This window comes from Pituophis catenifer, unplaced genomic scaffold (genome assembly GCF_029215685.1).
Source record: "Pituophis catenifer annectens isolate HBS135680 unplaced genomic scaffold, rPitCat1.0.hap2 SCAF_17, whole genome shotgun sequence".
Classification (NCBI taxonomy): Eukaryota; Metazoa; Chordata; class Lepidosauria; order Squamata; family Colubridae; genus Pituophis; species Pituophis catenifer.
Genome location: NW_027256897.1, coordinates 10,663,832 through 10,734,613, shown reverse-complemented (window position 1 = coordinate 10,734,613; position 70,782 = coordinate 10,663,832). Strand labels below are relative to the sequence as shown.

At 47.5% G+C, this 70,782-nt stretch overlaps 1 protein-coding gene across 1 annotated transcript; it reads left to right on the top strand.

Moving 5' to 3' along the window:
- Positions 1–35,765: 35,765 nt before the first annotated feature.
- Positions 35,766–58,175, top strand: NR6A1 (nuclear receptor subfamily 6 group A member 1). The gene is made up of 9 exons (XM_070955910.1): positions 35,766–35,919; positions 39,074–39,304; positions 42,768–42,823; positions 43,030–43,187; positions 43,318–43,545; positions 45,216–45,470; positions 53,414–53,535; positions 56,246–56,398; positions 58,087–58,175. The coding sequence occupies exons 1-9, from the start codon at positions 35,766–35,768 to the stop codon at positions 58,173–58,175; spliced, it is 1,446 nt and encodes a 481-aa protein (XP_070812011.1).
- Positions 58,176–70,782: the final 12,607 nt, after the last annotated feature.

Genomic DNA, 70,782 nt, shown 5'->3' with positions numbered 1-70,782 from the left:
AAGAAAGAAAGAAAGAAAGAAAAGCTGACTTTGTATAAAATATACAAAAGTATGAAGGCTATTGCTTAACGCATTGTAAGCCGCCCTGAGTCTCCAGAGAAGGGCAGCATATAAATCTAATTTTTTTTAAAAAAAATCTTTGTCAGTGCTAGATCATTGCTTCCTCCTCCTCCTCATCCCAATCTCACTCCCTCTAACACCGATGACATTACTTAGCTGGGTCATAAAACGTCTGCAAGAAAACCCCGCCACCATCCCAAGTCAGAGCCGAAGAAGCTTCTCGGAGGAGAAGCGAAACCTCTTCAAAGAAAAAAACCAGAAAGCCCAGTTGCCTCCTGAAAAAAATCACCTTTGGGACAACCGCGACCTGGAGGGACTGAGAATCTCCATGGGCCTTTCAGCCTTTTTTTTTTGGTGAGTTTTCCTTCTTCACGCATCACAACCCGTCCGGTGGATTGTCTGCCCGGAGGCGTTTTTCCGAGGATTGTGATAAACCTCAAGGTACAGTCAACGATCGGTGGTTTCTCCTGAAGGACCAAACTCACCGACAGCGTTGAATGTTCGCTGAAGCTATCGTAAGCCGCACGAACTTTTCTTCGCGTGGCCTGGGCGTCCTCCGCCCCCCCGCGTCGCTCCGGGCTTGCGGTAAGCTGGGCGCGGCCATCTTCGTTGGTCATCCCGGGCAGTTGTAGCGTGAGCTTTGCAACCTTCCTTGGTTTGAAACCGTGCCGTGTCCTAACCAGGCCAGCTTTGGAGATCGTACGCTTGTCCTTCCATCTCTCCGGAAAGCCAATCACTACCGTAGCTTTCGTTTTGACTTGTCGGCTTATCTTCAACCCTTGATGATGGGAATGATTCAGTGGTGGGTTCCTCCGAGTTCGGCCCGGTTCGGCCGAGCCGGTAGCTGTGACGATATGACGTCACTGAACTGGTTCTGTGCATCCCTACCCACCCCCCGCGTTATTCTTACCTTTTATTTGGCCCCACCCCCAATCTTTTGTTGCCTCCTGAGTCCCAGCTGATGGCTAGAGGGAAAAAAACTGTTTAAACTCTTGCCAGGCTTCAAAGGGCCGCTCTACAGCTGATCAGTGTTAAAAGAAAACAAATGAGTAGATCGGTGCCTGCAAAAATAAATGGGTAGACCATTGCCTGCAAAAATACATGAGTAGATCAGTGCCTGCAAAAATAAATGGGTAGACCAGTGCCTGCAAAAGTACATGAGTAGATCAGTGCCTGCAGAAATACATGAGTAGATCAGTGCCTGCAAAAATAAATGGGTAGATCAGTGCCTGCAAAAGTACATGTGTAGATCAGTGCCTGCAGAAATACATGAGTAGATCAGTGCCTGCAAAAATAAATGGGTAGACCAGTGCCTGCAAAAATACATGAGTAGATCAGTGCCTGCAAATATACATGAGTAGATCAGTGCCTGCAGAAATACATGAGTAGATCAATGCCTGCAAAAATAAATGGGTAGACCAGTGCCTGCAAAAGTACATGAGTAGATCAGTGCCTGCAAAAATAAATGGGTAGACCAGTGCCTGCAAAAGTACATGAGTAGATCAGTGCCTGCAAAAATAAATGGGTAGACCAGTGCCTGCAAAAGTACATGAGTAGATCAGTGCCTGCAAAAATACATGAGTAGATCAGTGCCTACAAAAATAAATGGGTAGATCAGTGCCTGCAGAAATACATGAGTAGATCAGTGCCTGCAAAAATAAATAGGTAGACCATTGCCTGCAAAAATACATGAGTAGATCAGTGCCTGCAAAAATAAATAGGTAGACCAGTGCCTGCAAAAGTACATGAGTAGATCAGTGCCTGCAGAAATACATGAGTAGATCAGTGCCTGCAAAAATACATGAGTAGATCAGTGCCTGCAAAAATACATGAGTAGATCAGTGCCTGCAAAAATAAATGGGTAGGCCACATGTACAGAGAGCAATGATGCGCCAACAGCCGTAAAAAAATGTTTACTCAGCGCATACGGTAGTCCAGAGACGTCCAAGAAGGGGAAGGAAGTTTTCATGGAGGGGAGCGTGTCTTTTTGGGGGGGGGGGTTTCCTTCTTTGAAAGCCCCTTCAGAACATGTTTTTTTTCCTCCTCCTCCTCCACTTGTTGGGGAGAAACTCCGATGAGATTTTGCTAGGAGCAGGCTGATGGCGCACGAATGCATATTTATTATTATTATTCTGACGCCCTTTTCTCCGAAACGGTCCCAAGACAGAACCCATAAAACATCCGCCGCTGAAAATACCTTCTTCCTTCCGTTTAAACGTCTTTCCTTACAAGGGGAGATCCTCCTCCCTCCCCCATCTTACTAGTGACTTCTCAGTTTTCAGTTTTCCTTTCAAAGGGCGGCATTTGAAAGAGGACACAGAAGAGTTTTCGGGGCCTGCTGTAAATGCTCCCCCTGGGCATCCGTTTATTGGATGTCTTGGCATGCATTTGTTCTAAAAAACCCTGAGCGCAGTGATTTTTATCCTAGCTGTGCTATGTGCGGTTGGCCAATTATAACTTGTGTGGTTATCGCTCTACAAAAATGTTCAGGGAGGCGCGTAAGCCAGAGGCTACCTGTTTAAATCAGAAACAGGGAAGGGAAGGGAAGATGAGGAAGGGAAGGGAAGGAAAGGGAAGGGAAGGGAAGGGAAGGGAAGGGAAGGGAAGGGAAGGAAAGGAAAGGAAAGGAAAGGAAAGGAAAGGAAAGGAAAGGAAAGGAAAGGAATATAGAATGGATGAAGGGAAGGGAAGGGAAGAGAATAAGAGAAGAGAGGAGAGAATAATAGAGGAAGGGAAGGAAAGGAAAGGAAAGGAATATAGAATGGATGAAGGGAAGAGAAGGGAAGGAATATAGAATGGATGAAGGGAAGGGAAGGAAAGGAAAGGAAAGGAATAGAGAACACAGAACAGGTTACAGAATAAAATAGATTACAGGAATAGAAGAGAGGAGAGGAGAGGAGAAAAGAGAACACAACACAACACAACACAGGTTATAGAATAGAGTATAATTCTAGACTGGACTAGAATAAAATAGAATAGAGAAGAGAAGAGAAGAGAAAGAAGAGAAAAAAACAGAAGAGAATAAAGTAGACTAGACATAGAAATGAAGGGAAGGGAAGGGAAGGGAAGAGAATAAAATAGACTAGACTAGAAATAGAAATGAAGGGAAGAGAAGAGAAGAGAAAAAAACAGAAGAGAATAAAATAGACTAGACTAGAAATAGAAAGGAAGGGAAGGGAAGGGAAGAGAAAGAAGAGAGGAGAAGAGAAGAGAAAACAGAAGAGAATAAAATAGACTAGACTAGAAATAGAAATAGAATAGAGATAGAAGGGACCTTGGAGGTCTCCTAGTCCAGCCCCTGCTCAAGCAGGAGAATCTATTGAAGCATAAGGATAGGGTAGGATGGAATGGAATGGAATGGAATAGAATAGAATAGAAGGGACCTTGGAGATCATCTAGTCCAACCCCCTGCTTAAACAGGAAACCCTACCTACACCATTTCTGACAGATGGCTATCCAGTCTCTTCTTGAAAGCTTCCAGGGATGAAGCTCCCACAACTACAGTGGTAATTGTTCTTTAAAAAAAAAAGAAGAAGAAAGACCCTGCCCTATTATTTTCCTGCCTACCCTAGCAACTCGTCCTCTAATCAATGGGATGGTGCTTTGTTTGGAGTCAGGAAGAGCCTCAATCAAATGCATTCAATTAATGGCAGCTGTGCTAAAAAGTAAGGGAGTTTGCACCTGCCTGTGTGACTCTCTTCGCTCTCTTTGCAGTCTTGACATAATTAGGTTGTCGAGTTTCTGCGTGGCCCTAAAGTACAGATAGTCCTCGGCTTATGACCACAATTGAGCCCAGAATTTACGTTGCTAATTTGTTAAGTGAGTTTTGCCCCATTTTACTTTATTTTTTAACGACTTGCGATAGTTGTTAAGTGAATCACGGCAGATGTTAAGTTAGTAACATGGTTGTTAAGTGAATCAGGCTCCCCCCCCCCCCATTGCTTGTCAGAAGGTCACCAGAGGAGATCCCGTGACCTTGGGACACTGCCACCGTCATAAATATGAATGCAGTTCAGGGGTGAAATGCTACCGGTTCGGGAGAACCGGTAGTAATAAGAACTACCAGTTCGGGTGAATCGGTAGTTAAAAAAAACCCCCTACCGGTTCCTTCGAACCGTATTTCTGACGATCAGCTGTGCAGCGGGGTTTAGCGCACCACAGCTGATCCCTCCCCTTCGCTTCTACTTACCTTCCCAAGCCTCCTTTTGGCGCGTACTGCGCATGCGTATTTGGTGCGCGCTGCACATGCGCACGCAGCACACGTTTGACATTCATTGCACGTGTGCGGACAGCGAAACGGTAGCAAACCGGTTTGGATTTCACCACTGGTTCAGTTGTCAAGCATCCATCACGTGACTTTGCAGGGGGGGGGGGAATGCTGCATCGGTCGTAAGTGTGAAAAACTGTTTCTAAGTCCCTTTTTTTCCCGGTGCCTTTGTAACTTTGAACTGTCACTAACCAAAGTGCCGTAAGTCGATGACTGCCTGTACTTCTCTGTTCCGAGAATACGCGTATCTTTAAAATCTGGAAATTTCAAGGAGATGGCTCCCCAAAGGAGATTTGTCTATCATGGGCTGTGAAGGGCTTGCCTCCCACCTGATCTCCACCAGTAGCGAAGAAGAAGGGAGATTGCTGTCCTAGTTGAACCTACCAGAAAAGTCTCCCACTTTACGTGGTATTCAGCCGGTTCAAACAGGTTTGGGAGAACCGGTAGCAGAAATCCCGCCTGCAATTTCCACTACCGATTCGCCCGATCCGGCCGAATGCCACCTCTGTTCTAAGGTGAGAGACCTTTAGGCACGTTTTTGAGGCCGGGAGCATGCGCGGAAGGCAGGTGGGCACGCGGCTAACCGGTAGTAACAAACTGTGAAACCCACCGCTGCCTTAGAGCCTGAATAAGTGGTCTCCTACTCCAGGGAAGCGTGCCTCCAAATCCGAATGGGAAGCGAAAGCGGAGAATATTCCAAAAAAGACTTGTGACCTGTGGCCCGGCTAAGCTTCTCAGGTGGCTTCCCGTTGTGTTGTAGGCTTGTTGGCGCGTTTGACGGTTTGGTTGCTCGTTCAAAGGCCGCGAAGGGCATCCTGCCCCACAAAGCCAGACTTCCATCTTCCCCCACCTACCTTTCCACGCCCATTCACCTTCACCTTCCTTAACCAAGAGGACTAACCTCTTGGGGTAGCTTTGGTATATGGTCACCATAGCACTGTATCCTCCTTGGGGGGGGAAAGTTCTCCTCATGAGGGAAGGTGGGACTTCTCCTTCAGGCCCAAAACAGAAGGAAAAGGTGTTGGGAAGCCAACTTGACGTTCAGAATATCAAAGGAAGGGTAGCAGTCCCTTGCAATCAATCTCCTTAGAATTCTTGGTTTTATTTAGCTCAGCGTGGTGGGAAGAAACCAGTTTCCCTTGGTTTGCAAATATTCCAACATGTCCCGTGTTTTTTTTTGTAGCGGAGCCTTTTTTGGGATCTGTCCTCCCCTAGACAGTGCCGCCAAAGTGCAGGTCCATCCCCAAGTCTTGAGGCTTCCTTCCGAGATATCTTGTGAGCAGCCACTATCCAACTGAACGTCTTTAGGAGTCTCCGGAACATCTCGGGGGGGTCTTTTCTGCAAAAAAAGCACAGCTGTTAGTAAATCTGAAATTGTGAACATAACAAAAGTTGTGCAGCCATGAGCAGTCCCTAGCTAGGCCTAGAAGGAAGAAGAGGTTGGTTGCAAGAGTGTGGCAGCTTGGCCTTCAAGGAAGTCTTGCGTTGGGCACCTAGGTAGGGATTGTGGTCATTCAGTTTTGGTCGCCACGATGTAAAAAAGATGTGGAGACTCTAGAAAGAGTGCAGAGAAGAGCCACAAAGAGGATTAGGGGACTGGAGGAGGCTAAAACATATGAAGAATGGTTGCAGGAACTGGGTATGTCTAGTCTAATGAAAAGAAGGACCAGGGGAGACATGGTAGCAGTCTTCCAATATCTCTGGGGCTGCCCCAAAGAAGAGGGAGTCAAGCTATTCTCCAAAGCCCCTGAAGGCGGGACAAGAAGCAATGGGTGGAAACTAATCAAGGAAAGAAGCAACTTAGAACTGAGGGGAAATTTCCTGACAGTTGGAACAATTGACCAGTGGAACAGCTTGCCTCCAGAAGTCATGAATGCTCCAACACTGGAAGTTTTTAAGAAGATGTTGGATAACCCTTTGTCTGAAGTGGTGTAGGATTTCCTGCCTAAGAAGGGGGCTGGACTAGAAGACCTCCAAGGTCCCTTCCATACTCTGTTATTCTATTCTATTTACAAAGACTAGAAGTAGCCAGATCTGACTATCTGCATCTCCATAACGTAGCTTAAGATTCCTTTCAATGGTAGTTTGTTAGCCCTGCTTTTAAAAAAAATGCCAAGATATTGTCCAGAACCTGGGATTTGAAATTTGGGGGTTGTATTGTGGCCTACCAGACTCGGGACAATGAGGAGGTTGGGGAAGAACTTGGGCCAGTTCTGGAGCTCTGATGGATGCTCAGCGTCGGACGCAGAGATAGAGCCAGGGCCATCCAGCATTTCCCAGCCAGAGAGGCAGCTGCCTTTGGAGTCAGAGATGAGTGAGGAGGAGGAGGAACAGCTGGGGCCTGTTCCAGATGCACATATGCGCAGAGCAGATAGGAGAGGTGAACAACGGAGGACAAGGAGCCGCCTTGGGAGGCAAAACAAATGTGGACGCTGACTGGCCCCTCCCTGGCTGGGGAATAATTAGGAGGAAAAGGGAGTGGTTGTCGTAGGAGACAACCGTTCGCATTTCTGGAAAGTTTGCTCCTTGTGTGTTTCGTGCGACAAAGGCTGCCTTGCCAGAACTGAGGTTTGTCTAATTCTCTGTTTGAACTGACTTAATTTGCAGCCTTACAACATAGCATTTATCCTAACGAGCTGATAAGGACTATTGTTTCAGTTAAGCTCCTTGCAGGGCTCTTGCCTGGACTTTCTGTTGGGGAAGGCAGTGAATAAAGAGGGGGTTTTCTTTGCGGTCAGAACAGTTTGGATGCTCTTGCTTTGCCAATTTTCTGGCAAGGGCAGGGGTGGGCTGCTGGGGGTTCGTAGGGGTTCGGGAGAACCTCTAGCTAAGATTCTGTGCAGTTCGGAGAACCCCCAAATCCCACTCCTGCTGGCCCCTCCCGCCCCACCCCTCCCAGGAGTCCCCATGTGGCCCGTTTTGGTTGCATGTAAGTGCAGGGCATGCACAAAAGCTCGGGGAGGGCGAAAAATGGGCCTACCGGAAGTTTCCAGCCTCTGGAGCCTGGGGAGGCCGTTTTTGCCCTCCCGGAGGCTCAAAAAAAGCCTCCGGAGCCACGGAGCCTCCGCTGGGATGCAGGAGGCTGACTAGGCCACGCCCACCCAGCAACTGGGCAGAGAACCCCTTGCTAAAATATTAGAAGCCCACCCCCTGGGCAAGGGCGAGCATCCACAACCAAGGAAGAGATCTCTGCCTCACTCTCCCTCCCCTTGTCCCACAGCAAGAATTCGCTCGATTCTGCAGCTTGGTTGGGGACGCCTGCCTTTCCCTTCCTGATGCACCTCGCTACCCCAGAATGTCCAGCTAGCTTGGCCAAATTGACCGAGTTGACCGGGAATCCTAGGAACCCGAAAACGTTCTCGTTTTGAAGATGGCGGATCTGGATTCTCTGCGGGGATAACCTAGAACCACGATGGCGAACCTATGGCACGCATGCCACAGGTGGCACATGGAGCCATATCGGTGGGCACACGAGCTCAGCTCAGCCAGCTGATTTTCGGGCCTTCTGGGCCCACCGGAAGTAGGGAAACAGGCTGTTTCCTACCTCCGGAGAGCCTGGGGGTGTGGGGAAGGCCCATTTTTGGCTCTCCCCAGGCTCCAGAGTCTCTCTAGGAGCCTGGGTAGGGCAAAAACAGCCTCCCCCCCCCCAGGCCGGAACCGGCCCGTTTGCCAACTTCCGGTGGAACTGGAAGGCCCGTTTTTTGCTCTCCCCAGGCTCCTAGAGAGGCTCTGGAGCCTGGGGAGAGCAAAAAACGGGCCTACCGGGCCCCCGTGCCATCACATGCCAAAAGTGGGGGGAGCGCGGGAGGGATCACACGCACATCCATAGGGGGCAGGACGCATAGAATTATGGGTGTGGGCACACACGCATGCGAACCCCCCGCCCTCCCGCTTTTGGCACGCGATGGCAAAAAGGTTAGCCATCACCGACGTAGAATGTTCCGTACGGGCCTCCAGAGCTCCCTTGTGGACGAGACGTCCTTTCGCCGCCGGGAAATGTCAGTTATGTTTGCCCGAGAGAGCCGGCGGTGAGGAGCAAGATGGCGCCGTTGCCGCGTTTGAATGTTCAGCAAAGCAAATAAAATCGGGTTCTGCCGAAATCTAGGTCACGGTGACGGACAAGGCTTGGCCCGGTCCTGAGCATCGGGGATGCCTAATCTGCTTGGTGAGCTCTCGCCTTACATTATGCCTAATTGACCTTAATATTCACTGAACGGAAAAGGGGAAGCCGAAGGCTGCGCAAGTGGAAATCGTTTGCAGAAGCTCTGGTCATGGTGGCAGTGACATAATGATTCTAATGATGAAAGCCCCAAATCTCCGGTAGGTCTCTTGGCATCATGTTGGGCTTGTCACCTCGGCGCTGGGATCCGGTTTGTCATCTCAAGTTAAGGAGATGATGCACAAAAGCCCAGTGGAAAAGGAGGCCTCCTGGTTGAAGGAGAAGGTGAAGGAGACCACTGGTTCTGGTTAGAAATGACGGAAACTGGGCGCGTGAGAGCAATGGCATGGAAGGGCGGTTTGGGCTTAGGAAGTCCTCAGTTGGTGAGAAGTTTCCTTCAAGTTTCGTCTTCCCTGTTGCTTTTCATTTAGAGAGCGTGGGAACCAGAAAGGGTTTTATGAAGGTGTCCAGCTACAAGCTTGTTTGGTTGGATCGGGTCATGGAGATGATGATCCACAGCTGGTGGTGACGTAGAATGGATCCTTCTGAAGGCCACTTCCATGCCTGACCCCCCCCCCCCCAAGTCAGGTCTTTGCCTCAAGTAGGGTGCAGGCTGTGGTTTATGGGGTTTGCCAAGCAGCTCTTTTATAATAATAACAACAACAACAGAATAACAGGGTTGGAAGGGACTTTGTAGGTCATCTAGTCCAACCCCCTGCCCAAGCAGGAGACCCTAGACCCGTGATGGCGAACCTATGGCACGCGTGCCACAGGTGGCAAGCGGAGCCATGTTTCCTGGCACTCCAGCTCAGCTCCGGCACTAGGAATCTCTGGAGGCTGGGGACAGCAAAAAAGTCACCTCCTGTCCAACCGGAAGTTGGGAAATGGGCCGTTTCGGGCCTCCGGAGGGCCTCCGAGAGGGTGGGGAAGGCTGTTTTCGCCCTCCCCAGATGCATAGAGAGGATCTGGAGCCAGGTGAGAAAGAAAAACGGGCCTACTGGGCCATCGCGTGCCAGGAGCGGGGGGGAGGGGGGGTCATGTTCACATCCGCGGAGCGGGATACATAGAATTATGGGCATGCGCGAACCTCCCCCGCCCCCCCTTCCTGGCATGCGATGGCAAAAAGGCTAGCCATCACTGCTGTAGACCATTTTCTGACAGAGGGCTGTCCAGTCTCTTCTTGAAAGCCTCCAGTGATGGAGCTCCCACAACTTCCTAAGGCAACTTCTATTCCATGGGTTGCCTGTTCTCACTGTCAGAAAAATTCTCCTTATTTCCAGTTGAATCTCTCCTTGATCAGTCTCCATTCATTATTCCTTTGTCTGGCCTTTTAGTTTAATTTAATCACTTTATTGGCATTGTACGTGTATACACAGTATACCCATACAATGAAATTCACTTAACACCCAAAGACCAGGTCCAACACACATATAACAATCCCCAAACACACCCCCACCCACCACAAATAATCCCCCACCCCTAAACCACCCAAACGTCCACACAACAGACCAAGTAATGCTGTCCAACAGCTCACGGACGGTGGCCCTTTAGTTCATTGTTGAGTACAATTATAGTTCTGGGATAAAAACTATTCAGAAAACGTGTGGTCCGAGTTTTGGGGTCTTTGGAGAATAGCTTGAGCCCCCTCCTCTCTGTGACAGCCCCTCCAGTATTGGAACATTGTGATGTGTCTTTAAGATGGAGGAATCTCTCCAGGACTTCTGTCTTTAAGACAGAGGAGCTTCTCCAGGACTTCTGTCTTTAAGACAGAGGAACTTCTCCAAACTCTTCCATCTCTCATCTAAGCATCCCCGATGCAAGAACTGAAAGTCAGCCTTAGAAACTAGCTTCCTTTACCCCTGAATGAGAGTTTGCTGTGCTGTCCTTAAAGCCAAATGATGTCTCTGGCAGTCCTGATGGTCGAAGGCGATCCCTGGAAGCCGCTCTCATCAAAGAGGCGAGAACTGCCTCGAAATTCAAGAGATGGCTGATGTCCAGAGGTGCTCTTCTTTGGAGAATAAGAATCCAAGCCAAGTCAACATTTTAAGGAATATTCCTTAAAATTGACTTGATTTGAGGGGCGGGGGGAAGTTGCCTGAAGTCTGGGGTGCAGAGTTTCCATGGTGGGAACTGCTGGTTGGACAGATGAAAATGATGACGGTGATGATAAGAAGAATTTGTCCCATTGGCTTAGCTCAGGAAGCCCTTCATGTCCTGTATAGAGGCCCTTAGGCCAGAGGTCTTCAAACTTGGCAGCTTTAAGACTTGTGGACTTCAACTCCCAGAATTCTCCAGCCAGCATGGCTGGAGAATTCTGGGAGTTGAAGTCCACAAGTCTTAAAGTTGCCAAGTTTGAAGACCTCTGCCTTAGGCCATCCTCAGGGCCCTACAGACAAAAGTTCTGCTTGCCCTCTTAGTTAAACTGGGTTTCTTAGGGGGGGAGCAAATGAAAAAGCACAATTTGGGGATTTTCTCGCATGCAACGGGAAGCCCAGATATCCCGAAAATTGTCCTCCAGATTTGGCTTCGCTGCACGGCTTGGAGATTTCTCTTCCCTCCCGCTCGCCTGTCATAGCAACCGTGACCAATGTTGGGAGCAGAGAACGGGCAGCTGGGACAGGTCCCTAGCTTGGACGTTGGGTTCCTTTGACCCTTTCTAAGCTGTGGTCCACTCAGAAGGACGTTGGACGCGGACGATGGTCGACCTCCTGATGGTGGGGTAGCCGTAAAGCCCTCGATCCCCTTGGCATTGGGTGAGCGCCCTGTCTTTGAGGCCATGTATGTGTGTGTGTGTGTCATCCATGCAGGAACGAACAGTTTGCCCCCCCCAAACCGCAATTTCCTGTCTGCCGAGTCCCGTTCCTGCCTCCCCCTGCCCCCTTTTGTGTGTCACGCCGCGGGCCTGAGAACTAACAAATCTCCATTGTCCGGTGGGCCGAACAGCGATCCAGCCGAAATGATTGCTGTCTGGAAACTATTCAAATTTCAGGTAGTTGGCGATATGAATGGGCTCGCTCCGGCGGCCGGCTGCCTTCTCACCTCCCGTCCGGCCCCACAAGCCAGAGCCAGCTTTCTTTCCTCGGGGACCAAGACTTTGGTCTCCGTCACAGGCTTCTCCCCAGCGTCATTGTTCCCCCCCCCCTCAAATTTAGCTTCTGGCACGGTTGTCCTGAATTTGCACCCGAGCCCTGTCTTAACAGGGACGATGGATTGTGTGGGGGTGTTTTTTTCCGAACCGAAATCGCAAGGAAGGCCGGCACCCAGGCGGGTTGGGTCGCTGCAAATTTCGGCATCCAACGAAGCGCGAAGATTTGGGTTAAGTAAAAAAAAAAACACAGTGGAGGGGAGAAGATTCCTGACTTAATATTAAATGTGGGGGTGGGGATGGGGCAATGACAGTCCAGCATGAGGACATTGCTCTTTGCCCACTCCTCTAATTGTGCCCAGCTGCCCCACCGAGCCTGCCGTTGTCCACGCGGAAAGTCCTCCACTTCCCCCCGTCGCTCGAGTTTTGCACCTGGTGCCACCTGTGAAGAAGCCTTGTGATCTTTTGGGGGTCCCGTTCGGAGGGCCCACAATGGAACGCAGCCAGGCAGCATTGGCAGAGGGAAAAGCGGGTCAGCGGGTGGCCCAACAGAGAGAGAGGGGGGGCGGGCATCAAGACGGGCCCGCACGGTGAGCCAAGTCTCAAATTGGGTCAGCTATGACGGTCTCCGCTCTGGCCCAGACTTGCTCATCGAAAGAGTGCGCCACGCCAGAACTGAGCTCCTTCGGTCCATTGGGGGCCACTTCTGCAATGAAACTCCCTCCTCCATCCCTCCCTCCCTCTCTCTTCTTCCTCCCTCCCTCCCTTTTGGGGGCTGATGAATTTGGCTTTTAGGAAGTCGGGCACCTCACCTTTTATTATTTTTATTATTATTGCTCTTAGGCGGCCCCCTTTTTCTCCATCTGTAAAAAACTAAGGTGCCATGCACGCACGGATTATGGGGAGCTAGACAAAAGCAGACGCGACTGGCGGGGAGAACGGGGAGAGGGAGGGAGGGAGCTCTCTTGGGGAGGGGGCGCTTCCTGTCCCCCGACCCCTGAATCTTCTCCCTCCTCCTCCTCCTCCTCCCTCCTCCTCCCCACACTCCCAGCTTCCAAAATTACCTTCCAGGCAGGGGTAGCACATTCCTTTAGACAGCACAAAAGCGGCCCCCCCACCCTCGCACTGCTTGGGGGGAAATGTCTGGCAGGTCCCAAGCCTCCTCTCCCGCCCCCCCCCCCCTTGCTGCTGCCACGGCTGGGAGCACCAGTGCCTCACCCTCCCAACAATCCCCCCCCCCCCCCGGCAGCAGCTGGCTGACCTGTCTGGTCCAGGCCAGGCGGACAAGTTGAGTTGTCTGGTTTCAGCTCCTGCCTTTGTCCACCTTCGCGACGCTGTTCGTCGTCCGTCCGTCTCGATGTGCCTTTCAGGAAAGTGTTCAGTTACATCCAGCTGGAGCCTTTTATACAGTCTGTTTCTTTCTTTCTTTCTTTCTTTCTTTCTTTCTTTCTTTCTTTCTTTCTTTCTTTCTTTCTTTCTTTCTTTCTTTCTTTCTTTCTTCTTCCTTTCCGTCTCCGCCGCGCTAAAGTTTTGTCAGCAGCCCCAGCCTTGGATGTCTCTTCCTCTTCCTCTCCTCCTCTTCCTCCTCCTCCTCCTCCTCCCGAGCTGCCCGTCTCCTTCGCCCGTCTGCCAGCTCTTAAGAAAGACGAGCTCTGGGGCGGCGCGTTTGCGGGGCTTCCCTCCGATCCTTCCCTCCGTTTGTGCCTCCCTCCAGCTGGCTCATATTATGAGAAGTATATAAAAAGCTTCTGTTGTGGAGAACAAAGGAGCACGTGCAGAAGTGGGAGCCCAGAAGGAGAAAAACGGTCTGACAGGGCCGGTTAAAACCCGGAGCCACGCAGCGCGCTCCGTTCCTTTCCCCCTGGCTCCGTTTCGGCTCAAAGGCAAGGACCGAAGAAAGGGTGGTTAAAAACGGCTTACCTGGCCTTTTGGGTGGATGGGTGGGGAAACGGGAGGTGGCTTGGGCGCTGCTCGCAGAGCCCGCCATTCCCTTTCGGGCAGCTTTGTCGTGCGTTTTTCCAAAGTTGCAGGTGGTGCCGGACACGACGGAAGGGTTCAAGGGCGCGCGAGAGAAATCCGTGCTGGCCACTTCTGCCCCAGGGAAAAGGTGGAGAGATGATAATGATCCCGGGCTGGAATCGGCTTGAGACCTCCGCCCCGCCCCCCCCCGCCCCCCCACCGTCCGCGGGGGTTTGTCCCTCTCCGGAGGCAAGCCAGACAGCGGAGAGTTGCGCGCCACAGCCTCCTTCCCAGTCCTGTCTGCTCCACTCGGAATTGAACTATATATGACCCAGATGATGGACAGGAGGAAAGCCCGTCATGCGCGGGCCAGGCGAGGCGCCGATTTGCTGAGCCACGGACCGTGCCGGAGTTCGCCTCCTGATTGGGCCAGAGGCCAGAGTGCTGAAATGTGGCTGTTCAGAGGCTGTAATTCGGCTGGCTGCTGGGGTGTCTCATTGTCTTTGCCGGATAAGTGGGGGTGGCTGGGTGGGGTGGGAGGAGAAGAGCCCGCGTCTGTTTTGTTAGCTGGGCCTGGTCGGTCTGAGCCGTGACACCTGTCTGCTCCCCCTCTCCTTCCACAAGGACCTCCGAGGACCTTCCCTCCCTCTCATTTCTCACCAAGGGCTGGAAGATCGCATATGCAGCCCGTCCTGAAACCCAATAGGTGTTCCTGGACAGATCTTCTGTTTGAAGAGCCACTCTTCTTCTCCACCGCTGAGGGAAGCTCCTGGTCCGTTCTGGTGGACCTCATTCGTCCCTTCTAACTCCAGAGCTGGGTTGTTTCTCTTCTCCCCCCTCTCCTCCTGACTCTTAACGCATTGAAGTGTGAAGAATGGATTTGAAGAGGGAGGGTCTTCCATTTGGGGGTCACCGTGCAAAATCCGGCCCCTGTCAGCCAGCGGACGGCATTATGGTGCAAATCCAACTTCTCCGTTGAGCACAGGAACGTGGATTTTTAATTTGAGTCCGTTCGGAAACGCGGAGTAAGGGCGTGAGGTGTTCTTCAATGGTTTTAACAGATTAATAAGAGTTGGAAGGGACCTTGGAGGTCATCTAGTCCAACCCGCCTCCCAAGCAGACCCTACACCATTTCTGACAGATGGCAATCCAATCTCTTCTTGAAAGCCTCCAGCATTGAAGCTTCCACAACTTCTGAAGGCAACTTCTGTTCCATGGGTTGATTGCTCTCACTGTCAGAAAATTTCTCCTTATTTCCAGGTTGAATTTCTCCTTGATTAGTTTCCATCCGTTGCTTCTTCTCCTACCCTCAGGTGCTTTGGAGAATAGCTTGACTCCCTCTTCTTTGGGGCAGCCCCTGAGATATTGGAAGACTGCTATCATGTCTCCCCTAGTCCTTCTTTTCATTAAACTAGCCAGGCCCAGTTCCTGCAACCGTTCTTCAGATGTTTTAGCCTCCAGTCCCGTAATCATCTATGCTCTTCTCTGCACTCTTTCTAGTGTCTCCACATCGTTTTTATAGTATGGTGACCAAAACTGGATGCAGTACTCTAGGTGTAGTCTTACTAAGGCTTTATAGAGTGGTATTAGTACCTCCCTTGATCTTGATTGTGTCCCTCTGTTCATGCAATTTAGGATTGCATTGGCTTTTTTGGCTGCTGCCGCACACTCATAGCTCATATTTAGAATCGACTAGAATAACCGAGTTGGAAAGGACCTTGGAGGTCTTCTAGTCCAACCCCCTGCCTAGGCAGGAAACCCTACACCACTTCAGACAAAGGGTTATCCAACCTCTTCTTAAAACCTTCCAGTGTTGGAGCATTCACAACCTCTGGAGGCAAGTTCTTCCACCAACAAATAAAGTCTTAGTGGACATCCAATTTAATCGGTTGTCCACTAAGACTCCGAGATCCCTCTCACAGTTACTGCTATTAACCCTGGTTTCATCCAGTGTATATGCGTACTTTTGGTTTTTCTTGCCTAAGTATAATACTTTTTTACTTTTAAAAAGAAAACTTTACTCTTCTCTACATTGGTCTTCTATTTGAAGAGCAACTCTTGTTCTCCACCACTGATAAGACAGTCCTGGTCCATTCTGGTGGACCTCATCATGCCTTGTAATTTCAGGAAAAGGTGTGATGGCTACACAACAATTGTCTTGCTTACTCGAGTCCCCCAAGAAACCTTCCAAATCTCGTCTTCAAACTCTCCACCAGTAGACCAGTTAATACCACTTTATAAGGCCTTGGTAAGGCCACACTTGGAATCCTGCATTCAATTTTGGTTGCCATGATGTAAAAAAGATGTGGACACTCTAGAAAGAGTGCAGAGAAGAGCAACCAAGAGGATTAAGGGACTGGAGGATAAAACATATGAAGAACGGTTGCTAGAATTGGGTATGTCTTGTTTAATGAAAAGAAGGACTAGGGGATGAGATGATAGCAGTGTTCAAATATCTCAGAGGCTGCCCCAAAGAAGATGGAGTCAAGCTATTCTCCAAAGCACCTGAGGGCAGGACAAGAAGCAACGGGTGGAAACTCATCAAGGAGAGAAGCAACTTAGAACTGAGGAGGAATTTCCTGACATTTAGAACAATTAACCAGTGGAAGAACTTGCCTCCAGAAGTTGTGAATGTTCCTACACTGGAAGTTTTTAAGAAGAGATTGGATAGCCATTTGTCTGAAGTGGTGTAGGGTTTCCTGCCTAGGCAGGGGGTTGGACTAGAAGACCTCCAAGGTCCCTTCCAACTCTGTTATTCTATTCTAGACACAGTGGAGTTCCTTTCCAGTCCCTTCTAGGAACGTGAGCGAAGAACGTGAGGGCAAGCTTTGAGATATCTCCTTCCTCTCTTCAGCTGAAGAGGATTTAGAAGATGCTTCCCGATACATTTTCTCGTCTTTTTTTTTCCCCAAGGGAGGGTTTTTCCTCAAGCTAATGAAGGAGCCGGTTTCCTTAAAAGCCACATTCTGGTTCTTTGGGAAACGGGAGGTGAGTTTTTCCTCCTATTAATTTCATTCCATTTTCTACTGTCTCTTCCCTGCAGAGTCTACTAACTCTTCATTACTTTGGAGAAATAGATTTTTGGCTTTTTTTAGGATTATTCTTCTTTCCTGTGCTTGGCTTTCTTGCTGTAAGGCGAGGGTGTCCCTGTTGTTGAGTTGTGGAAGGTGGGGGGTGAAGAGTAGGAGCCAGTCTTCTCCAAGGGGAGGTGTGACTCTCTAGGTCAGACTCGGGTGGACTGCTGGAGGTTCGTAGGGGTTCGGGAGAACCTCTAGCTAAGATTCTGTGCAGGTCAGAGAACCTGCATAGCCACCCTGAGTCTCCGGAGAAAGGCGGCATATAAATCGAACTAATAAATTGAACTAATAAATAAATAAAAACCCCAAATACCAGTCCTGGCTGACCCCGCCCACCCCGCGTTTTCGCCCTTCTGGATGCTCAAGGAAAGCCTCCGGAGCCTGGGGAGGGCAAAAACCCCCACCCCCACCATGGAGCAGGAGGCTGACTAGGTCACGCCCACCATGGCCACACCCACCAGCAACCGGGCAGAGAACCCCTTGCTGAAATTTTTGAAGCCCACCCCTGGTCGGACCTGAACTGTGAAGTCCACGGTTTTGGCTTTGGTAAGATGTTCTTCATAGAGCATCTCCATCTCCTGGACAGGACAAGGCAGCGCATGGACAACCAAGTCCTCCCTTCCTGCCAATCGATCTTCATTAGGGATGTTGCTGAAAAGTTCCTTCTCTGAGGGATCTGGTCGACCGTCAGAATTCTGATGAGCCGTTCATTTTTTTTTTTTGATGAACGTCGGTATATTGGTGGCTGCTCTTTTAGGAAGCCAATGCAAGGGTGTCACCAGATGGCAAATGTCGGCTGCCGGCCGTTTTCCTGGCTTAGACTTTTGAGGTTCAACCAGGCCCGTTGGCTAGCTGCCGTCCCTCCCACTGTGAAGTCAGCCTTTCCCAAGAATAACAGACCTTGGAGGTCTTCTGGTCCAGCCCCTCTGCTCAAACAGGAGACCTGATACCATTCCAGAGAAATGGCTGTCCCACCAGTCAATTAGAATAGAATAGAATTAGAATTAATAGAATAGAATAGAATAGAATAGAATAGAATAGAATAGAATAGAATAGAATAGAATAGAATAGAATAGAATAAGGGATAGAATAGAATAGAATTAGAATTAATAGAATAGAATAGAATAGAATAGAATAGAATAGAATAGAATAGAATAGAATAGAATAGAATAGAATAAGGGATAGAATAGAATAGAATAGAATAGAATAGAATAGAATAGAATAGAATAGAATAGAATAGAATAGAATAGAATAGGGGAGGGGGAGGGGAGGGGGAGAGGGGAGGAGAAGAGAAGAGAAGAGAAGAGAAGAGAAGAGAAGAGAGAAAAAGAAGAGAAGAGAAGAGAAGAGAAGAGAAGAGAAGAGAAGAGAAGAGAAGGAGTAAAGTAGAGTAAAGTAGAATGGAATGGAATATGGAATGGAATAAAGAATAGAATAGAATAGAATAGAATAGGGGAGGGGAGGGGAGAGGGGAGGAGAAGAGAAGAGAAGAGAAGAGAAGAGAAGAGAAGAGAAGAGAAGAGAAGGAGTAAAGTAGAGTAAAGTAGAATGGAATGGAATATGGAATGGAATAAAAGAATAGAATAGAATAGAATGGAATGGAATGGAATGGAATGGAACGGAACGGAACGGAACGGAACGGAACAGAACGGAACGGAACGGAATGGAATTATAGAGTAATAATAATAATAATATATAATAGTAATAGTAATAATAGAGTGGGACCAAGGATGAGAATAGAATAGAATAGAATAGAATAGAATAGAATAGAATAGAATAGAATAGAATAGAATAGAATAGAATGGAATTATAGAGTAATAATAATAATAATATATAATAGTAATAGTAATAATAGAGTGGGACCAAGGATGAGAATAGAATAGAATAGAATAGAATAGAATAGAATAGAATAGAATAGAATAGAATAGAATAGAATAGAATAGAATAAGGACTGGACTAGAATAGAATAGAATAGAATGGAATGGAATAAGAATAGAGTAGAATAGAATAGGGGAGGGGAGGAGAGGAGAAGAGAAAGAGAAGAGAGAAGGAGTAAAGTAGAGTAGAATAGAATGGAATGGAATGGAATAAGGAATAGAGTAGAATAGAGTAGAACAGGATAGGATAGGATAGAATAGAATAGAATAGAATAGAATAGAATAGAATAGAATAGAGGAGAGGAGAGGAGAGGAGAGGAGAGAAGGGAGAGGAGAGGAGAGGAGAGAGGAGGAGTAAAGTAGAGTAGAATACAATAGAATAAGGAATTGAATAGAATGGAATGAAATAAGGAATGGAATGGAATGGAATAGAATAGAATAAGGAGTAGAATAGAATAGAATAGAATAGAGGAGGAGAGGAGAGGAGAGGAGAGAAGGGAGAGGAGAGGAGGAGAGGAGGAGTAAAGTAGAGTAGAATACAATAGAATAAGGAATTGAATAGAATGGAATGAAATAAGGAATGGAATGGAATGGAATAGAATAGAATAAGGAGTAGAATAGAATAGAATAGAATAGAATAGAATAGAATAGAATAGAGGAGGAGAGGAGAGAAGGGAGAGGAGAGGAGAGGAGAGGAGAGGAGAGGAGAGGAGAGGAGGAGTAAAGTAGAGTAGAATACAATAGAATAAGGAATTGAATAGAATGGAATGAAATAAGGAATGGAATGGAATAGAATAGAATAAGGAGTAGAGTAGAATAGAATAGAATAGAATAGAATAGAATAGAATAGAATAGAGGAGGAGAGGAGAGGAGAGGGGAGAGGAGGGGAGGGGAGGGGAGGAGAGGAGAGAAGGGAGAGGAGAGGAGAGGAGAGGAGAGAAGGGAGAGGGGAGAGGAGAGAAGGGAGAGGAGAGGAGAGGAGAGGAGAGTAGAATACAATAGAATAAGGAATTGAATAGAATAGAATAGAATAGGGAGTAGAATGGAATGGAAATAGAAATAGAATAGAATAGAATTAGAATAGAATAGAAATAGAACAGAAATAAAAAAGAAATGGAATAGAAATAGAATTAATAGAAATAGGAATAGGAATAGGATAGGATAGAATAGAATAGAATAGAATAGAATAGAATAGAATAGAATAGAATAGAATAGAATAGAATAGAATAGAATAGAGGAGGAGAGGGGAGGGGAGGGGAGAGGAGGGGAGGGGAGGAGGAGAGGAGAGAAGGGAGAGGAGAGGAGAGGAGAGGAGAGAAGGGAGAGGAGAGAAGGGAGAGGAGAGAAGGGAGAGGAGAGGAGAGGAGAGGAGAGGAGGAGTAAAGTAGAGTAGAATACAATAGAATAAGGAATTGAATAGAATGGAATGAAATAAGGAATGGAATGGAATGGAATAGAATAAGGAGTAGAATAGAATAGAATAGAATAGAATAGAATAGAATAGAATAGGGAGTAGAATGGAATGGAAATAGAAATAGAATAGAATAGAATTAGAATAGAATAGAAATAGAACAGAAATAAAAAAGAAATGGAATAGAAATAGAATTAATAGAAATAGGAATAGAATAGAATAGAATAGAATAGAATAGAATAGAATAGAATAGAATAGAATAGGAGCTGGAAGGGACCTTGGAGGTCTTCTAGTCCAGCCCTCTGCTCAAGCAGGAGAAACCTCTACCATCTCAGACCCGTGACTGTCTAGTGGTCTCTTCTTAAAAAACCTCCAGGGTAGGAAGTAGGAAGCGTGCCTCCTCCATATTTAAGCTCCCCCAACGGAGCCAAGCCCCTCGTGGAAAAATATGGGCCAGAGTTGGCTCAACGTCGGTTGGCATCCCTGGCTATCAAAGCCCCCCCCCCCCCCCCCTTTGGCCCTTTGCAGAGATTTTGCAAAAGGAGCTAATCCGTCCGTGGGTCTCTTTTTGGATGCAAGGCAACCATTTCCCGGACGACTCCGGGCTAAGCCCTTGGTATGTCGAGAACCTTTCCTGCCCATGGCACGGGGTTGCAGGTTGGCAGCCTGCCCATTGCCATGCCCCGGACTCGGCAGTAGCCTCTTGCACGTATTGCCGGGAGTGGGGGGGTGGAGAAGATGTCCCTCCCTCCCCCTTCCTAAGGGGAGTGAGGGTCTGCAAATGCAAAGCTTGCTTCACTAAGGCCTCTGTTGCTCAGCAGCACGAAAGTGGGTCAGGGAGCTGAAACCCGGCTCAGCCAGGCTAAACCGGAGAAAATGTCATTTAAAGGGAAAAAGACACGCACGGAACAGAAGGTTGTCAGGCTGTTGCACTAGGGCAGTGATGGCGAACCTTTTCGGCACTGAGTGCCCAAACTGGAATGCAGGTGCAGGTGTGCTCGCTGTAGCGCCGGAAACCAAAAACGGCCCAGAAAACCAGCCTGAAATCAGCCCGGAAAACACCGTTTCTTGGGCGTTTTTGAGGCAGTTTTCCGGCGTTCCAGCGACACTGGAAAAGTCCCACCGGAAGTTGGGAAACGGGCCATTTCTTGCTTCCGGGTGGCGGGGAAGGCCATTTTCGCCCTCCCCAGACTCCTAGGAAGGCTCTGGAGGCTGAGGACAGCAAAAAAAAAAACAAAAACCGGGCCTTCCCCACCACCACCCTCGGAGTGGGTGGATGAGGGGACTGGAGGCTAAAACATACGATGAACGGTTGCAGGAACTGGGCCTGGCTAGTCTAGAGAAGAGAAGGACCAGGGGAGACAGGAGAGCATCTTCCAATAGTTGAGGGGCTGCCCCAGAGAGGAGGAAGGGGGTCAAGCTATTTTCCAAAGGCCAGACAAGGAATAATGGATGGAAACTGATCAAGGAGAGATTCAACCTGGAAATAAGGAGAAATTATTTCTGACAGTGAAAGCAATCAACTGATGAAACAGAAGTTGCCTTCGGAAGTTGTGGGAGCTTCATCACTGGAGGCTTTCAAGAAGAGACTGGACAGCCATCTGTCAGAAATGGTGTAGAGTCTCCTGCTTGGCTGGGGGGTTGGACTAGATGACCTATAAGGTCCCTTCCAACTCTGTTAATCTGAATCTATCTAAGATGATCAAAGGCCTGGAAGCTAAATGTACGATGAATGGTTGCAGGAACTGGGTCTGGCTAGTCTAGTGAAGAGAAGGACCAGGGGAGACAGGATAGCATCTTCCAATAGTTGAGGGGCTGCCACAGAGAGCATCCGAAGTCCAGACGAGGAACAATGGATGGAAACTGAACAAGGAGAGATTCAACCTAGAAATAAGGAGAAACTTTCTGACAGTGAGAACAATCAACCCATGGAACTAAAAGTTGCCTTCGGAAGTTATGGGAGTTTCATCCCTGGAAGCTTTCGAGAAGAGACAGGACTGCCATCGGTCAGAAATGGTATAGGGACTCCTGCTTGGGCGGGAGGGTTGGACTAGATGACCTCCAAGGTCCCTTCCAACTCTGTTAATCTGATGCCCCTGTTCTTCTCAGAAACCCGTAGTCCTAACCAAGATAGACCTCAACTCCTGCTCTTCTGCTGCTTCACAGCTGGTCTTCCCAAAATACCCAGAGAGTTGAGATGTCGAAACCCAGGGGGAGAATAGGGGGCAGTAAGAAGAGAGGTCCTTCTTCGCCAAGGAGCTGGATCTGAGGATCCCTCACTCCCTCACATTTGCTTTTAATGTTTTACAGGTGGCACTTACCCCCAGCAAGACTGGCAAAAATGTTCGGTAACTTGTCTTACAAAATGCTGGAAATGCAATCAGTCCCCAGGCACATACTACCACATGTGGTGGACATGCAGCAAAGCAACAAAGCATTGGGAGAAATTACATAATTGGCTGGAAGAGATAACAGAATATAGATTCGAAACCGGAATTATATCTGTTGGGAATAATACCAGAGGTTTACGATAAAGGGACCACATATTTAGTTTTACATATACTGACAGTGGCAAGGGTTATATTTTCTAAATACTGGGAAAATGAAAAAAACACCCCGCCAGACAGAGAAGTGATTTGGAAAATTTTAGAATGTGCTGAAATAGATAGGTTAACTTTTAAAATTAAAGATAAAGAAGACTCAGAATACTACCAGATACGGAACAGTTTTTATGAGTGGCTAGAGCAGGGGTCAGCAACCTGGGGCTCTGGAGCCGCATGTGGCTCTTTCACCCTTCTGCTGAGGCTCCCTGTAACTCAAAATATGCCTCACAACCGCCAGTGTGCGACACCCACCCGGCACACGATTTATTGAGCTTTTCAACCTCCTTTAGGCCAACCATGGATAAATCCAAGAAAAGTTTCAGAAGAAAACAGAACGTTTAATTCAACTACATATGCTAGTTTTGTGGCCGCTCACAAAATAGTCAGGCACGGGAGGGGTTTTGTGGCTCCCGGTGTTTTCTTTTCTGTGGGAAAAGGGTTCTGTGGCTCTTTTGAGCGTTTAAGGTTGCAGACTTCTGGGCTAGAGAAAATGGGTAGGAATTAGAGGAAAAAAAGACTATGTCTGTATTAAAATAGAGGTGGTTTTCAACTTTAAGTAGGATAATCTACAAAATGTAAATAGGCCAAGATATAAGAAAACCCAGTTTGAACTATTTGGTTATCCTCTTGCGATTATATCTAATACAAGTGTTATCATATTTTTTAAATAATTTTTTTTATTTTCATTTCTCATAAACACATTTACATGTACAGTCATTTTTATCATCTTTCATTCATCTTTTAGCTTTCATTTTTTCATTTTTACTTTTTCGGGGCTGCTCTTTTACCCTTTACCTTTACTCCAACCTTTCTTTTTCTCCTTCCCTTCTCTTCCTTCCTCTCTCTCCTCCTACTTCCTTCGTTCTTTCTCTCCTTCTCTTTCCTACTTCCCCTTCTCTTCCCCCACTCCTCTCTTCTTCCCCCTTCTAACCTTCTCCTCTGCTCCTCTTTCCCCTCCCTTTTCTTCCTCTCCTTTTCCCTTTCTTCTTTCTCCTCCCCTTCTCTTCCTTCCCCTCTCTCCTCCTACTTCCTTCGTTCTTCCTCTCCTTTTCTTTCCTACTTCCCCTTCTCTTCCCCCACTCCTCTCTTCTTCCCCCTTCTAACCTTCTCCTCTGCTCCTCTTTCCCCTCCCTTTTCTTCCTCTCCTTTTCCCTTTCTTCTTTCTCCTCCCCTTCTCTTCCTTCCCCTCTCTCCTCCTACTTCCTTCGTTCTTCCTCTCCTTTTCTTTCCTACTTCCCCTTCTCTTCCCCCACTCCTCTCTTCTTCCCCCCTTCTAACCTTCTCCTCTGCTCCTCTTTCCCCTCCCTTTTCTTCCTCTCCTTTTCCCTTTCTTCTTTCTCCTCCCCTTCTCTTCCTTCCCCTCTCTCCTCCTACTTCCTTCGTTCTTCATCTCCTTTTCTTTCCTACTTCCCCTTCTCTTCCCCCACTCCTCTCTTCTTCCCCCCTTCTAACCTTCTCCTCTGCTCCTCTTTCCCCTCCCTTTTCTTCCTCTCCTTTTCCCTTTCTTCTCCTCCTCCCCTTCTCTTCCTTCCCTTCTCTTTCCTACTTCCCCTTCTCTTCCCCCACTTCTCTCTTCTTCCCCCCTTCTAACCTTTTCTTCTCCTCCTCTTTCCCCTCCCTTTTCTTCCTCTCCTTTTCCCTTTCTTCTTTCTCCTCTCCTCTCTCCTCTTTTCTCTTTTTTTATTCTGGCCTTTGTGTAACTGACATATCCCGCATTCATACACCGTATTCCTTGGAATTATTATCCCTGTCACATTTTGGAAGATTATTTGGGTTCTTCCCCCGGTGCAAAAAAAAAAAAAAAAAAAAAAATGAAATTGGAGGATTAACAGCAGCACTTTCTCAAAAAAATATTCCAGGGGGTGGGGGGGGAAAAAGAGGGGATCAGGCCAGCCATCTCTCCAAAAACATTGGGCTGGGCGTTGATTTTTAGTGGCTTCACAGAAGAGCCCAGAGCAGGCCTGCGTGTGTTTGTGTGTCCTTCACTCACTCGTGTTGTGTACCTGTAAAAAAAATTAGCAAGTCCTAGGAGGGAAGGAGGGAAGGTCCGTGTGGGTGGTTGGGCTTGCTCAGAGAGCAATTAGAGCAGGACAAATGAACTGTTCTTACACATCAAAGCTTGCGATTTTTCTGCAGGCAGGCCAGGAAAAGCCGTGTTAATGCAAAGTGGCAGGAATGGGGAGGGAGGGAGGGAAGGGAGGGGGGGAAACTGTTAAGAAAACACGTAGGACTTGACCGGGAGCAGTCCGTGAAACGCTGGCTTGATGTGATCTAATTTGATGGCCCAGGAAAAAGAGAGGTCGGGAACGTCGTCGCTCGGCAAAACAAACTCTTCCGAAATGCCTCCCCATCCCATTTGCGGGGGGGGGGGGGTGTCCTTTGCACTGGGGATGTCGTTCCTCTACGGAAGAGTTTGGGCCTTGTTTGCCTTTCAGGGGTCTCTGAGCTTGCGAGGTTGTCTTACATTACCGAGCCTTGGTGGCGCAGCGGACTAAAGTGCTGTTAAGTAGCACTTAGCTGCCTGCAATTACTGCGAGTTCAAATCTCACCGGGCTCAAGGTTGACTCAGCCTTCCATCCTTTCTGAGGTAGGTAAATTGAGGACCCGGATTGTGGGGGCAATAAGCTGACTTTGTATAAATATACAAAAGTATGAAGGCCATTGCTTAACGCATTGTAAGCCTCCCTTAGTCTCCGGAGAAGGGCGGCATATAAATCGAACCAATAAATAATAAATAAATAAATAAATAAATAAACGAGGTAACGTCATCAGGGCTAGAAGGGAGGAGGGTTTGTGAAGACTGTGGGGTCCTTGGTGCGCTCTGTGCTTGCTTGCTTTCTTGCAGGCGTTTCATAACCCAACTAGGTAACATCCTCAGCGCTAGGAGGCGGTAGGGTTTGCGGAGAGGAGAGGAGGACTATGGAGTCTTTGGTGCTCTCTGAGCTTGATCATTTCCTTGCAGACGTTTCATTAGCCAAAACTAGGTAACATTATCAGTGCTAGAAGGGAGGAAGAGGAGGAGGACTGTGGGGGTCCTTGGTGCTCTCTGAGCTTGGCTCTTTTCTTGCACGGGACGTTTCATGACCCATCTAGGTAACATCATCAGTAGTACCCTGTTTCCCCCCAAAATAAGACCTCCCCTGATAATAAGCCCAATCGGGCTTTTGAGTGCATGGCAATGCGGCCAAGTGCTTACTTCAGGGTTCAAAAAAATATAAGACGAGGTCTTATTTTCGGGGAAACATGGTAAATAGATAACTGATAGATAGCTGATAGATAGAATAAATAGATATAGATAACAGACAGACAGACAGACAGACAGACAGACAGACAGACAGACAGATAGATGAGAGATATAGCAGAGAGAGATATAGTAGATAGATAGCAGATAGATAGATATAGATAACAGATAGCTGATAGATAGAATAAATAGATATAGATAGCTGATAGCTGATAGATATAGATAGATAGCAGAGAGATATAATAGATAGATAGCAGATAGATAGATAGAAAGACAGATGGATAGATAACTGATAGATAGCTGATAGATAGAATAAATAGATATAGATAACTGATAGCTGAGAGATAGAGAGATAGATAGGGATAGATAGATATAGATAGATAGCAGAGAGATATAGCAGATAGATAGAAAGACAGATAGATAGATATAGATAACTGAGAGATAGATAGATAGATAGATAGATAGATAGCAGAGAGAGATATAGCAGATAGATAGATAGATAGATAGATAGATAGATAGATAGATAGATAGATAGAAGAGAGAGATATAGCAGATAGATAGCAGATAGATAGATAGAAAAATAGATAGATAGATTTAGATAACTGATAGATAGAGAGGGGGAGATACCCTGTTTCCCCCAAAATAAGGCATCCCCTGATAATAAGCCCAATCGGGCTTTTGAGCGCATGGCAATAAGGCCAAGCGCTTATTTCAGGGTTCAAAAAAATATAAGACGGGGTCTTATTTTCAGGGAAACACGGTAGTAACTGTCAGTTCCCCACCCACTCCTGTCTTGTGGGATCTTGCGGATCGGTCTGGTTCTTTTCTGCTCCGTGGGGCCTCCGCATTTTTAGCCGAAGAAGAGTCTGGTATTTGGCCAACAGGGCCTGGGATCTTCTGCAGAAGACTCTGGGCACTGGCAGGACCCGGCCTTAGGCCTCTCCCCGAGACCACCTGCCAGCCAACAAGCCAAAGAACCAGTTAATTTTGGGGAAACAGATTGAGAGCAGAACTGTTTCCTCCAGCCATTTTGGACCAAAAGTCTGGTGCTTTGTCCATCCCCAGGCTGCTCGGCCGGGAAGGCCCTGGTCCGTATCCAACCTGAAAAGCCGCCTTCGTGGGACGTGACCAGGCCTGAAGGGGGCAGAGGCGTGGAAGGGGAGGGTTCCCTGTGCATGCTGGTGGATTGGCACGGGGTGCCCAGTCCATCCGGATCTGCAGAGCTGCTATGGGGACTCCCGATCCCCAGAGACACTCCTGGATGCCCTGCTCCATCCAGAGCACCTGTGCAGAGCTCCCTCCGTCTCTTCTTCGCCTCCTCCTCTTCCTTTCCTCTTCCTTTTCTCCTCCTCTCCTTTCCTCCTTTCCTCTTCCTCCTTTCCTCCTCTCCTCTTCCTCCTCCTCCCCCATCCACTTCCTCCTCTCCTCCTCCTTCTCTTCTGCTCCTATCCTCTTTCTCCTCCTCTCCTCCTCCTTCTCTTCTCCTCCTTTCCTCTTCCTTCCTCCTCTCCTCCTCCTCCTCCTCTTTCTCCTCCCTCCTCCTCCTTTCCTCCTCCCTGTCTCCTCTTCCTCCTTTCCTCTTCCTCCTTTCCTCCTCCTTTCCTCTTCCTCCTCCTCCCCATCCTCTTCTACTCTCCTCCTCCTTCTCTTCTACTCCTTTCCTCTTTCGCCTCCTCTCCTTCTCCTTCTTTTCTCCTCCTCCTTTCCTCTTCCTTCTCTTCCTTCCTCTTCTCCTCCTCCTCTCCTCTTCCTCCTCCTTCCCCATCCTCTTCCTCCTCTCCTCCTCCTTCTCTTCTACTCCTCCTCTCCTCCTCCTTTCCTCTTCCTCCTCTCCTCCTCCTCCTCTTCCTTCCTTCCCTCTTCCTCTTTTACTCCTCCTCCTTCTCTCCTCGTATTCCCCCTCCTCCTCCTTTTCTCCTCTACTCTTCCTCCTCCTCCCTCTTCCTCCTTTCCTCTTCCCCCTTTCCTCCTCCTCTCCTCTTCCTTCTCCCCCATCCTCTTCCTCCTCTCTTCTTCCTTCTCTTCTACTCCTTTCCTCTTTTTCCTCCTCTCCTCCTCCTTTCCTCATCCTCTTTTCTTCCCCCTCCTTCTCTTCTACTCCTCTTCTTCTCCTCCTCCTTCCCCTCTTCTTCTCTTTCTTCTCCTCCCCCTCCTCTTCCTCCTTTCCTCTTCCTTCTGCTCTTCTCCTCCTCCTTTCCTCTTTCTCCTCCTCCCCCTTTCCCCCCTTCATCCTCCTCTTTTTCCTCTCCTCCTCCTCTCCTCCTCCTCCTTTCCTCTTCCTCCTCCCCCTCCTCCTCAGTGGAATCCCCCCAATTGTGACCTTAGGGCTTGAACTTTGGGCTCACGTGACCCGCCTGTAAGCTGACCTCCGGAGGAGGGGTGGGCTGTTGGCCCCCGTGTGCCCTGGCCCGGGCAGAGCAGCGAGGTATCCCTGCATGGCCACAGGGTAGGGGCAGTGAGCCAAGCCGTGGCCCCCCTCACCCCTCATGGCTGCCCCCCAGCCAATGTGGCCGAGCCCAAAATGGAGACATGGGAAGGTAAGGCTGGGCGTGGGGGAGGGCGAAGCTGGGCTGGGGGAGGGGTCTGCCCTTTGAGGAGGGGGCCGGTGGGCCCCTCCATGCCTAAAAGTGTTTCTCTATTGTTTGCCAGCTTCCCAGATGGCCTTTAAGAGAGAGAGGGGGGCGAGTATTTTGGGGAGGGGGCCGTGGGTTTATTCCCTTTGTGAACGCTTTCTCTGCCCCCCCCCTCCTGTTTGACACTTTGGGAAAAAGTTTCTTTGCGTTTGTGTTTTTCTCTGGCTGAGAGAGAGAGAGAGAGAGAGAGAGAGAGAGAGAGAGAGAGAGAGAGAGCTTTGTGGGGGTCTCTCTCCCTTGGGGTCCCACCTCTGTCCATGCAAACCCCTTTGGGCGTCATCGCAAACAGGGAACCCCCCCCTTCTCAGACACGGGGTGGGGGGGTCCCCCAACTCTCCCAGAAAGTGCTGGACTTGGAAAAGCATGGATGAAATCCCAGGCTAGTAGTAGTTTCTCACTACTGGGGGGGAGGGGGGAGGAGGAGGAAGAGGAGGGGGGCAACATTAATTGCTTTTGTTTGTGCCTGGACCCCGCTGGAGGAGGTTTCCGGCTCCCTCTGAACTTCTTCAGCCCTCACCCCCCCAACACTCTCTTCCCCCCCCCTTTCTTTTTATTTTTGCTTTCTTCTTGCAGAAGCCCCCTCCTCGCATTTCTCCTCTCCCACCTCCCCCATGTTTCTCTCGCTGGGCCTTCAGTCCTGCTGGACGCGGAAGGGAGGGTAGGGTAGGCCCCTTCCCCAAATGGGCCCACCCACCCCCTTTCCAACCCCAGGCCCCCCGAGATCAAAGCCAGCCAGAGAGAGAGAGAGAGAGAAAGGAAAGGAAGGAAGGAAGGAAGGAAGGAAGGAAGGAAGGAAGGAAGAAAGAAAGAAAGAAAGAAAGAAAGAAAGAAAGAAAGAAAGAAAGAAAGAAAGAAAGAAAGAAAGAAAGAAAGAAAGAAAGAAAGAAAGAAAGAAAGAAAGAAAGAGTTGGAGGAACCAAAAGTGTGAACATTTGAAAGTTGCCTCAGGAGCCATGTGATTTTTGGGGGGGGGGGGAAATCCAGCTACCCAGGCTGGGCCAGTCGGGTGGCAAACTGCCATTTTGGGGGTAGTGGGGGAAGGGAAGGCCAAGCAGCAGAAGTTCTCTCCCCCTCCTGTGGGATGATGCCTGGCGTCCCCCACCCCAAAACCTCTGCAAAATGGGTGCCCTGCCCGTCCCGTCAGCAGCCCCACTCCCTGCCCTATAGCTGATGCTTCGGCTTCAGGTTTGTGGCTTCTGCTCCCATCATTGCCCCCCCCCCCCCCCCAGCCAAGGATGCCATTGGGGGGGGGAGAGAGGGGGCTGGGGGGTCAGAGAGAAGGATTCCTCTTGGGAAGCCCGTGGCGCTCTTGACTTTAATTAACCCAGCTAAGCTGAGTAATAGTTTAATAATAAATAACGCTTGGTAATAGTTTAATAGGGGAACATTTCATCTTGGCGTTTTCTAAAGAATAACAAGAAGTTTGTAAAACATTTGACTTAAAGAGGCCTGTCAGTAAGAGTTCCTTCCTTCCCCTCCTTCCTTCCTCTCATTCCTGTCTTCCTCCCTCCCTCTCTCTCATTCCTGTCTCCTCCTCCTCTCTCCTTCCTCCCCTCCTTTCCTTCTTTCCTTCCTTCCTTTCATTCCCACCTTCCCTTCCTTCCTTCCTCTCATTCCTGTCTCCCCCATCTCTCTCCTTCCTTCCTTCCTCCCTCCCTCCTCCTCCTTTCCTTCCTTTTCCTTTCCACCTTTCCTTCCTTCCTTCCTCTCATCCCTTCCTTCCTCTCATTCCTGTCTCCCCCATCTCTCTCCTTCCTTCCTTCCTCCCTCCCTCCTCCTCCTTTCCTTCCTTTTCCTTCCCACCTTTCCTTCCTTCCTCTCATTCCCACCTTCCCTTCCCTCCTTCTCTCCCTTCTTTCCTTCCTTCCTTTCATTCCCACCTTCTCTTCCTTCCTGTCATATCTCCTCCCTCCCTTTCTCTCAATCCTGTCTCCTCTCCTTCCTTCTTTCCTCCCTTCCTCTCATTCCTTCCTCTCATTCCTGTCTCCTCCCTCTTTCTCTCCCTCTCTCCTTCCTTCCTCCCCCTCCCTTCCTTCTTTCCTTCCTTCCTTTCATTTCCACCTTCCCTTCCTTCCTTCATCTCATTCTTATCTCCTCCTTCCCTTCCTCTCATTCCTGTCTCCTCCCTCTCTCTCTCTCCCTTCCTTCCTTCCTCCCCACTCCCTTCCTTCTTTCCTTCCATCCTTTCCTTCCCACCTTCCCTTCCTCATTCTTAATCTCCTCCCCCTCCCTTCTTTCCTTCCTTCCTCTCATTCTTATCTCCTCCCTCTCCTACCTTCCTTCCCCCCTCCCTTCCTTCTTTCCTTCCTTCCTTTCATTCCCACCTTCCTTCCTGTCATTCTTATATCCTCCCTCCCTTCCTCTCATTCCTGTCTTCTTCCTCTCTCTCCTTCCTTCCCTCCCTCCCTCCTTCCTTCCTTCCTTCCCCCTCCCTTCCTTCTTTCCTTCCTTCCTTCCTTCCATTCCCACCTTCCTTCCTGTCATTCTTATCGCCTCCCTCCCTTCCTCTCATTCCTGTCTTCTTCCTCTCTCTCCTTCCTTCCCTCCCTCCCTCCCTCCCTCCTTCCTTCCTTCCTTCCTTCCTTCCTTCCTTCCTTCCTTCCTTCCTTCCCCTCCTTTCCTTTCCACCTTCCCTTCCTGTCATTCTTATCTCCTCCCTCCCTTCCTCTCATTCCTGTCTTCTTCCTCTCTCTCCTTCCTTCCCTCCCTCCCTCCTTCCTTCCTTCCTCCCCACTCCCTTCCTCCTTTTCTTCCATCCTTTCCTTTCCACCTTCCCTTCCTGTCATTCTTATCTCCTCCCTCCCTTCCTTTCCTCTCATTCCTGTCTTCTTCCTCTCCCTCCCTCCCTCCTTCCTTCCTTCCTGTCCTTCCTCAAAGCTAGAAACGGAGACTGGGCCCGTTCCCATGGAAGCTCTGGGTGGGTGAGTGGGTGGGTGCCTTTCCACCCAAACAGTGGAGGGCTTGCCAAGCCTCCAGGCCTTCCTCCCAAACAATGCCTCTGTTTCTTGGCCCCTCGAGTTTCAATATTGCTTTGGTTTCTGCAGTCACGGAGCTGCCAATTGCAGGAGGTTTTCAGCCAGGGGGCATCTGCCTGGCCGCAGCCCCTCCCTTCCCCTCCCCCTTCCTCTAGCATGGTCCTTCACCCCCTTCCTTCTTCCTCGCCCCAGCCAGGATTGGTGGCTTGGATGGGGAGAGGGCTGAAAAACTCCAAACCCACCCAGGGAGCCCTTTTCATCCCTTCTCTCTGCTCATCAGATAACCACACACCAAGGTGACGCCTGTAAAATCTGTACAGTAACTCTGCTTGAGGTCCTGGGCAGGAGGAGGAGGAGGAGGAGGAGGGGAGGGGCGGCTGGGTGGACCCTCGTGGTCCAAAATTTCTCTCTTCCCCTCCCCCTGTTTATGCTGCTACAACAGACTCTTTGGCTGTAAATAGTTTCGGTCGCCACGATGTAAAAAAGTTGTGGAGACTCTGGAAAGAGTGCAGAGAAGAGCAACCAAGAGGATTAGGGGACTGGAGGCTAAAACATACGAAGAACAGTTGCAGGAACCGGGTATGTCTACTTTGATGAAAAGAAGGACTTGATAGCAGTGTTTCCATATCTCAGGGGCTGCCCCAAAGAAGAGGGAGTCAAGCTATTCTCCAAAGCACCTGAGGGTAGAACAAGAAGCAATGGGTGGAAACTCATCAAGGAGAGAAGCAACTTAGAACTAAGGAGAAATTTCCTGACGGTCAGAACAATTAATCAGTGGAACAACTTGCCTCCAGAAGTTGTGAATGCTCCATCACTGGAAGTTTATAAGAAGAGGTTGGATAACCATTTGCCTGATTTGGTGTAGGGTTTCCTGCCTAAGCAGGGGGTTTGACTAGAAGACCTCCAAGGTCCTTTCCAACTCTTCTCTTCTCTTCTCTTCTCTTCTCTTCTCTTCTCTTCTCTTCTCTTCTCTTCTCTTCTCTTCTCTTCTCTACTCTACTCTACTCTACTCTACTCTACTCTACTCTACTCTACTCTACTCTACAAAACATATGAAGAACAGTTGCAGGAACTGGGCATGTCTAGTTTAATGAAAAGAAGGACTAAGAGAGACATGAAAGCAGTCTTCCAATCTCTCTGGGGCTGCCCCAAAGAAGAGGGAGTCAAGCTATTCTCCAAAGCACCAGAAGGCAGGACAAGAAGCAATGGGTGGAAACTCATCAAGGAGAGAAGCAACTTAGAACTAAGCAGTTCAGTTGCCTCCTGAAAAAGTACCTTTGGGACAACCATGACCTGGAGAATCTCCATAGACTTTCAACCTAGAACTAAGGAAAAATTCCCTGACAGTGAGAACAATTAACCAGTGGAACAACTTGCCACCAGAAGTTGTAAATGCTCCAACACTGGAAGTTTTTAAGAACAGATTGGATAACCCTTTGTTTGAAGTGGTGGAGGGATTCCTGCCTAAGCAGGGGGTTGGACTAGAAGACCTCCAAGGTCCCTTCCAACTCTGTAATTCTATTCTATTCTATTTATTTATTCCTTCACTCCTGGAAAACTTAACTTCTCATCAGCCCTTTGGCTGAAGGAAAGACTCCATTTTAACCCCGCTGCAGAGCACAATGGGGGCCAGTTTCTTCCCACTGCCCCATCCCAAATTTGGGTGGTTGTCCTTTTTTTTAAAAAAAAAAGTTTTATTTATAGCTGCGTTTTTTTGGTGACATACGTAAGTGCTTAGTGAACAGTATATTGTCTGGGTAAATTCACTTTATACACCATACTAATAACAATAGCAGCATTATTCAGGTATACATGGTTATTATTATCAGGGGTGGGTTCTAAATTTTTTTACTACCGGTTCTGTGGGCGTGGCTTATTTTGTGGGTGTGGCTTGGTGGTGGTGGGGTAATGTGACTGGGTGGGCATGGCCATCTTTTTTTTTTTTAACTTTTAAAAGCATTTTTTCTACAACCTTAAGAGGTTGCAGAAAACAATGCTTTGAAAAGTCTCTGGCGATCTCAGCTGAGTTGCCTGATTGGCAGAGGCTTTTCAAAGCATTGTTTTCTGCAACCTGTTAAGGTTGTAGAAAAAATGCTTTTAAAAGTTAAAAAAAAAAAGCCTCTGATGAGGTGGGGGGGGTAAGCGAGCGGCAAGCGGGCCAGGGGCCGATTCGGGGGCGTGGCCAGCCAATGTTATTACCGGTTCTCCAAACTACTACAAATTTTTACTACCGGTTCGTGTGAACCGGGAGCAACCCACCACTGGTTATTATGCTCTTCCAACTTCTAACATTTACGTCTGCATAGTAATTGTAATATATCATATAGCCCTATACCTAGTAATATTTTCCCCATTTCTAATTTCTACCTCTCTACCTTTTCTCCCAATGGGGTCCTCCTTCTGTGGCATTGAAAACAGCCGTCAGGAATTGGGTTGGGGGGCAGGGTGGATTTGATTTAAATCACTGGTAAAAAGGCTTGATTTAAATCAACTCGATTTAAAATCATCATTTTAATCTTCATAATCGTAATTTTTAAAGAGCAATTTTGTCCCGCAGCGGCTCCTCCTCTGACTGACTGGCTGTTGACTCACCGACCGTCCCATTCACTTCAATGGGATGGCTGGTGATGGGGCAGTGACACAACAAGGTGAGGGGCCTGGCGAGCTGCAGGTGAGTGGATGCCCACCAGGGTGGATTTGATTTAAATTGAGTTGATTTAAATCACGATTTAAATCACTAGTAAAAAGGCTTGATTTAAATCAACTCGATTTAAATTATAATTTTTAAAGAGCAACTGTCATCTCTGCTACTCCTTTGACCCACTGTTGACTCACCGATAGTCCCAGTGTTGCAGAATATACAGCCTCCTGCTCCATAACTAAGCTCCGTTTCATGCTGAATAAACTAAATTATTTATGGATCTTAAATAGAAAAATATCTTACGATAGATTTTTACCCCAAAAGTTTTTTATTAAAATAAATTCGATAAAAATAAAAAAAATCCGATTTAAATCAAAAAAATCCGATTTAAATCAAAAAAAATCTGTTTTTTTTAAAAAAAAATTTTTAAAAAAATCATTGATTTTTATCCACCCTGATGCCCACTCACAGGCACTGCTGCCATGATGGATCTGAAACAACAGGCGCTCTTTTCAATGTAAGGGCTGGCAGTTAGAATCTTTTAATACGATCATTTGCAAACAAGACGAAGGTTTCCTATTTAGCTGGCAGAGCTTGGGATTCATTGAACGAGTTTACCCAAAATGTAAATATTGCAGAATATTTATCACAGCCTCACACTACATAATTAACCTCCATTTCATGCTGAATAAACTTAAATTATGAATGGATCTTAAATAGAAAACTATCTCTAGATAGATTTTGTTTTTGTTTTTTACTCCGAAAGCATTTTATTAAAATAAATTTGATTTAAAGATTTTTTTTAAAAAAAACAAATCCGATTTAAATTTTAAAAATGGTTTAAAAAAAAATTTTTTTTTAAAACAATCGATTTTTATCCACCCTGGTTGGGGGTAAACCCAAGCCCTTTGGCAGAATTTTTGGGGGGGCGGATGTCATAGCCCTATCCACCCAGCCAGTTTCCCACGGGTCAGCCAAGGATTCTGGGTTAATGAGGGCTGGGGCCTCGGCGTGTCAAGTCGCTTGCTCTGGGCACCGTGCATGCACCCGAGTTGGGGTTTTGACATCTCCGTTTCAGCCCTGACTAGCGGATGCCCACCGGGGTTGGCAGAGCCCTTGCCTTGGCCTCATTCTGTCCGAATCAGGATGGCAAACTTTAGCTTAGTGGAAAACGACAGCCCTGCTCTTGGGAAGCTGTGAGATGCTTTGCTTCTCTCTCTCTCTCTCTCTCTCTCTCTCTCTCTCTCTCTCCCTCTCTCTCTCTCTCTCTCTCTCTCTCTCTCTCCCTCCCTCCCTCCCTTTCCCTCTCCCTCTCCCTGCCTACCTACAACTCTTAAATACTTCCATATTCTATCTATCTATCTGTCTATCTATCTGTCTGTCTGTCTGTCTGTCTGTCTGTCTATCCCTACCTACCTACCTACCTACCTACCTACCTACCTACCTACCTACAACTCTTAAATACTTCCGTCTCTCTCTCTCTCTCTCTCTGTCTCTCTCTCTCTCTCTCTCCCCAAAACTGCTTATTACGTTGGGTGGCAGCGGGGAGCTTGGAAGGGTTCATGGCTGTCATCTTTCTTCACCCTTCTGCCCATCATCATCATCATCATCATCATCATCATCATCATCATCATCATCCTTGTCAAAGAGAGCAAAGAAAACAGGCTTAAGATACAGAAGGATCTTGACAGACTTGAACATTGGGTGCTATCTAAGAAAAATGAAATTCAAGGGTGAAAAAAAAAGGAAGGTTCTACATATAGGCAAAAAACCCCAAATGCACAGGTACAGTATAGATGGTAGCTCACTCAATAGTAATAACTGTGAGAAGGATCTTGGGAGTCCTAGTGGACAATCACTTGCGTTCTTTGACAAAGTGACAAAATTAGTGGACCAGAGGAATACTGTGGATATAATTGACTTGGGCTTCAGTAAGGCATTTGATAAAGTAGGCCATAACCTACTACTAGATAAAGTAGGAAAATGTGGGTTAGACAGCATCACCACCAGATGGATTTGTAACTGGCTGACCACACTCAACATGTAGTCCTCAATGGAACTGCATCTACATGGAGGGAGGTATGCAGTGGGTACCCCAAGGCTCTGTTTTAGGCCCAGGACTCTTCAACATCTTCATCAATGACTTGGACGAGGGGATAGATGGGGAACTCATCAAATTTGCAGATGACACCAAGCTGGCAGGAATAGCAAACACTCCAGCAGATAGGCTCAAGATACAGAAGGATATGGACAGACTTGAACATTGGGTGCTATCTAAGAAAATGAAATTCAATGGTTGGAAGGTTCTACATTTAGGCAAGAAAAACAAAATGTACAGGTACAGTATAGGTGGTAGCTCATTCAATAGTGGTGACTGTGAGGGGGATCTTGGAGTCCTAGTGGACAACCATTTAAATAGGAGCCAACCATGTGTTGCAGCTGCCCAAAAAGCCAACACAGTTCTAGACTGCATCAACAGAAGGATAGAATCAAGATCAGGTGAAGGATTAATAGCACTTTATAAGGCCTTGATAAGGCCACACTTGGAATCCTTCATCCAGTTTTGGTCGCCACGATGTAAAAAAGATGTGGAGACTCTAGAAAGAGTGCAGAGAAGAGCCACAAAGAGGATTAAGGGACTGGAGGCTAAAACATATGAAGAACGGTTGCAGGAACTGGGTATGTCTAGTTTAATGAAAAGAAGGACTAGGGGAGACAAGATAGCAGTCTTCCAATATCTCAGGGGCTGCCACAAAGAAGAGGGAGTCAAGCTATTCTCCAAAGCACCTGAGGGTAGAAGAAGAAGCAATGGGTGGAAACTAACCAAGGAGAGAAGCAACCTAGATCTAAGGAGAAATTTCCTGATAGTTACAAACAATTAATCGGTGGAACAACTTGCCTCCAGAAGTTGTGAATGCTCCAACACTGGAAGTTTTTAAGAAGAGGTTGGATAACCATTTGTCTGAAGTGGTGGAGGGTTTCCTGCCTAAGCAGGGGGTTGGACTAGAAGACCTCCAAGGTCCCTTCCAACTCTGTTATTCTATTCTATCTTGGCACTTCAGTTGAGGTTCTGCTGGGCCCTTCTGAAAGCAGGGAAACAAGTGGCAGGAGTAAACATTCACACCTACCCGAGTTCACACTTTGGGGTGAGGAAGCCGAGGCCCACCCCACTCTTTCTAGAGTCCAGAGAAGATGGCTTGAGTCCAGATGTTTCTCTTCTCGTCTGCTTTGCCAGCCCCCATCTCACCTCTCCCTCTGACCCTTCAGGGGTCCCCGCCCGTTGAAGGAATCGGGTATAGTTTTACAAAAGGAAGGACTAGGGGTGACATGATAGGGGTGTTCCAATATTTGAGGGTTTGCCACTAGGAAAAAGGGGATCAATCTATTCTCCAAAGCACTTGGAGGCAGGAGAAGAAGCAACCAGTGGAAACCAATCAAGGAGAGAAGCAACCTAGAACTAAGAATTTCCTGATAGAACAATTAACCAGTGGAAGTTGTGGGTGCTCCAACACTGGAGGTTTTTAAGAAGATGTTGGATAACCATTTGTCTGAAATGGTGTAAAATCTCCTGCTTGAGCAGGGGGTTGGACTAGAAGACCTCCAAGGTCCCTTCCAAGCCTGTGATTGTATGTTCTAAGTAGTGTTTCTCCCCTTGTGGGTACTCCCATCACTGGAGATTTTCAAGAAGAGATGGGAGAATCATTTATCTGAAATGGCATAGGTTTTCCTGCCTGACCAGGGGGGTGGATTAGAAGACCTCCAGGATCCCTTCCATCTCTCTTATTCTCTGAGTTGGGATATAGGATCGGTAGGTAGATAGCGAGACAGACAGACAGACAGAGAGAGAGATGGATGTATTTAAGAGAGGTAGGTACCCCGTTCCCTGAAAATAAGACCTCCCCGTATAATAAGCCTACATAATCGGGCTTTTGAGTGTATGTGCTAAAATGAGCCCCCCCAAAAAAATAAGCCCTCCCCAAAAATAAGCCCTCCCTGAAAATATTTAACCGGATGTGCAGCCGGTCCCCACCATTTCCTCTGGTTAGGGTTAGGGAGACAGAGCTGGAAATCAGGTAAGACAGCAAGAGGAACTCCGTCTTGCTCCAGGTGCCCCAAAATAATAAGACCTCCCCGAAAATAAGGCCAAGTGCTTATTTCGGGCTCAAAAAAATATAAGACCGGGTCTTATTTTCGGGAAAACCCAGTAGGTAGGTAGATATGGATGATAGATAGATATGAATGATAGAGATAGATGGATGGATAGATATGTATTTAAGAGTTGTAGGTAGGTATGTAGATATAGATGATAGAGATAGATGATAGATATGGATGATAATTAGAGATAGATGGATAGATATGTATTTAAGAGTTGTAGGTAGGTAGGTAGGTAGATATGGATGATAGATATGAATGATAGAGATAGATGGATGGATAGATATGTATTTAAGAGTTGTAGGTAGGTAGGTAGATATAGATGATAGAGATAGATGATAGATATGGATGATAATTAGAGATAGATGGATAGATATGTATTTAAGAGTTGTAGGTAGGTAGGTAGGTAGATATGGATGATAGATATGAATGATAGAGATAGATGGATGGATAGATATGTATTTAAGAGTTGTAGGTAGGTAGGTAGATATAGATGATAGAGATAGATGATAGATATGGATGATAATTAGAGATAGATGGATAGATATGTATTTAAGAGTTGTAGGTAGGTAGGTAGGTAGATATGGATGATAGATATGGATGATAAATAGAGATAGATGGATAGATATGTAATTAAGAGTTGTAGGTAGGTAGGTAGATATGGATGTATTTAAGAGTTGTAGATAGGTAGAACAGGTGGGTGGATGGACAGATAGATATGGAAAGAGAGATAGATAGATAAACCAAGCTGCTTCCAATATCTTAACTCCTACATGGAGGGGATAGAGAGAGATTATACTCAAGAACCCCTTCGAAAGTGCCCTGCTTTGACTTCCACCAGGTTCAGTTGTGTCACGAGGCATATCCTTTTCTCCCCCCCTCCTCCCCCCCCCAACCGTTCACCTGGTCATCCTCCTCGCCTTCCTCCCGCAGACGACCGGGTGGACCAGCGCACCTGCCTGATCTGCGGGGACCGAGCCACGGGCCTCCACTACGGCATCATCTCCTGCGAGGGCTGCAAAGGCTTCTTCAAGCGCAGCATCTGCAACCGGCGAGTCTACCGATGCAGCCGTGACAAGAACTGCGTCATGTCCCGCAAGCAGCGCAACCGCTGCCAGTACTGCCGACTCCTCAAGTGCCTCCAGATGGGGATGAACCGGAAAGGTGCCGATCGATCGGGCGGGAAGCGGAGGGGCGGGCTTGGGTTGAGTTGGGTTTCAAATTTTTTTACTACCGGTTCTGTGGGCGTGGCTTGGTGGGCGTGGCAGGGGAAGGATACTGCAAAATCTCCATTCCCTCCCCAATCCAGGGGAAGGATACTGCAAAATCCCCATTTCCTCCCGATCAGCTGGGACTCGGGAGGCAGAGAATAGATGAGGGTGGGGCCAGTCAGAATTTTTGAGCAGGGGGCTGGACTAGAAGACCTCCAAGGTCCCTTCCATCTTGATTCCATTCCATTCTATTCCATTATAATTGTAATTCTATTCTATTCTATTCTATTCCAGTCAACCTGTTCTGTTCTGTTCTGTTCTGTTCTGTTCTATTCTATTCTATTCTATTCTATTCTATTCTATTCTATTCTATTCTATTCTATTCTATTCTATTCTATTCTATTCTATTCTATTCTATTCTATTCTATTCTATTCCATTCCATTCCATTCCATTCCATTCCATTCCATTCCTTATTCTATTCTATTCTATTCTATTCTATTCTATTCTATTCTATTCTATTCTATTCTATTCTATTCTATTTTCCATTCCATTATTCTATTCTATTCCATTCCATTCCATTCCATTCCATTGCTTATTCTATTCTATTCTGTTTTCCATTCCATTCCATTATTCTATTCTATTCTATTTTCCATTCCATTATTCTATTCTATTCTATTCCATTCCATTTCTATTTCTATTTCTATTTCTATTCCATTCTATTTCTACTTCATAGTAGAAGGAAAGAGAGACAGAAAGAGAGGAGAGAGAGACAGAAAGAGAGAAAAGAGACAGAGAGAAAAAGAAAAGAGAGAAACAGAAGAGACAGAAAGAGGAAAGAGAGACAGAAAGTGAGAGGAAAGACTGAAAGAGAAGAGAGACAGAGAGGAAAGAGAGACAGAAAGAGGGAAGTGAGAGAGAAAAAGAGAGACAGAAAGAGGAAAGAGAGACAAAAAGAGATGGAAAGAGAGAGAGAAAGAAAGAGGAAAGAGACAGAGAGGAAAGAGGCGGAAAGAAAGTCAGAAAGAGATGAGAGACCGAAAGAGAGATGGATCATGGCTGACCCCATCTAAGCAACCTTCCCGTGATCCTAGGATGGTGGAAGCTACTTTAGAGAAGTTTCAGGAGCTGCTGTCCAGGGTCTGGGCGGGGTCTTCAGGCCACAGCTGCTCATTTTAAGAAACGGGGCTGTTTTCTTCCTTGCATCTGGTTGGCACTTGGAGGCCGGCTTCCCATCAGCACCCCAAGAGAGCGGGAAACAGGGGGGCAGCAGCTGGAGTGGTGTGGTTTCCCCAGGGGGCAGCAGCTGGAGTGGTGTGTGGCCACCAGAGGGCGCCTGAAGGTCTTCGACCAGCTGTGGCCAGCAATGATGCAACACTCAACCGGGAGTCTCCAGAAAGCAAGTGCGGACCTACTTAAACAAGCAAACAAAAGTCCGTCTGCTACACACACACACACACACACACACACACACACACACACACACACCAACCAACATCCCCAAGGTGGAGCCCCTCTTTTCCCTGGCCAGCGGGGCGGTTGAGAACCCTGTTGTCTAGGGAGAAGAGAAAGTTGTACGGATCCATCTCTCTGCTGATCAGGTTGGACCAGGGTTGGTGGCCTTCTCATCCACAGCTGGCACGATTTACGGGGCTCAGTTAAGGTTGTAAGTCGAGGATTACCTAAAATGCAGAGGTCGCCTTCTGACTGAAGAATCCTGATGGGGGGCACAAAACGTGTCATGTAGCGCCTCCTCCTGGTCAGGAGATCACATAGCAATAGCACTTAGACTTCTATACTGCTCCACAGTGCTTTACAGCCTCTCTCTAAGCGGTTTACAGAGTCAGCCTCTTGCCTCCAACAATCTGGGTCCTCATTTTATCAACCTCGGAAGAACGGAAGGCCGAGTCAAACTTGAGCCGGTCAGGATCGAACTGCTGACAGTTGGCAGATTTAGCCTTCCATACTGCATTCTAACCATTGCACCACCACAGCTGATAGATAGATAGATAGATAAATAGATAGATAGATAGATAGATAGATAGATGGATGGATGGATGGATGGATGGATGGATGGATGGATGGATGGATGGATGGATGATTGGATAGGATAGGATAGGATAGGATAGGATAGGATAGGATAGGATAGGATAGGATAGGATAGGATAGATTGATAGATAATAGATAGATAATACATAGATAATAGATGGATGGATAGGATAAGATAGAGAGAGAGAAAGATAGATAGATATAGAGAGATAGATGATGGATGGATGGATAGGATGGAATGGAATGGAATGGATAGGATAGGATAGATAGATAGATGATAGATAATAGAGGGATGGACAGGATAGGATAAGATAAGATAAGATAAGATAGAGAGAGAAAGATAGATAGATGGATGATTGGATTGGATAGGATAGGATAGGATAGGATAGGATAGGATAGGATAGGATAGGATAGGATAGGATAGATTGATAGTAGATAATAGATAGATAATAGATGGATGGATAGGATAACATAGAGAGAGAGAGAAAGATAGATATAGAGATAGATAGATGATGGATGGATCGGATGGAATGGAATGGAATGGATAGGATAGGATAGATTGATAGATGATAGATAATAGATAATAGAGGGATGGATAGGATAAGATAAGATAGAGAGAGAGAAAGATAGCTAGATAGATGGATGGATGGATGATTGGATAGGATAGGATAGGATAGGATAGGATAGGATAGGATAGGATAGGATAGATTGATAGATAATAGATAGATAATAGATGGATGGATAGGATAAGAGAGAGAGAGAGAAAGATAGATAGATATAGAGATAGATAGATGGATGGATAGGATGGAATGGATAGGATAGGATAGGATAGATTGATAGATGATAGATAATAGATAATAGATGAATGGATAGGATAAGAGATAGATAGATAGATAGATAGATAGATAGATAGATAGATAGATAGATAGATAGATAGAGGGGGGAGGGGCAGGCAGGCATAGAGATAGACAGCCATAGCACTTAGACTTACATACTACTTCACAGTGCTTTATACCCCTCCTTAAGCTGTTTACAGAGCCAACCTATTGCCCCCGACAATCCGGTCCTCATTTGACTGACCTCAGAAGGACGAGTCAACCTTGAGCCGGTGGGAATCGAACTGCTGGCAGTCGGCAGAGTTAGCCTGCCATCCTGCATTCTCACCACTGCGCCACCGCGGCTCTATGACCTCTACAGTCAAGGGGGGAGGCGGTCCTGAGGCCTTCGGCACATGGGCCACGCCAATGTAGAAGTCACCAAAGGGCTCTCTAATATAAGAGCATGGAGGGAAAAATGCTTCGCTTCTACAGAGGGTTAGCTGGGCATCTTGCTAGAGTCCTGACCAGCTTCCTTTTTCCTTCCCTGCCAGCCATCCGTGAAGACGGCATGCCCGGGGGCAGGAACAAGAGCATTGGACCTGTCCAGGTGAGCTGCTACCTTGCAAGGTGTGGCTTTCCTGCTGCTGCCAAATTCCCACCTGCTCCCCCCCCCAATCCCCAGAGGGTGGATTTTGCGGCTCTTCCGCTGGCCGAATAGATGGGCCGAGCCACAAACCCAAACCGTCCAATCCAAGCGATCCATTTAACCCTCCGCTCCCCGGTTTTTCTTTCTCCGGGGGCGGGTGTGTGCAGATCTCCGAGGAAGAGATCGAGCGGATCATGTCCGGCCAGGAGTTCGAAGGGGAGCCCAACATCTCCTGGTGTAACAACGGAGACAGCGACAACAGCTCCCCGGGGAACGGGGTGTCGGAAAGCAACCAGCCTTCCCCGGTCTCGACTCCGTCTTCGAGGTGGGACTCCGCGGAGGGCAGCCCAGGCTTTGTGGGGCAGGGAGACCCGGGGGGGGGAGGCCTTCAGATCGGTCGAGGGTATCTCTTCCCTCTCCCTTCTCTCTCAGCCCTGCCTTGCCTCTTCCAGTAGGTCTGTGGAGATGAACGGATTTACAGTTCTCAGGGATCAATACATGGGCACGCCGGTGTCCACCCCATACCAGTACCTGCCGCACCTTCTCAGCTGCCCCACTCACACGGCCCTGCTGCCCCCCCAGCCCCGTAGCCTCGACGCCCAGGCCCACGGGCTCCTCATCAGCCAGCTGGTGTCTGCAGAAGACCAGGAGCCCTTGGGCACCCCGATGCTGATTGAAGACGGGTGAGTGGCAGCTCTCCCTCCTTCCTCTTCTTCCTCTCGGCACTGACGTCAGTCACTTAAATATAATTAAATCTATTAAGTGAGTATTGCGGGCCTGACTGGCGAAAGAAAACTCGGGACCGTATTAGTTGGAAGCATGGGGAAGAGGACTTCATCCTGCAATGGGTAAAGGTAAAGGTTCCCCTCGCACATCTGTGCTAGTCGTTCCCGACTCTAGGGGGCAGTGCTCCTCTCCGTTTCAAAGCCGAAGAGCCAGCGCTGTCCGAAGACGTCTCCGTGGTCATATGGCCGGCAAGACTCAACGCCAAAGGCGCACGGAGCGCTGTTCCCTTCCCACCAAAGGTGGTCCCTATTTTTCTACTTGCATTTTTTTTTTTTATGAGCTTTTGAACTGCTAGGTTGGCAGAAGCTGGGACAAGTAACGGGAGCTCACCCCGTTACAAGGCGCTAGGGATTCGAACCGCCAAAACTGCCGAACTTTCAATCGACAAGCTCAGCATCTTAGCCACTGAGATACCACGTCCCTATAAAATAAATAAGTAAAATAGTAAAAAAAAAGAAAGAGGGCTACTAGGCCCTCACTCCCCCCACGCCCCGTTTCGGGCCTAGTAGGCCTCCCTGCAGCCTCCAGGGAGCAAAAAGGGGCCTTGGGTGGCCACCTCCCCATGCCCCCACGTCCCGTTTCGGGCCTAGCAAGCCTCCCTGGGAGCAAAAATGGGCCGTGGGGGGGGCACCCCCTCACGCCCCGTTTCGGGCCTAGTAGGCCACCCTGCAGCCTCCTGGGAGCAAAAACGGGCTGTGGGGGGGGCAGCCCACCCCACCGCCCCATGCCCCGTTTCGGGCCTCATAAGCCTTCCTCCAGCCTCCTTGGAGCAAAAACAGGCCGTGGAGGGGGCCAGCCCGTCCCATCCCCCCATGCCCCGTTTCGGGCCTAGTAAGCCTTCCTCCAGCCTCCTGGAAGCAAAAACGGGCCGTGGGAGACACACACACACCCACTCCCCGTTTCGGGCCTAGTAGGCCTCCCTGCAGCCTCCTGGGAGCAAAAATGGGCTGCCGGGGGGCACTACACCTGCACATGCACGGCAGAGACTCTAAAATCAGCTGGCGGGCAGGAGGCAGGCATGTACGCGCAGTGGAGCTGAGCTGGGGCAATGGCTCATAGGTTCGCCATCACGGGTCTAATTCGGTAAAACCCCCAAAATCGAAGTTTCGTTCTTTGCCACTTCAAGCACGAAGTTCAGAAGCGGTCTCCGTGTGGGAACAAAAGCACTTCTATTCTTTTTTTTCTTTAATCCAAATAGCCAATTTTGCCATTTCGGCCAAACTCCCATCCGCTTCTGCAACTGTTCGTCCATGGTAGGAATCGAAGTGCCCTTCCATTTTTGCGCATTCATTATAGTCTTATAGCTGCGGTCAACATAGATAATAACAAAGCTCCAATTTTTTTTCCCTCTCGTTTCTTTTTTCCATGTTTAAACCCAAAAGGAAAAATTCTATCTTCGTTTTTATCTCCCATTTTCAAAGATTTTTTTTTTGTATTAAAATGTGAATCGTATTCCAGTTTTTATTTTATCTTTTTGCTTTATCACATGTCCACCATAGAAGATAAATAGTCCCACTCTTTATTTTTACACTTTATTTTTACTCTTTCCTGTTCCCGGCTCCCGCAGGTACAGAGTGACCCAGGCCGAGCTGTTTGCCCTGCTGTGCCGTCTGGCGGACGAGCTTCTCTTCCGCCAGATCTCCTGGATCAAGAAACTGCCCTTTTTCTGCGAGCTGTCCATCAAGGACTACACCTGCCTCCTGAGCTCCACCTGGCAGGAGCTGATCCTCCTTTCCTCCCTCACCGTCTACAGCAAGCAGATCTTCGGGGACCTGGCGGATGTGACCGCCAAGTATTCGCCCTCCGACGATGAGCTTCACAGGTAAAAAAAAAAAAAAAAAGCTTTGGAGGGTTCCTTGGTGCTCTCTGAGCTGGGTTATTTTCCTCCAGACGTTTCATGACCCAACTAGGTAACATCATCAGTGTTGGTGAGTGGTTTTTTTTTTTTGGACATCTGGATTCTTTCTCCCTTTTGGGGGAATTTCGGCCAAACGGTCTCGATTGGCAAAAGGGGAAGCCAGGATGGGCCCTTTCTTAAAAAAGGGGGGGGTGCCCTCCCTTGTCCTGCAGTGGTGGGTTTCAAAATTTTTTACCAGCGGTTCTGTGGGTGTGGCTTAGTGGGTGTTGGCATGGCTTGGTGGGCGTGGCAGGGGAAGGATACTGTAAAATCTCCATTCCCTCCCCACTCCATGTGCTCTATTGCTGAGCACATTGTAAGCCGCCCTGAGTCTCCGGAGAAGGGCGGCATATAAATCAAATTTAAAAAAAAAAAAATCTCCATTCCCTCCCCACTCCAGGGGAAGGATAATATAAAATCTCCGTTCCCTCCCCACTCCAGGAGAAGGATACTGTAAAATCTCCATTCCCTCCCCACTCCAGGGGAAGGATACTGTAAAATCTCCATTCCCACCCCACTCCAGGGGAAGGATCCTGCAAAATCCCCATTTCCTCCCGATCAGTTGGGACTCAGAAGGCAAGAGAATAGATAGGAGTGGGGCCAGTCAGAATTTTTACTCTCAGTTCTCTGAACTACTCAAAATCTCCGCTACCGGTTCTCCAGAACTGGTCAGAACCTGCTGAAGCCCACCTCTGTTGTCCAGGCAGAAGACATTTGGGCCCTTGGATCCCAAATACCCCACAGACCCAGGTTGAGCAGGAGCCCAGGTCGTCCTCGATTTACAACCATTTGCTTAGTGACAGTTTTAAGTTTTAAAGCAGCACTGGGGGAAAAAAATTTCACACTGAACAACTTTCATAGAATGCCCGTGGTGAGGTGATTTACATGCAGATCCTTGACATCTGAACCATATTTATGACGGTCACAGCATCCCAGGGGGGGGGGGTGTCACGCGATCCCCTTTTCGCCGCCTTCCGATGAGCAGACTCGATGGGGAAACCAGATTTGCTTAACAGCCTTGTTAGCTTCCCCCCGTTGACTTTTTGCACCTCAGAAGCTTGCAGAAGGGGATTGTGTGACACACGCACGCACGCACCCACACCCCGGGATGCTGCAACCCGTCATAAATACGAATCGGCTGCTGAGCGTATGAATGTTGATCCCAAAAACGGTTGGGAGTGTGGAAAAAAAAACAACAGCCGTAAGTCCCTTTTTTTTCAGCGCCATCGTAACTGAACGGTCACTATATGGAACTGTTGTGAGCCGAGGACCTGTATGTGGTGTTTGGAGAGCCATCCAGGGGTCCCCACTGTCCCCCCAATTCATCCTGGGGTCCCCCTCTATCACCCAAACTCCAAGGTTCCCTCCGTCCCCCCCAAATCATCTGGGGGTCCCTTCCATCCCCCAATTCATCCAGGGGTTTCCTCTGCTCCCCCCAATCGATCCAGGGGTCCCCTCCATCCCCCCAAATCATCTGGGGGTCCCTTCCATCCCCCAATTCATCCAGGGGTTTCCTCTGCTCCCCCCAAACGATCCAGGGGTCCCCTCCATCCCCCCAATTCATCCAAGCTCCATCCCCCACAATTCATCCAGGGAACCCCTCTACCCCCCCCAATCGATCCAGGGGTCCCCTCCATCCCCCCAAATCATCCAGGGGACCCCTCTGCCCCCCAATCGATCCAGGGGTCCCCTCCATCCCCCCAAATCATCCAGGGGACCCCTCTGCCCCCCAATCGATCCAGGGGTCCCCTCCATCCCCCCCAAATCATCTGGGGGTCCCTTCCATCCCCCAATTCATCCAGGGGTTTCCTCTGCTCCCCCCAATCGATCCAGGGGTCCCCTCCATCCCCCCAAATCATCTGGGGGTCCCCTCCATCCCCCCAAATCATCCAGGGGTCTCCTCTGCTCCCCCCAATCAATCCAGGGGTCCCCTCCATCCCCCCAAATCATCTGGGGGTCTCCTCTGCCCCATCCCTCATCATCAGCCTTCCTTCCCAGCTCCCTTACAAGTGTTCGGCCACCTCTGGAGACTTCCTATCAAGCAGATGTGAGCATTTCCTTGAACCTCCTCCTCCCGACCTTCTCTAGGGTCTCCCTCCCCAAAACCAGCTTTGAAGAGGTTTCCCCCGCCCCCCGCGCCCCCCTCAGGGCAAAACCCCGATAAAGGAAAGACTTGTCCCCTTTCCAGATGTTGAGCCTGCTCTTTCACCACCAGCCCCCTGTGTTCCTCCTGGCCACGGGGACTGAGGGGAGCCCCCCCCATGTCCTGCACATCTGTCTCGCCTCTCCCACTTTCGTTGTTCTTCCTTTGGAAACCTTGACCCGCCCTAAGCTTCGGACTTTGCCTTGAAACTCCTACCCTCCCTTTAAATCAAGCCTTGTCCAACAAACCCCCCCCCCCCAGCTGCACGTTTGCAACGAGGAGTAAAATTTATAGCATCTGGTTTTCTCATCTCCTCCGTTCTCTTATCAGGAGCTGAAAAGGGCCGCACCAGCCGCCAGATTGGGTCTCTGGGGAGAGGGGGGGAGGGCCCTCCGGTGATTCTCTAAGGGGGGGGCAGACATCTCCAGAAAGAGATGCAGAAGACCTGACCCAGGTCCTAGGATGCTTTCCAGCCAACCCTAGAATCAGAATAACAGAGTTGGAAGGGACCTTGGAGGTCTTCTAGTCCAACCCTCTGCTTAGGCAGGAAAGCCTACACCACTTCAGACAAATGGTTGTCCAACCTCTTCTTAAAAACCTCCAGTGTTGGAGCATTCACAACTTCTGGTGGCAAGCAGTTCCACTGGTTAATTCTTCTCACTGTCAGGAAATTTCTCCTTAATTCCAAGTTGCTTCTCTCCTTGACGAGTTTCCATCCGTTGCTTCTTGTCCTGCCCTCAGGTGCTTTGGAGAATAAGTTGACCCCCCTCTTCTTTTGGGGCAGCCCCTCAAATACTGGAAGATCACTATCATATCACCCCCACCCCCAGGGGTGAAATGTAAAATTTGTTACTACCGGTTCTGTGGGCGTGGCTTGGTGGGGGTGGGGTTAATGTGACTGGGTGGGTGTGGCCAACTTTTTTTTTTTTTAACTTTTCAAAACATTTTTTCTAATGCTTTGAAAAGCCTCTGCCGATCAGGCAACTCAGCTGGGATCGTCAGAGACTTTTCAAAGCATTTTTTAAACCACCTCTTTGGCCAAGAGGTTGCAGAAAAAAAATGCTTTGAAAAGCCTCTGACGATCCCAGCTGAGCCGCGCGATCATCAGAGGCTTTTTTTTTTTTTTTACTTTTAAAAGCATTTTTTCGTCGGAAGAGGTTGTAGAAAAACGCTTTTAAAAGTAAAAAAAAAAAATAAAGCCTTTGATGATTGCTCGGCTCAGCTGGGCATGGGGGGGGGCGCAGGGATTTTTGCTACCGGTTCTCCGAACCACCCGCCGCCATCGCTACTGGATTGGGCGATCCGGTCCGAACCGGGAGCATTTCACCCCTGCTCCCACCCCACCCCCAGTCCTTCTTTTCACTGGACTAGGCATAGTGTCTTACGGAGATGCTCCATCATCCAGGTCATGGTTGTCCCAAAGGAAAGGCTGGCCTGTCTCTTGGCTTGTTTTCTTTGAAAAGGTCTCACTTCTCATCCACGAAGGAAGTGACAAAGACGCTTCTTGGGTGAAAAACTAAAACAAAACACACACAAACCAAGGAAGTCTGGCTTCCTTTTGGAAAAAGCATCTTTGAGGCATTCTGCTTCCGTCACCCAAGAGGTGGCAGAGACGATGGGTGGTGTGGCCTCCAGATAAGAATAGAATAGAATAGAATAGAATAGAATAGAATAGAATAGAATAGAATAGAATAGAATAGAATAGGGAATAGAATAGAATAGAATAGAATAGAATAGAATAGAATAGAATAGAATAGAATAGAATAGAATAGAATAGAATAGAGGATAGAATAAGATAGAATAGAATAGAATAAAGGATAGAATAGAATGAATAGAATAGAATAGAATAGAATAGAATAGAATAGAATAGAATAGAATAGAATAGAATAGAATAGGGGATAGAATAGAATAGAATAGAATAGAATAGAATAGGGAATAGAATAGAATAGAATAGAATAGAATAGAATAGAATAGAATAGAATAGAGGATAGAATAAGGGATAGAATAGAATAGAATAGAATAGAATAGAATAGAATAGAATAGAATAGAATAGAATAGAATAGAATAGAATAGAATAGAATAAAGGATAGAATTGAATAGAATAAAATAGAATAGGGGATAGAATAAGGGATAGAATAAGAGATAGAATAGAATGCAGAATGGAATGAAATAGAATAGGAATAGAATAGAATAGAATAGAATAGAATAGAATAGAATAGAATAGAATAGAATAGAATAGAATAGAATAGAATAGAATAGAATATGCAATGAAAGAAGAGAAGAGAAGAGAAGAGAAGAGAAGAGAAGAGAAGAGAAGAGAAGAGAAGAGAAGAGAAGAGAATTCTTTATTGGCCAAGTGTGATTGGACACAGAAGGAATTTGTCTTTGGTGCATACGCTCTCAGTGTACATAAAGAAAAAATAAAATACATTCATCAAGAATCATAAGATACAACACTTAGTGATAGTCATAGGTTACTAAATAAGCAATCGTATCATACTAGGAAACAAATAAAGCAATATAAATCATAAAGATTCAAGCAACATGGTTATAGTAATAAGCGGGAGGAGATAGGTCCTAGGAAAGATGAGAAGAAGAATAGTAATACAGTCTTAGTAAATAGTTTGACAGTGTTGAGGGAATTATTTGTTTAGCAGAGTGCTAGCATGCAGGAAAAAACTGTCCTTGTGTCTAGTTGTTCTGGTGTGCAGTGCTCTACAGCGTCGTTTTGAGGGTAGGAGTTGAAACAATTTATGTCCAGGATGTGAGGGGTCTGTAGATATTTTCCCAGCCCTCTTTTTGACTCGGGCAGTATACAGATCCTCCATGGAAGGCAGGTTGGTAGCTATTGTTTTTTTCTGCAGTTCTAACTATCCGTTGAAGTCCGTGTCTGTCTTGTTGGGTTGCAGAGCCAAACCAGACAGTTATGGAGGTGCAGATGACAGACTCAATAATTCCTCTGTAGAACTGGATCAGCAGCTCCTTGGGCACCCAAGGAGTTCCTGAGTTGGTGCAGAAAGAACATTCTTTGTTGTGCTTTTTTGATGACGTTTTTGATGTTAGGTGTCCATTTTAAGTCCTGAGATACGATAGAACCTAGAAACTTGAAGGCAGACTATACCTTCTGCTGAAGCTCTTTTCCATGTGTTGACTTCGGCTCTCTACCAGGATCTTGGTGTGGGTGATGGGGAAGGACCCTTCCCTTCCTCTGACCCCAAAATGCCCCCCTAATCTGATGTCTTCTGGGAACTTACATCTCTGTGCTACATCGTTCCTCATTTATCATATCTTTCACATTTGGATTAACATTAATTTTATAATACGTTAAGTACATTACGCATTTAAAATTCCCCATTGTCTTCTTAACATCTTTTACTAATAATACCATATTAACATCAAATACCGTTATTCTCTTCATACATATACTAACAATTTTCCTCTTATTTATAACTCTTTCTTAATAAATTTTCTACTTATTTTTGGTCTCCTTCATTTCCAAGCTCCATTTTTATTCTCCAACCACTGATAAAATACTTCCCATATCATATAATATTCGGTTTGCTCTTTCTCCTTAATTGCTAACGTTAATCTATTCATTTCTGCACATTCTAATATTTTCCTTATCACCTTCTCTTCAATAAGAATCGCTCCACTTTTCCAATATTCTGCAAATACAATTCTAGCTGCAGTTAGTACATGAATAATTAAATATACATTCTCTTTATTATAGGTTTCCGGTAAAAGTCCTAACAGAAATATTTCTGGTTTCAACTCAATACTTCGTTGTATCATCTCTTCCAACCATGTCTTAATTTTCCCCCAGTACTTCTTTGCTTCTTCACATATGATAGTAAGATCCAGGTAGTTGTTGACACTTCCAACATTTAGCCGATTTATCTTTAAACGTCTTTGCCAGCCTTGCCGGTGGTAAATGCCACCTGTAAAACATCTTATACAAATTCTCTTTATATGCAGCTGACATCGTTAATTTATAATTCCTGTCCCACAATTTCTGCCATTTATCCAATTCTGTCGTATAAACCAAAGTTTTTCGCCCATGCTATCATTGTCTCTTTTACTTGTTCCTCCTCCAATTTCATACCCAATATGTTTGAGTTCTGTTTGAGCAGGTCAGCCCCATCCTGGCCTCAGGAATGTTTTTTTGCAGAATGGATACTCAACTGAATTCCTTCAGTGTAAAAGAAGCAAGGAGAGGATCATATTAGGTTAGACTTAACCCAGGCAAGACCGAGTGGCTGTGGGTATTGCATCCTAAAGACTATGTCGATTGTCCATCCCTGGTTCTGGGGGGGAGGGGAGAAATTGTCCCCCTCAGAACAGGCTCGCAATTTGGGTGTCCTCCTAGACTCACAGCTAAGATTAGAGCAACATCTGTCAGCTGTGGCTAGGGGGACCTTTGCACAGGTTCGCCTGGTGCACCAATTGCAACCCTACTTGGATCAGGAGGCTCTCCTCACAGTCACTCGTGCCCTTGTCACCTCACGGTTAGATTATTGCAACACGCTCTACATGGGGCTACCTTTGAAGAGTGTTCGGAGACTATAGTTGGTCCAGAACGCAGCCGCGAGAGCTGTCGTGGGTGCACCTAGATACACCCATATTACACCAATTCTCTGCGAGCTGCACTGGCTCCCTATTGATCTCCAGGCACAATTCAAGGTGTTGGTTATTATCTTTAAAGCTCTACATGGCTCAGGGCCAGGTTATCTTCGAGACCGCCTTCTACCGCATAGCTCCCAGCGACGGGTAAGATCCCAGAGAGTTGGTCTCCTCCAGGTCTTGTCAGCTAAACAATGCCGGCTGGTGGGCCCGTGGAGGAGGGCCTTCTCTGTGGCTGCCCCAGCTCTCTGGAACCAGTTACCTCCCACCCTATTGGCCTTCTGAAAAGCGGTGAAGACCTGGCTTTTCCAGCAGGCCTTGGGCCGTTGATCTTGCTCTTGTGATCTGGCGAGATCCGGCCATGGATGGTGTGAATGGCTTTTAATGTTTTTAAAATGCTTTACATGTTTTTTTTTTTAACTTATGTCACTGTTTGTATTAGAAAGTACTTTTAGTGGGAGAATATGCACCCAACCAACAACAAGACAGATTCTACAAGTTGCTACATACAAAATTGATAAACTGGGACTATAAATCTTGTATAACGTTGGGTGACTGGAATGGAGTATTGGATGCTAGAATGGACAAGAAGAGACTTTTGCAAAATACTCAAATGCGAGCAAGATTTCCTTAATCCTTTTTTGACATGATGGAGGATATGGAACTGAGAGACATTTGGCGTGAACGGAACTTTAAAGAATGTATTATTTCTGTTGTAAGCCGCCCAGAGTCCCTTGGGAGTTGGGCGGCATAGAAATATGATTAATTAAATTAAATTAAATTAAGGTCATTGAAAATGTCCTCCAACACAATGGAAGGCACTTGTTGTGTCAGGAGTATATAACCAGTGGGTCCCGGCGCTATGCCGTCCTATTTAGTCACGTTTTCTAAGCCGCGTGCCATATATCTCTGTATATAAGACACGGCAAATGGCTACTACCTCCAGAATCCCTGCTCCATCAATCTCTCTGCTCCTGCATCTTCTGCTGGGCCCTCCTCCTCCATTAGCTCCTCAAGGCCAGGAGCTGATCTGCACCAGAGAGAGAGAGAGACCAGAGGATCTGGGGATCGAGTCCTTCAGCCATCTTTTTCTCCTTTCCTGAAGGTTCAGCGAAGAAGGGATGGAAGTTATGGAAAGACTCATCTACCTGTATCGCAAGTTCAGCCAGTTGAAAGTCAGCAACGAGGAATACGCCTGCATGAAGGCCATCAACTTCCTCAACCAAGGTGAGCGGCCGCGAGGATGAGCTTTCGCCCTGGCCCAGAAGGTCTGTTCTTCTGGTGGTTTCATGGTGGTTAGAGAAGGTACAAACCACGTGGTCCCGTGGCAAGCACGCAGGGGGGCAACCTGGGACCCTCCAGAAGTTGCCAATCACATCTCCCAAACGGCCTCATCCCCGGTGGCCCAGTGACAAAGAAACCTGGGAGTTCTCATTGGCAACTTCTAGAAGGTCTCCAAGTTTCCGTCTTGGACCCAAAAGGCCTGACCAAAAAGGCCTGTGAAATGGGATCAAGGAAAAAGAGAAACAAAGCCAGGGACCCCCCAACTCAGGGGTGAAATCCAGCAGGTTCTGACAGGTTCTGGAGAACTGGTAGCGGAAATTTTGAGCAGTTCAGAGAACCAGCAAATACCACCTCTGGCTGGCCCCAGAGTAGGGTGGGAATGGAGATTTTGCAATATCCTTCCCCTGGAGTGGGGAGGGAATGGAGATTTTGCAATGTCCTTCCCCTGGAATGGGAGGGAATGGAGATTTTGCAATATCCTTAGCCCAGGAGTGGGGAAGGAATGGAAATTTTGCAATATCCTTAGCCCAGGAGTGGGGAGGGAATGGAGATTTTGCAGTATCCTTCCCCTGCCATGCCCACCAAGCCACAGAACCGGTAGTAAAAAAAATTTCAAACCCACCACTGCCCCCAACTTCATCGCAATCTGAGCCAAAGAAGGCATAATAATACAAGACGGGCTGTGCGGCAGGCCCAAATACATCGTTGTGATGACCGCTTGGCAGTGGTGGGTTCCTCCCGGTTCGGTCCGGTTCGGCCGAGCCAGTAGCGGTGATGATATGACGTCACCAAACCGGTTCCCCCCCCCCCCGCCCTCCCACCCACCCCCACGTTATTCTTACCTTTTATTTGGCCCCACCCCCAATCTATTGCTGCCGCCTGAGTCCCAGCTGATGACTAGAGGGAAAAAAACTGTTTAAACTCTTGCCTTCAAAGGGCCGCCCTACAGCTGATCAGTGTTAAAAGCAAACAAATGAGTCGGGTCGTAAGTGCGAGGACTGGTCGTAAGTGCGAGGACCTTCCAGAAATGACTCTGCCCAGCTAGCCACGCCCACCTAGTCACATGACCTCCAAGCCACACCCACAAAATAAGCCACGCCCACAGAACCGGCAGTAAAAAAAAATTAGAACCCACCCCTGCCGCTTGGGTGCGCCCAATGCCCGCCTTGAGATTTGGGAGGTGGGCGGGGCACACCTTCTCACCACCCTGTTGGCGTCTTCCTTCCTTCTGGGAGGCCTTTCTCTCCTGACAGGCAAGACAGTTGTCCTTTGGTCAAGGGACAGAGACAGTGGGTTGCATTATAACAGAATAACAGAGTTGGAAGGGACCTTGGAGGTCTTCTAGTCCAACCCCCTGTTCAGGCAGGAAACCCTATCCCAGCGTTGGCGAACCTTTTCGGCACCGAGTATGCCTGCCGGAAACCGGAAGACCATCTTCCTGGCTCTCGCATGCTCACCAGGCACCAGGCAGCTGCTCTTCCAGTTTCCGGCACTCCCACACACGTGAAGATCAGCTGGCCGGAACCCGGAAGAGCAACAGGCGACAGCTCGCGTGCCCGGAGAGATGGCTCTGCGTGCCACTTCCGGCACGCGTGGCATAGGTTCGCCATCACGGCCCTATCCTATCCCATTTCAGACAAAGGATTGTCCAATCTCTTCTTAAAAACTTCCCGTGTTGGAGCATTCACAACTTCTCGATCCATAGATTGAAGCTCTTCCTCTTCCTCCTCCTCCTCCTCCTCCTCCTTTCTTCTTCCTCCTCTCGTCCTCCTCCTTTCCTCCTCCTCTTTTACCACTCCTCCTTCTCTTCTCCTCCTCCTTTCCTCTTCCTCATCTCCTCTCTTCTGCCCTCCTCCTTTTCTCCTCCTCCTTTCCTCTTTTTCCTCTTCTCCTCCTCTCCTCTTTCTCCTCTCCTTCTCCTCTTCTCCTCCTTTCTTCCTCCTTTCCTCCTCCTTCTTCCTCCTCTCCTCCTCCTCCTCTCCTCCTCCTTTCCTCTTTTTCCTCTTCTCCTCCTCCTCTCCTCTTTCTCCTCTCCTTCTCCTCCCCTCCTCCTTTCTTCCTCCTTTCCTCCTCCTTCTTCCTCCTCTCCTCCTCCTCTCCTCCTCCTCTTTTACCACTCCTCCTTCTCTTCTCCACCTCCTTTCCTCTTCCTTGTCTCCTCTTTCTCCTCCTCCTCCCCTCCTCCTTTTCTCCTCCTTTCTTCTTCCTCCTCTCCTCCTCCTCTCCTCCTCCTTTCTTCTTCCTCCTCTCCTCCTCCACTCCTCCTCCTTTCTTCTTCCTCCTTTCCTCCTCCTTTTTTATCACTCCTACTTCTCTTCTCCACCTCCTCTCCTCTTTCTCCTCTCCTCCTCCCCTCCTCCTTTTCTCCTCCTTTCTTCCTCCTCTCCTCCTCTCCTTCTCTTTTTCCACTCCTCCTCTTCTCCTCCTCCTTTCCTCTTCCTCCTTTCCTCCTCTTTTTCCACTCCTTCTCTCCTCCTCCTTTCCTCCTCCTTTCTTCTTCCTTGTCTCCTCTTCCTTCTCTCCTCCTCTTCCTTTCTTCCTCTTTTTCCACTCCTCCTTCTCTTCTCCTCCTTTCCTCTTCCTCCTCTCCTCTCCTCCTCTTTCTCCTTTTTTTCCTCCACTTCCTCCTTTTCATGTGCTGTCCTCCATCCAGATATTCGGGGCCTGACCAACGCCTCCCAGCTGGAGCAGCTGAACAAGCGATACTGGTACGTCTGCCAGGACTTCATGGAGTTCAAATACCCGCACCAGCCGAATCGGTTTCCAGATCTGATGATGTGTCTGCCAGAAATCCGGTACATCGCAGGTAAGCAACTCATCCAGATAAGGAGATCCTGCTTGGGCTGGAAGATGGGAGTCTCCCAAACAGTGTTTCTTAACCTTGGCACCTCTACGATGTGTGGACTTCAACTCCCATCCGGCTGGGGAATGCTGGGAGTTGAAGTCCATACATCTTAAAGAGTTGCCAGATATCGCTCCCAAACCTCAAAGATCTTCCCAAGCACCCAGTTGCTCTTCTAGGATGAGCCTGTGGAACATCTCAGGAATGTTGGACTTGTTTTCATCCAGAACCTCTGGAGACCAATAGCCCACAATTTCTAAACTAACGAAGCAAGGGCCTCTTTCTGGCACCTTCTACTTGCTCTCAAATTCTCCAGGCTAAGAAGAGGCAGGTTCTCTTCGAAGAGCCATGGTGGCGCAATGGCTAGAAAGCAGTACTAATTCTGCTGACTGATGGCTGCCAGCAGTTCGATCCTTAGTAGCTCAAGGTTGACTCAGCCTTCCGTCCTTCTGAGGTTGGTAAAGTGAGGACCCAGATTGTTATATATATATGTAGGTCTTTGGTTATTCGGGTCTTCTCCCACGTAAAATTGGAAGTGTCTTGGCGACGTTTCGACGAAGTCTCATTCGTCATCTTCAGGCTGGTGTTCTCGGCTTCGTGCTTCCAGGAGCAATGTGAGATCGCAGCTGTCTCATCTCACATATATGTGAGATATATATGTCTTCTTAAGTTTTCGCGGGTGTGCATATGCAAAAAATTAAAATATCGGGTGTTTTCCCGCATCATTATAAATAAGTTGGTTAAAATATTTAAAATCCCAGCTTAAAATCTTCTAAAAATCCTTACAGAGCACTCTGCAAGGTCCCTTAAAACCTCAGCTAAAATCTTACCAGTGACTTTAAAAGTTTTTCTTAAAGCAACGTTTCGACAGGCTCACATCCTGTCATCTTCAGGCTCTGTTTCATGTAGAAGCTATGGGTTCTCTGTTGCAGGGCCAGAGCTGTCGCTTATCTATATTTGCTGCTGCTGACGTGGGAAAACACCCGAGATTTTAACTTTTTGCATATATATATATATATATATATATCCAAGTGCTATATCTATCTATCTATCTATCTATCTATCTATCTATCTATCTATCTATCTATCTATCTATCTATCTATCTATGTCTTTCTGTCTATCCATCTCTCTCTGTCTCTCTCATCCATCCATCTACCTACCTACCTACCAACCAACCAACCATCTATATTTCTGTCTGTCTGTCTCTCTCTCATCCATCCATCTACCATCTATATGTATGTTTTTCTGTCTCTATCTATCTACCTACCTACTGTCTATATTTATCTATCTTGTCTGGGTCTGTCTGTCTGTCTCTCACTCACTATCTAGCCACCACACCATCAGCTGTGGTGGCGCAATGGTTAGCGTGCAGCATTGCAGGCTAACTCTGCTCACTGCCAGGAGTTCGATCCTGACTGGCTCAAGGTTGATTCCGCCTGCTGTCCCTTCCACGGTCGGCAAAACGAGGACCCAAATTGTCAGGGGTCCAAAATGCTGACTTTGCAAACCGCTTAGCAGAGGGCTGTAAAGCATTGCGAAGCGATATATAAGTCTTAAGTGCTTATGGCTATTGGTCTCCCAGGAGGACGCAGGCACGGTAGCCACGATTCACGGAGTGTTGTGGTTTTTTTTTGTTTTTTTGCCTTGTCAGGAAAAATGGTGAATGTCCCTCTGGAGCAGCTCCCCCTCCTCTTTAAGGCCGTCCTGCACTCTTGTCGAGCCTCCATGAACAAGGAATGAAGCCGTCCTGGAGCTCCGTGACACCCCCAACACACACAAACACACTAATGAGCAAAGAACGGAGTTAGACACCCTGCGACGGGGGGGAGCCATCTCAACAGCCTCCGGCGGGGCAGCCTTGCCACCGAGAATCCTTTGGGGACGAAAGCAACCTCATTCGTTCGCTCGTTCTGGCCGTTTGTCTTTGCATGTGTGTGTGTGTCAGGAGGGGGTGTGTGAGATTTATTTTTTTGCTTTTTATTTTTTTTTCGTTTTGCTTTCCTCGTTTCATTTTGACTCATTTTTTCCTCTAATATTTATTTCACGACAGAGTTGAATGTATGATTTTGTTTCAACCCCTGCACGGTTTTTTTTCCCCCACCCCCTTTCCCCCACCCGCCAGCCCCACTGCTTTTTGGGTGGGGGTGGGGGGGGTCCCCTCACAGTTTACAAAATGTGAAGATGTTAGTTACAGTGTTTTTTTGGGGGGGATGTTAGACTTCTTTTTTTTTTTTTGTACTGGGGAGGGGAGGGAGCGGGGGAGGGGGTGGGCGGGGTTTGGGCTGATGACTAAGACTACCTCAAGGAGAAGGTGCTGCCTGCCAGTTCTGCAGCTCACACCTCAAGGGCACATCCCAGTGGGCCGTTGCCTGTCCCCCCCCCCCCATAAAACCTCACCCCAGCCGGAGCCCTAGAGAAGTGCCAAGCAATAGGGCAGGGAGGGAGGGAGCTGCCTCCCTCCCTTCCCCCCATCCAAAGCCTGCAGAGACCTCCCTTCACACACACACACACACACTGCTCATTCATTGCCACACAATCCCCCCACAATCTACAGACAAAACCATTTGGGACACTGCCACCATATCGGGGTGGTTGATCCTAGCATTCCAGGGTTATCCCAAAGGTATGCTTTTTTCAAGCGGCAACTGGACTTTTCTTGTTTTCAATAAAGGAAAATATTTGTAACTCAGGGTTGAAATGACGGGGTCTGAGCTTGGTGGTTTTCTTGCAGACGTTTCATGACCCAACTAGAGAACTTCATCAGTGCTAGTACTGTAGTAACTAATAGATTAGCACCGATGTTACTTAGTTAAGGCAATGAAACCCCTGCAAGAAAGCAAGGAAGTTCAGAGAGCACCAAGGACCCCACAAGTCATCCTCCTCCTCTTCCTCCTCCACTTCCTCCACCCAAATCCCCTCCCCTTCTAGCACTGATGATGGTACCTAGTTGGGTAATGAAACGTCCTTAAGAAAACAGGCAAGCTTAAAGAGCACCAAGGATCCCCTCATTTCTTGTTTCCCTTTGAAGGCGTTTCGCTTCTCATCCAAGAAGCGAGTATTTTTCTGTCGAAGCACCTGGTCTGCCCTAATATGGGAGGGAGAATACTGCTTCCCTTTCGCCTTTCAGCTCCAATCCAGGAGCCCTCAAGCAGTCTCATTCACGGCAAACCATTTTATACCAATTTTTTAAAATTGTAAAATTTTAAAAAGTTTTTCCAAAGCCCCTTTGTTGCATAGCTGGTGTTTTAGGCTAGGGGTCTTCTAATTATTAGTGATAATGATGTTCCAAACGTTGTTACAAGCCTGGGCTGTTGTCATTCGCCCGGCTTCAAAGAGCTCTGTTTTTCTCCGCTTTCCTCCAACACTTTTCTTGCCCGGTTGTCACAGCTTCGTGGCAGCCACCATGGCTGCCACCCCCCGCCACCAACTCACAGAGAGTTCCCTCCAACCTCCGAGGAACTTGCCTGTTCCTCTCGGTCGTCCGAGGGGCCCCTCTTCTTCCCCCATCCCTGCAAGACGGATTCGGTCCGAAGACCTATCAGCGGTGGTTCGGCAGCTGGGGTATCCGCAGGGCTCATCAGAGTCCGCTATTTTCCCGACTGTCTCACCGCGACGCCAAACCGGAATTCCCCATTTTATACCAAATTTGTATTTGCTGATATATTTGCTTTATTTCACCATCCGGTCAGAGTTGAAGAAGCTTCATGGATGAAAAGCGAAACGTCTTCAAGGAAAAACCAAGGAAGTCCAGGTGCCTCTTGAAAAAAGCACCTTTTGGCACAACCTTGACCTGGAGGACTGAGGATCTCCATAGACATTGAGCATTCCAGGGGTTCAGCTGAAGTTGGTGCTTCTTCACTTGGGGACGGGAGGGGGGAGGGTCCCCTGAATTTTCTCAGCTATTTCAGATCCAGGCCCCACCGTTCACTGGCTTGGACCCGTACTCACACAATAGCACGGAGCTGAAAACGTGGCTTAGTCCACGGCATCTCTTCTCCCCATATACGTGGCTCAATCAAGGCTTGGCCCATCTCTAGGCGAGCGGCTGGGCTGAGACCGATCCAGGAATTGCAGGTGAAGGGGTCTCCTTGCCCACCAAGGGGCCAGGAAATAATTTTGAAGGCTTCACCCCAAAATCTTGCATTCCCCCCCCCCACCCCAAGCCTGGTAACAGGTTCCTTGGCCTCTTGCATTTGACTGTGTGTGTGGGGGGGTGAACCTCCCCCTGGGATGGTGCTTCCGGCTGGGCTTGGCTCACCTTCCCCCACTTGACGGTTGCTGACAGATGCCAGCAAAGCAGAACGGGTAAAAATCCGTGGCTGGGATTGACGGGTCTTTCCGTGGCTCCGTGGGTCTCCCCAGCCACATTGTTATTGTTTTTTCTCAGGAAAATCCCCCTCCTTCCTTCGAAACCAGAAAATACCTCAACGGGCAGCGGTGCGAATCCAAACGGGTCACCTGTCCTCGGTCACTTTCCTCAGGTGGCGGAAAAAAAAGCTCGTTTTTGTTTCATCGCATTTTTATTTCCCTTTTTTTGGTTACAGTTTTCTTCCCCCCCCCCCCTGCAAAGAGCTGTCCACACCATGGGACCAGGCGTTACCCTTTGGCTGGCTGGCGGGTCTTGTGCGGATCGCTCGTGAGCTGTCCCCGCGGCCGAAAATCCGAGCGTCAGAACCCGAGCCCGACCTCGGGTTCGAGGCTGGAATTTGAACCCACCACCCCGTGGCCAGAAATGGCTTTCCGGCCTCCACTTAAAGACCTCCACAGAAGGGGATATGCACGGTTGCAAACCCACCGTTGGCATCCTTAATGTTACGCCCTTCTCTTCTGCCCCACGAGCGGGAAATAGGGGGTCAAAAATAGCGGATGCCAGGAGCCAGAAAGTAACGTTTGGCCTTGCCGGTAACGCCGCTGTCATCCCAGCCCGCAGAAGGGCTCGGAGGAGAGCTGTCCAAACAGGGTAAAACTGAATGTAAGCTGTTGAGGAACTCAGGTATTAGGTGAAGAAAAGTAGGAACGTAGTTTAGATAACGTAGAACGATTCTAGGTCGGTTTCTCCCACCCACCCCCACCCCCGGTAGATGGATTTAGTTTGAAGGACGCCCTTCTTCCCTTGCAATTCCCTTTCTCTTCCTTTTCTCGCGAAAGGGGCTGCATGTGTAACAACTTTTTTTGGGGCGGGGGGCTTGCTTGGCAGGAGGAGAGGATTCTGGGAGTTGAAGTCCACCCGTCTGCAAATGGTGGAGGAGAATGGTGACTTCAGGCCCTATTCTCAGCCCTAAAGAATGTAAGCAAATAACAGCGAAGACCTCTCGGCCTCTTTCCCCTCTTGATTCCACAAGCAAAGAAATCCCCCTGCCCCCCCCTTTTTTTCCTCCCAGTTTTATCCTGCCCCCATCAACCACTTCTGTAATTGTTGCCAAGAAAATCCCCTGGAATTTCTTTTAAATGTCCTAGGATACGGGGGGCTCGACATTCCGCTTCTAAGTCCTTCAAACCGACTTTTCTCTTTCGTCGTCGTTTTATCGTCGCTGTTTTCTAAAACTTGAACTGTTTTTTTTTAAAAAAAAACCTCCCCGCCCTCCCCCCCCCCAAAGGGCCCTGCCACTCCTTCCCTTTCTCGATCTGCTCCCCCTTTCCTTAAACCCATCGGCGCCCCGAGTCTGCAGAGAGACCCAGGAGGGTTCCCGGATCAGGCTTCGAGGTGGCAATCAAGGCAAAGAGACGGAGGGAGGAAAAAAAAAGGGACTAGTAGACTGAGAAGTAGATGGGCTTTTTTTTTTTTAAAGAAACATTTGTGGTATTGTAGATGACAATGCTTTCCGGAGGCTCCTTCGGCATGCTGGCGGCCATCAGTGGGGGGGTTCTGGGTTCTCCAGGTGGGTCACCTGGGCGGTGCCCACCGAAACTCAGGGATGTGTATTTAAATAGAACCCAGAGCCCACACTGCCACTGCCACTCCCAATACCCCCTCTCCAGGTCTCTTTCCTGGACTCTTGGCCACGGTTTCTGAGAGCCTAAAGCAGTATTTATCAACTTTAAGCTGCATAGACTTCAAGTTCCAGAATTCCCCAGCCAGCATGCTGGCTGGGGAATTCTGTGACTTGAAGTCCATGCAGCTTAAAGTTGCCAAAGGTTGAGAAAATCTGGCCTAGAGGTCAACTACCTCCCACCCCACCCCACCCCATCCCACCCCAGCCTGGGCAAGAAACTGCTGGCTGACTTCCGAATCGCGACCTTCCCGTGGGCACCCATGAACCTCAACTGAGCCGCCTTCGGGATAGGATGTCTTATTATAATTTGTTTTTGTTTTTTTTTAAATTTTCCTTTCCTGTGTATGAAAAAAAATGTATTGTTCTAGTTGTTAACATTATTGACTCGATTTCCATAACAAAACTACCTCTTGTGTGACATCCTGCTGAAGCATCTCCAAAGGGATTATATGGGGAAAGAAAGAAAGAAAGAAAGAAAGAAAGAAAGAAAGAAAGAAAGAAAGAAAGAAAGAAAGAAAGAAAGAAAGAAAGAAAGAAAGATTTTTTTAAAAAAATCCACCTTTTTTAAAATGCCAACCAGAAGAAATATTTGGCAAAGGGCTGTGTCCATCTCTCCTATTTCTCAATCAAGGCTCAGGGTTTTTTTATACCCACATTTTATTGAGATCATCACAATATACAATGCAAATAAAATAGGGAAAGGGGAAAGGGGGGAAAAAGCATTAATTTCTGTATTTAAATGAAGCCTCTGCCATCAATATTCATGTTTCATTTTTTATTTTCACACCTATTATTTTTTTCATTGTGTCTTTCTCTCTCTCTTCAAAACTTCCAGAGCTGAAATCAACAGCAGTGAGGACAAGGGACATCTGTGTCTTACACCATTCCGAATTTCACACAACTTTAAGTTAAGTCTCAATAATATGTGCTTGGTACCATGTACAAAATCCACTTAACCAACCCCTTAGATAATTCCCCCCCCACGCAAATCCATAACTTCCAAAAGTTTAAACATAAAGACCCCATTTAAACTGTCAAATGCCTTTTCTGCATCAAAAAATATTAAAATGGCTTGTTTCTGATTACCGTATCGTTAAGCATTCGATAACACTCAAGCCCATTCTCATGTTGTCCCTCAGTTGCCTCTTCTCAGTAAAAGGTAGGTTAGATTTCACGGATAAAACGGCTCCTTGAGCCTTTCAGACAATATGGCATTAAAAAGTTTATCGTCAGCATTTAATAATGAAACCGGTCCACAATTTTCTTGTCAAAGAAAGCATCTTGCCTTTCCTTTGGCTACAGAGCGATAATGGAGGCATCCGAGATCAATGTTGTATGGAATTCATTACATCTTTCAATGGCTATAAAAGTTCACAACTCTTATTATGACTTGAGAAGCCATCTGCCCCTGGCTCTTTGCCTGTTTTCCGCTATTTAATAGCGTCTGATATTTCAAAGGTAGCTTACCGGTTCATTCATAAGTTGCCTATGGTCTTGAGAAAGCTTTCGTCAAATGTTTTTGTAGATAATCTATTTTATTATTATTATTTTTTGCATATCCGCTTTCTGCAACTCAATTTCTTTATCTTTAGTTTCATCCAGGATCCTTCGCATCTTTTCTTGAGATTTTTTTTTCTTGAAATTTCTTCTTTTCTCCAAATGAATGTATTGAATAAAGTAATCCATCATTAGAACTTTATTTGAATCCCTAACAGTCATTAAGTCTTTTTCTTTATCCAAATTATTGTCAAAATGTTCATTTAGTTTCTTTTTAAAACCCTTCATAATCATCTCTTTCTATAGAATAGTTTAATTTAATCTCCATCAATAATTCAGGATCTTTGATTTTAAGTGTCAAAAGAACTGGATTGTGATCCGAATCTTTGCTCTTGATAATTTGAATCTTTGTTTTTTAATCCTTTGAGTTTGCCCCAGGAAAATGGAATCTTTCTCCTCTTCAAAATATCTATTAGAAAGGCATAAACTTTCTTTTTTTCCCCCAAAAATTCTGACAGGAATTTTATTGAAGACAGTTATGTCCACATTGTAAATCTTCAGTTTAGATTTGAAGGGGAAACTTGTTCTCTTGTTCTTTATCTTGTAATTCCAATAAGGGCATTTTATCTAGGTTTAAAAAAAAAATTCCACTTATAAAATCTTATAAATTAAAAAAAACCATTTGTTTCCTTAATGTCCCCTGCAATTTGATGAATTCTACTGAAGGTAGGAGCGTTTCCTTCTCAACAACAAATTCCTTCAATTTGCCAATTACAAAAAAACTCTACCCAAAAAATCCAAGCAGATTCATTAAAGAGAAAAATAAATTCACCAGAAGAATTTAAATCCGTAACGTTTCAGAGGTAGATTTTAAAAATAGATTCAGGGCAGTGGTGGGTTCCTCCTGGTTCGGCCCGGTTCAGCCGAGCCGGTAGCGGTGACGATATGACGTCACCGAACCGGTTCTCTTTGTTCAGGAGCTGGGCCCTCCCGCCCCCCCCCCCGTGTTATTCTTACCTTTTATTTGGCCCCGCCCCCAATCTATTGCTGCCTCCCGAGTCCCAGCTGATTGGCTGGAAGGAAAACAACTGTTTAAACTCTTGCCGCAGGGCTTCGAAGGGCCGCCCTGCAGCTGATCAGTGTTAAAAGGCAGTGTGGTGGCAGACCGGTGCCTCCAAAAACAAATGGGTAGACCAGTACAGCTCTGCAAGCAGTTAAAAGCCTGGTAGACCAGTACCTCTGCTAAATCCTAAAGAATTGTCACATGACCATCAAGCCATGCCCACAAAATAAGCCACGCCCACAGAACCGGTAGTAAAAAATTTTAGAACCCACCCCTGATTCAGGGTCTCTTATCCCCTCCTGGCCATTTTCCAATTACAGGGTCTCCTAAATCAGCTCAGCTGGCTGAGGAATTCTGGGAGTTGAAGTTCCACAAGTCTTAAAGTTGCCAAGGTTGGAGACCCCTGCCCTAAATGATACAGCTTAGGAAAGGAAAAAGCTGGCTGCAGCCAAAACCCACCCTCTTTTAAAATAAGGTAATATACAGAATTAAGTGCTTAAGAAGGCACATTTAACTGTCCCTTTTAAGAGTCCTTAAAAACAACTGATTTTTCACTATGAAGTTGCACTTGTTGTAGTTGGGACCCCATCAGCTCCTTAGCTCAGCTCCAGAGTTTTTCTGCAAGCTGTAGCTCTCCAAGGATCAAAAACTTTGATTCTGAACACTTAAACCTAAGTTTCTTCAGGCTTAGAAAACCTGACAATCATAGCCAGTGGAAATGTCCTAACCTCTTTTTCTGGAGACACGATCAAACAGCCATTTTTTTCTACCAGAAATCCGAGATCCAGGCCTTTCTTGCCATGTCTTGATCTGCAAGGCACGCTGACCCAAAGGGGTGGGGCATCATACACCCCCCTCCCCCAAAACTTTACTCAAAATGCTTGCTCGTAAGAAACAGGGTGGCCTTTTTGGACTTGCCAACCTTGTAACCTCACAGTTTTCAATGCTGGCTGAGGCTGATGGGAGTTATAGTCCCCAACGTTTCAGGGCCAGGAAATTCATTTAGCCCTGGCAATAGATAGATCCTCCCTCTGCCCCTCCAGCACAGAATAATTATAATTCAGATGTACCCATTTTCCATTAAAATGCTGTTATCTACCCCCCAAAATAATTCCCTCCCAATTGCAAAATAGGACAATTGCCTTAAGATTTGGCTGCAAATACACTCCTCATAGCCACAGAAGGAGGACTTGCTCTCCCTCTCCCTTCCTTTCCTCCCAATTTTGGGGTATTTACAATTTTTTTTCTGCAGGTAGCCATGGGGGTCTGATGTGCCGGGAGGGTTTGCTACTTCCTTGTTGCGTGCGCACCCCAAAGCACTCCGCTAACTCAGGGTGCCGCGGTCGTGACAACTGACAGTGGCTCTGCATGGAAAGGGGCATCTTGGGTCAAGGCTGCCCAATCAGGAACTAGGAACAGCCTGCCTGCCAGCCCAACGTCAGCTGATGGGCGTCCCAACTTTTCCCAACAAGTGCATGGTTTTGTCCTTTGCGCAAAGCAAACTCACTGCCCAACCCTGTTGCTGATTTTCCTTGGGCCTCTTCACTCCCTTCGGTCTTTCCGGCAGCTGGGGGGGACTCACACAGCCACCCATCCACCCTTGCCAAGTAGGAGAGATGGAACTCCTTCCAACTTAGCCGATTTCCCCCCTTAATCCCTTGTTACAAATCAGGGCAGCAGGATGTCACCGCAACATCGCAACTCTTAAGCGAGTGCTTAGCTGTTATGTTTTCCGCCTGCTTGGAGCTTGGAATTCAACCAGGCAGGAACGGATGCCAGGTTTTTTTGAAAGCACGGGCAGTGCGCGCCTCTGCCCGTCAGAACCTGGCGGTGCCCCCCCCCGAACAACAGCGGGAACCAAGGGGGCCTTTGGCTGAGTCCGCTTGGTTCCCCCAACTCTTCTTTCGACTCGACTACCTTTGGAAACATGACCGATAAGTTTTCAGCGTATGTTTAGTGAGTGTTAGATATTTGAAACTTAATAAATGTGAACAGTTCTGCACTGCTCGTCTTTCAAACCTGTTTTCCTGTTTGTCTCCGTCTGCCAAAGGATGGGATTTTGGTCTTGGGCGAACTCCATCTTTGCGTTTCGGAAAGGGGTCGAGGGTTTGGGGCGGCACCCTACAACTGGCAATGGAGCAATTGCACACTATAAAAAAAGAGGTTGAGACTCTAGAAAAAGTGCAGAGAAGAGCAACCAAGATGATGAGGGGACTGGAGGCTAAAAGATAGGATGAACGGTTGCAGGAACTGGGCCTGGCTAGTCTAGTGAAGAGAAGGACCAGGTGTTCTGCCCCAGCTATGGACCCCAAAGAACGCAGCACATACAAAGTCCGTTCAAACCTCAGTTTAATAAATAAACCAGTCTTTTACAACAACGGCTGTTAATTAACTGCATTAACAGCTGCCAAGAATTCAAAGAATAATAACTGAAAACATACTACGGTTGGCAGAATGCCCAGAAGCAATTTGCAGGAAGCTGATAAGATAAGCAAGACAAGAAACGAAGGTATGTGAACTAAGTTGTTCCCTGCAAATTGCTTCAGTCGGCATTCCTCCTTAAATAGGCTAAGGGAGTGGCCAGTTGGCCCCAAGCCTTACTCTCAAGGAGACCTCCTCCTGAGGAGCCACTCCTGCCTTTTGGCAGCTCTACGCGTCCGTGCATCGAGAAGAGGCTCCTCCTCTTCTTCCTCTTCACTTATGGGAGGTTCTGAAGGCCCTGGCTGAATCCCTGCCTCTGGCACCACATCTTCTCCAGCCTCCTCATTGTCAGACTCGAGTGCCAGCTGCACAGGCTGCTAGCGCAGCACCACACCAGCCTCCTCACTGTCGGAATGAGCTACTAGCTGCACAGGCCGCGTACGGGCCACAACACCAAGGGAGACAGGAGAGCAGTCTTCCAATATTTGAGGGGCTGCCACCGAGAAGAGGGGGGCAAGCTATTTTCCAAGGCACCCAAAGGCCCGACAAGGAATAATGGAAGCAAGGAGAGATTCAACCTGGAAATAAGGAGGAATTTTCTGACAGTGAGAACAATCAACCCATGGAACAGAAGTTGCCTTCAGAAGTTGTGGGAACTTCATCACTGGAAGCCTTCAAGAAGAGACTGGACTGCCATCTGTCAGAAATGGTGTAGGGTCTCCAGCTTGGGCGGGAGCTTGGACTCGATGACCTACAACTGTGATGGCGAATTTATGGCCCGCGTAGCGCACACAGCCTTCTGCGGATATGCAAGCTGTCGCTCCAGCTCAGCTCCAATGCCCATGCGTGCACGCCTCCCACCAGCCAGCTGATTTTTGGGTCCCTGTCACGCAAGTGTGGGGCGCATGCTGGAGACACACACACATGCGCGGAGGAGGGGTCGCATGCACATTGCATTATGAATAAGTGCAGGGAAGCCTACTAGGCCCAAAACAGGGCGCGCGGAGGTAGCGTGTGCATGCATGGGGGTGGGGGAGCATGGGGGAGGTTGCGTGCAGGGCACACGGGAGGGTGTCATACGTGCATTACGTGAGCATAGGCGCACACACATGCTGTTGTGTGCACACACACTTTTGGCACACGATGACAAAAAGGTTAGCCATCACTGACTTACAAAGTCCCTTCCAACTCTGTTAATTGTGTGGGGGAGCAGGCTCTGTGTAGGGCTCAACGAACCACAAAGGAAAGAACTGGAATCAATTAAAGACTGCAGACGCCGGTGTGAACGACAAGAGACAGGGAGTCCTTGACTTATGATGGCTCATTTAGCGACCGTTCGAAGTTAACGGCACTGAAAAAAGGTGACACGTCTGTTCTTGAAACTTGAAACTTTTGCAGCTTCCCCCCCCCCCCACGGTCATTTGATTTACGTACCAGTGCTTGGCAAGTGTCTCGTACTTATGACGGTCGCAGCATCTCGGGGTTACGCGATCCCCCTTTTACAACCGTCTGTCAAGCAAAGTCAATGTGAAAACCAGATTCGCTTAACAACCGTGTTCCTAATTTGAGGACCGCAGTGATTTCGTTGAACGAATGCGGCGAGAGAAAAGTCATAAAATGGGGCAATTTTCTTTAGCAACATCAATTCCCGGGCTCAGTTGCGGTCGTAAGTTGAGAACTAGCTGTAGTCCTCGACTTAACGACCGTGATCGGGACCTGAATTTCCCTCGCTAAGCAAGGTGGGGCGTTAAGGAAGTTGTGCCCATTTTCGTGGGCTTTTTTTTTTTTTGGCCACACTTGTTAATTTAATTTTAATTTAATTTAATTAATTCAATTTATATGCCGCTCCTCTCCGAAGACTCAGGGCGGCTCACAATACATTTTAAAAAATCATTATAACAAACATTAAACATTAAAAACATTAAAAACTCATTCACGCCATTCATGGCCGGATCTCGCCAGATCACAAGAGCAAGATCAACGTCCCCAGGCCTGCTGGAAAAGCCAGGTCTTCACCGCTTTTCGGAAGGCCAATAGGGTGGGGATGAAATGAATGAATGAATGAATCCCTGCAGTTCTTAAGCGAATTGGGCAGTCGTTAAGCAAAACCAGCATTTCCCCCGTTGATATATTATTATTTTTTTTTTGCTTTAATTTATATGCCGCCCTTCTCTGGAGACTCAGGGCGGCTTACAATGTGCTCAGCAATAGCCTTCATCCTTTTGTATATTTATACAAAGTCAGCTTATTGCCTCCACGAACTGGGTCCTCATTTTACCCACCTTAGAAAGGATGGAAGGCTGAGTCAACCTTGAGCCTGGTGAGATTCGAACTTACAGTAATTGCAGGCAGCAGATGTTAATAACAGTGCTTAGTCCACTGTACTACAGGCTCTATTTTTTTTGCCGGAAGCCGTCTGAGGAGGCCGCAGAGGGCGATCACATCACCCTGGGGTAACGCAACTGTCGTAAATGCAGTGACCGAGCACCTAAATTTTGATACCATGGCTACGGGGATGCCACGATGGTTTGTTAAGGGTGAGGACGAGTTATAAGTCACTTTTCCCAGTGCTGTTGTAACTGGGCATTCGCTAAATGAATAGTTGTAAGTCGAGGAATACCTGTAAGCAGCCACCAGGATGAATGCCCTTCAGGAAATGGGGATGCTGAGCAGAGATGGTCGCAGCCACTCCTGAGCAAGCAAATGTTAAGCCAGCTTCCCATGGTGGGTTCCACCTTCCCAACCTCAATCCAAGTTTGGAATGGGGTGAGAGGTCAGCAAACACCCTTCTCTCACCCTCTCTCTCTTCCAAGTCAATCTTCTCTTCTCAGTCAATCTTCTCTGGGCACAGATGTCCTAAACATCTGGAAACATTAAGCAGAGACATTAATCTGAAGCTAATGAGATGAACATGAAATTCAACGTAAAGAAAAGTCAAGTCTTAACACTTAGGAAAGGAAAACCCAAAAGAACATATAATAGACTGGGTGAAATCAGGTTTAAGAGCAGTAACCATGAGAGTGATCTTGGAAGTCTTAGAGGACAACCAGTTAAATATTTAATTTAATTTAATTTCCAATTTATATACCGCCCTTCTCCCTGAGGACTCAGGGCGGTGTACAGCCAAAATAAGAACATAGAATACAAATATTAAAAAACAGTTAAAAATATATATAAATTTGGCCCAGAATTTAAGAAATCACAAACCGATTAAAAGAATTTAAAAAATATGAGCTAAGAGTGTGCGGCGGCAGCCAAAAAAGCCAATGCAATCCTAAATTGCATGAACAGAGGGATGCAATCAAGATCAAGGGAGGTACTAAAAAGAGCCTTGGTAGTACAGTGGTCTAAAGCACCCTGTTATTAAGACCAG

What these genes read in the sequence shown, in the direction of transcription:
- NR6A1 (XM_070955910.1), top strand. Translation starts at nt 35,766, where the DNA reads ATGCACAGGTACAGTATAGATGGTAGCTCACTCAATAGTAATAACTGT. An exon ending in AGAGCATTGGACCTGTCCAG is followed by an intron (nt 42,824 to 43,029) that starts GTGAGCTGCTAC and finishes GGGTGTGTGCAG; the next exon opens with ATCTCCGAGGAAGAGATCGA. An exon ending in TCCGACGATGAGCTTCACAG is followed by an intron (nt 45,471 to 53,413) that starts GTAAAAAAAAAA and finishes CCTTTCCTGAAG; the next exon opens with GTTCAGCGAAGAAGGGATGG.